This window comes from Pteronotus mesoamericanus, unplaced genomic scaffold, assembly GCF_021234165.1.
Source record: "Pteronotus mesoamericanus isolate MK-2021 breed Mesoamerican mustached bat unplaced genomic scaffold, CSHL_Meso_final scaffold_636, whole genome shotgun sequence".
In the NCBI taxonomy this organism is placed as follows: Eukaryota; Metazoa; Chordata; class Mammalia; order Chiroptera; family Mormoopidae; genus Pteronotus; species Pteronotus mesoamericanus.
Window position 1 is genome coordinate 4,355,376 of NW_026555324.1, and position 60,948 is coordinate 4,416,323.

General features: G+C 57.1%; 1 protein-coding gene across 2 annotated transcripts; it reads left to right on the top strand.

Moving 5' to 3' along the window:
- The first annotated feature begins 17,877 nt into the window (after positions 1–17,877).
- Positions 17,878–59,504, top strand: ADGRL1 (adhesion G protein-coupled receptor L1). 2 transcript variants are annotated; one of them, XM_054562191.1, is made up of 23 exons: positions 17,878–18,204; positions 32,281–32,445; positions 35,543–35,756; positions 39,327–39,436; positions 46,448–47,248; positions 48,344–48,658; positions 49,422–49,525; positions 49,825–50,010; positions 50,304–50,342; positions 50,500–50,683; positions 50,854–50,976; positions 51,494–51,708; positions 51,979–52,149; positions 52,598–52,807; positions 52,907–53,127; positions 53,275–53,341; positions 53,550–53,641; positions 54,675–54,843; positions 56,044–56,172; positions 56,344–56,440; positions 56,533–56,661; positions 56,834–56,851; positions 57,304–59,504. In XM_054562191.1, the coding sequence occupies exons 2-23, from the start codon at positions 32,376–32,378 to the stop codon at positions 58,044–58,046; spliced, it is 4,407 nt and encodes a 1,468-aa protein (XP_054418166.1). In that variant the 5' UTR covers positions 17,878–18,204; positions 32,281–32,375; the 3' UTR covers positions 58,047–59,504. The 2 variants fall into 2 exon arrangements, with proteins under 2 accessions (XP_054418166.1, XP_054418167.1); XM_054562192.1 differs by lacking the exons at positions 17,878–18,204; positions 32,281–32,445; positions 35,543–35,756; positions 39,327–39,436 and adding an exon at positions 45,251–45,312.
- Positions 59,505–60,948: the final 1,444 nt, after the last annotated feature.

The window sequence follows — 60,948 nt, forward strand, 5'->3', positions numbered from 1 at the left end:
CCAACGCCATTTATTGAAGAGACTTTGTCTTTTCTCCATTGAGTCTTCATGGCTCCCTTGTCAAATATTAGTTTACCAGATAACCACTGGTTTATTACTGGGCTCTTGATTCTGCTCCATTGATCTACGCATCTGTTTTTATACCAGTACCATACTGTTTTGGTTACTATAGCCTTATAATACAGTTTGAAATCAGGGCATGTGATGCCTCCTGCTTTGTTCTTTCTTAGGACTGCTCTGGCTCATTTCGCGGATTAAATGAGATAATGTCTGTCACGTACTCAGAAGTCAGGAGCATACAGTAATTGCTTAATGAGTGTTGGTTCCACACATGGGCGGGCAGCACTGGCTGAGTGTGGAAGAAGACACAAGGCCAGGGCGCTGCCTCCAGTGGCCCAGCCACCCTCCTCTTATATCATTCTGTTCCTTATGCAGGTGCTGGAAGGGAAAGGGGCTGACCTAAAGGTTATGAGACCCCATCTAGCCTGGCTTGACACCTGAATTCATTCTGTCATCATTGGGCTAGGATCTGTTTTATGATTTGAAAGCCCTCTCTGGCTATGGAGAGTCGTCTGCATGGAGGTTGGCAGGGAGGAGACACCCTTGCTTTACTGAACGTGAGAGACGAGGCTAGCTTAAGCCGCACTGAGGCAGTGCAGGTGCGGAAAGGCACACGGCTTCAGGATAGATCTGGAGTTGGAGCTGACGGTTTTACTGATGGACTCGATGTGAGGGGTGAGAGAAAGAGGGGAGTCTGGAGTGACTGAGTAGATAGTTTACCAATCACTGCGTGCCTCCCTGCTGTGACTTGTGGCACTTAGCATTTCCGGTTATTTATTGCCATGTAGCAAATTACCCCAAAACCCATTGGCTTAAAACAATACACATGTATTATTGCAGTTTGTGTGGGTCAGGAATCCAGGTGTGACCTTAGCTGGGTGCCTCCGGCTCAGAGACTCTCGCAGGCTGCAGCCAAAGTAGTGGCTGGGGCCCTGGTCATATGAAGGCTCAGCAAGGGAGAACCTGCCTTCAGATTCACCAGTCGGTGGCAGGATTCAGTCCCTCCCTGGCTGTTGGTCAGGGGCTTCCTTCACTCTTTGCCATGTGGGACTCTGCCTACGGCATCTCACAACATGGCAGCTGCCTTCCCTCAGAGTGAGCAAGAGGGCAATCGAAGATGGAAGCCAGTCTTTTGTAACTTAATCTTGGAAGTGACATCCCATCACCTTTGCCACATTCCGTTGGTTAGAAGAAAGTTGTGGAGTCCCACCCACAGACAAGGGAAAGGGATCACACAGGGTGGAGATCATTTAGGGCCGTTTAGAGGCTGCCACCTCGCTATGTGTGTCAATCCAATGGCTTCATACTGCCAGTACCTGCCACTCTTTGCCTGGTGGCTCTCTCTGGTTACAGAGGCAGCTCAGGCCTGTGTAGGAGCAGCCAAGTGTTCTGGAGAATCCATTCCCCCTGCTGGCAGACCTCACCCAGGGAAGGAAGGGAGGGGGTGGATAAGTACACCCCCTCTCCACCCCTCCCATGAGATGACTCTGAGGTTCATGTCCCAGAGGCCTCCATGGGATTAAACCCTAGATGTCCCACGATCACCTGCTCAAGACACACACGCTCTTTATGGGGTGGCCGCCCCTCCGTGTCTCACCTCCCCTCTCCCCTGCTGGTGCATCCTGTGATGGCTCCCAGGTAAACCATTTGTCCTCAAATTAGGATGTCTTCTGGAGAATCCAACTGCGTTATTTTCTTAGCGCTGCTGTAATAAATTAGCACAAACAGGATGGCTTAAAACAATGAGTGTACTGTCTCAGGCGGGAGGCTGACGTCCAAACTCAAGGTGTCAGCAGGGCTCTGCTCCCTCCGAAGGCTCTAGGGGAGGAGCCTTCCTTGGGGCGACCCCTGGCCTTCCTCGGCTTGTAGCTGCGTTGCTACAACTAGGGGAACAGCCCCTGTCCCCATATTTTTTGTGTGTCTTCCTCCTCTTAGAAGGACACATGTCATTGGATTTAGGGCCCACCCTAGATCCAGTATGTCAGCATCTCAAGATCCTTAGCTAATGACATCTACAAAGACCCTATTTCCTAATAAGGTCACGTGTGAGATCCCAGGCGAACATGAATTTGCAGGCAGGGGGAGCATTTCCCCACCCACTACACCAATGGACAACAGCAGGGGAGGTGCAGATGTGGGACGTGGGGCGGGGTCAAGAGTTGTTTCCGATGTGATACTTGGGTCATGGCCACCGGGTTTCCAAATGGAGACACCTGGAAGGCAGCTGGAGGTCAGCAGAGACACTTGAGCTGAAGAAGCCATGGGCAGGTAAAAGAGGCATTTAAATCCTCAAGGCTAGTTGAGGCCACCAGGGAGGGCAGTGTACACAAAGGAGAGAAGAGAGCAAGCTCCTAGCTCACTCTCCATCCTGAAGCTCGGGAGATGGGGAGGAATCAGCAGCAGAGACTGAGAAGGAGCAGCTGGGGAGGTGGAGGGGAAGTGTGGGAGCGCGGGGTCCCTGAGGCTGGGGAAGGACCTCCGGGTCTGGCAGCGTGGAGCCGCCCCCCCTCCCCCTGCCCCCCGGCTGGGCAGGGACAAGGGAGGGGTGACAGCTCAGGATGGTTTGCTGGGAAAGCGAGAGTATTTGCTTCCCGCTGCTGCTGTAACAGCACAAACTGCGTGGCTTAAAAAGAACAGAAAACAAAATCAGAGCAAAGCAAAACAAAGGTCACACAGAAATGCATTGTCTCACAGCTCCTGAAGCCAGAGGCCCAGAATCAGTGTCACTGGGATGGAATCGAAGTGGCTGCCTGGCCGCTGGGGAAGGGTCCTCGCTTCTTCCAGCTTCTGGTGGCTCTTGGCTTGTGACTACCTCACCCAGGTCTGTCTCCACGTGGCCTCTCCCCCCATCTCTTTGTGTCTGTCTCCCTTCTCTTCTAAGGACACATACCAATGGACTCAGAGCTCATTCTAATCCAAGGTGATCTTGTATCAAGATTTTCAATTTACTGACACCCACGATGACGCTTTTTTCAAATAAGATCACATTGAGAGGTTGTGGCGGTTAGGATGTGGACATCTCTTTTTTTTGAGGGGGGACCACCATTCAGCCCCTATAGGCTGGAAAGGAACAGGATGGGGTCTGGGGAGCAATGGGGGCCGTGACCTTCACAAGCCATGTGACCTCCCAGAGCTGCCGTTTCTGATTCAGGAAAACAAGGACGACTGCTGGCCTTGAGACTAAGGGGCTGAATATGCATGGGACAGTCATGGCCATGTCTCAATAGAGTAGGGGCACTTTCTGCCCAGAAACAGGGTGAAAGCTGCCCCCACCCGGTCTCTGGCCTCTGACTCAGGTGCAAGATGCACACCATTCCCTGTCACTCCATGTCTACACGTACACATGATTTTTCTTCCGCATTTGAGCCTGCGCCAAATTCTTTCAAGGCTCCACATGTTTGCCCAGGAAGTTCCCTCCTTCCAGATGGCCTTCCCTCCTGCAACTCTGTCCGTCTGTCATTTAAGTTTCAGCTTGAGGGTCTCTCCCGGGGGGGGTCTCAATTATGCCAAGATCCCTGTTATCTGTTCCTGTTGCTCCCCACACTCTCTTCTGAACAGTTGCCATGGTTGTAATCACATAGATGTGCACAATTATTTTGTAATGACATTCTCCCCCGCTTCTGAAGTGTGGGCCTGGGGAGGGCCAGGGCTTGGGAGGCCACTATGTCCCCTTGCACCTAGCTCAGGCATGTCACATAGTAGGTCCTCAATAAACGTGTCCAGGAAGTATCTGATGAAATCCATTGTCCAGATGACGAGGGTGCTCTGGGCCTCTGAACAGCATGACCCAACCGGACTGGTCACTTGGTGTCTCATGGATTTTCTGGAATCTTCTCTGAGGTGAAGGGGAACACCATGCACACACACACACAATCACATGCACAGAACAAGCCCCCTGTCCCCAATTTCTTGACAGAATATCCCTCCCACCCCAGGCAGAAAATGAACCATTATTAAAACAATATGGTGACCAGCCAGGAAAACCCATTTACAGCGATTTATATTGTGTCACCGTGAGGAAATGGGAGAGGAGCGTGGGGTTTAAGCACTTGGGGGAGAATGTCGAGGATCCATCAGAGGGAGAACAGATGGGTGATTTTTCTCCCCTCTCTTCCTTGTTCAGGCTCTGAGTCAGGAATCCATGTCAGCCGTGGGCTTGTTCTTGATGGTCTGATGGGGGTGAGTGTGGGGAGGAGGAGCCTGGGCCAGGATGCTGGGCGAGGGGCAGTCTGGGCCCCACCCAGGACCCCTGTCCCGCTGCCCACCTGCTCTGTCTCCAGGGCTGCCGGGCTGCCTGATTTGAGCCCCTTCCCCCATTCACCTTGTTTTAAGTTTCACATTTTTAAAAACCACCACCTGGACTTTCCTCTCTTTTTATTTTCTCCCTCATCCATTGTCTCCTTGAAGACAGGACCCTGCCCTGTCCCTGTATCCTCGGAGTGATACACGGCCGCTGCTCAAGTATCCACACACGTGGGCTGACACCACAGCCCTGCGCACCATGGCCTGACTTTGTTAAGCATCACCCTCCACTCCAGGCTGTGAGCACACCGAATGGCGCTGTTTCTGGTTTCACTCATTTATGGCCCTAACGGAAGCCTGATCCAGAGCCAGCTTTGAGGTAGGGGGAGAGACCAGCAGGACTGAGTCATCTGGCTGTTTCAAAGCCGTTCTTGGCTTCTCTCCTTCAAAGGGAAACCTGTCAGTGTGGGTTCCAATGGCCCTCCCCAATCTAGACTCAAAACACCTGCCCAGTGTCATCCCCGCAAGACCCTCGCCTTCCCTGGCCCCAGGCACCTCCTAGTCAGACCCACTGGCCCACTGGGGAGCAGCGCCCTTCTCACCCATGATGCTTTTCGCCGCTGCCTCTTGAAACATCCCTGCTCCGTCTGGCGCCTGGATGCCCTGCCCCCTCCATGTCCTCCTTCGGAGCCTGGGGACTTGACGCCCAGAGCCCAGTCTGGCCCATGGATGTGATGTGGTTGGCCCAGACAGGGTTTTTCTTAAATGAGTGCCCAGCTTTTAAGTATTAGACGATGGTTGCATGAAAATCTGGATTCTGGGCTTTCCATCAAAATAATGCAGCCTCTGCAAAGCTGAGGCCACCCTCCCAACAGGGCTGGTGATCAGCGAGGGCTGTCCCCCTTCCTCCCCGACCAGGAGAGGGCAGAGGTTTGCCAGTTCTCACATAGCAGGTGGTAAAGGGGACTCTGGGCCCAAACTGCCCAGGTTAGAATCACTCAATGTTCCTGTTCTAGAATCTTCTGTTTGACCAACTAAAACTTCTTCACCTATTCTGGTGTCCCGGGAAGCTGGGCTGTGTGTCACCCTTACCAACACAAATGAGCACCCTGTGGGAGGTGGGGGTGCAGGGGCAAGCACACGAACCCTCTGCATTTGCACGTTCCACACAGCCGCGAATTCAACCAATAGCTACACCTGTGTCTGTACTGAATGTATACAGACTTTCTTTCTTGCCATTATTCCCTAAACAATACAGTATAACAAATATTGACATAAAATTTACATTGTTTTGGGTATTATTAGCAATCTCAAGATGATTTAGTCCAGAGGAGGATGTGCACGGGTTATATGCAAATACTACACCATTTTACGTAAGTGACTTGAGCATCTGAGGATTTTAATATCCTCTAGGGCCCTGGAAACAATCCCCCATGGATATCGCGGGACGACTGTTATTTATTCCTCAGCTCAGCCTCTCACCCTGTGGCTCCTGTGGCCCATCCCCCACATCCCTGTCAGAGCTCACTGTCCTCTCCTTCCACATGGCCTGTATGTCTCCAGGTTCTGACAGCTGCTTCCTCCCCTTGCCTCTCAGACCTTGGGGTGCTAACGGCTCCACATTCCCTAGCCAAGGCCTGGCATTGTCCCTCACAGCTCCCTACATTTGTCTACACTTGTAAATGTGTCCTTTCACTGAACTGCTCAGATTACCCAGTATGGACATCCCATCTGTCTCCAGCCAGGGTCCTGACTTGACACAGCACCTACGCCTCCATGAACCCACCTGGAAAGGGGACAATGGTAGTACCTTCCTCTAGAGTTGACATGAGGATTCAACGAGTTAATACCATATAAGGAAAGGGCTTAGCAAATGCTGATAAATGTTAACAGTTATTATTACCCTTTGCCACAGCTCCCACCACTCCTTATTGTATCTCTGACACTGGAGCTGAAGGTCGCCTGCACCATTTCTGATGCAGCTGGTCTTTTTGACGTGGCTGTTTGCTGTGTTTGTATTACCTGCTGCCCTGCAGGCTGTGCTGTGCTCAGAGCCCATCTCTGGGCCATCCCCTCTGCTGCAGGGTTCGCAGGCAGCCCTCCACCCGCTGCGCAGCTCCAGTCCTCGAGCTCTTTTCCGTGAATGATGGCCCCAGCATATTGAAATGATCCGTACGTGTTTGTTCCCCAAACCCCTGCAGGGGCGCCATAAATGTGTGTGGAATAGAGTATCAGGGCCTGTAGTAGGCTCCTAGGATTGCTGGGGGGGGAAAGGACAACAGCCCAGGCTGCTTAATACAAGGAATCTACCCTCTCGCAGCCTGGAGGCCAGAGCTGGTATCATATCAAGGTGTGAGCAGGGCTGTGCTCCCTCCAAAGGATCCTTCCTGCCTCCCCGCGGCAGGGCTCTTGGTCCCCTGCAGCACTCCAATCTCTGCCTCTATCTCCACATGACCCTCCCCTCTCCGTCTCCCCTTCTTGCCTCTTCTACGGACACTCTTCATTGGATTTAGGGCCCACCCTAATCCAGGATGATCTCTTCACCAGATCCTTGCTTAATTACATCTGCCAAGACCCTTCTTCCAAATAAGGTCACGTTCATAGGTTCCAGGTGGACATGTCTTGTGGGTGTCCACCCTTCAGCCCACTGCAGGCCCCGCAGCTTTCTGGAGTCTTAGCTTGCTTGCCTTCTCTCTTCACTCAGTTTTTGGAGGCCAGCGGAGGCCAGACCCTGGACACCTAAGCCTGCCCCCGGCCCGCTCTGGGGGGGAGGTCTCCTCGCCAGGGGGGGAGGCGTGGGCCCAAATGCCACCTGATGGTCCTCTGTTTCTAATGCAGGCCAAGCCCTCAGGAAGCCTGGTCTTCTCCGGGGCTGCCAAGGAGCTGGGGTGAGCCCCCCAAGCTCTCAGAGAACACCCAAGCAAGCACCACTTTATCATCCCTCTGTGGCAGGCCAGGCTGAGCGGCTGTCATTTCTCTTCCACCCGTCAGAACTCGGCACTCCCTTCCACAGTTTGAAGGCTGGCCTCTGACCTGCCAGCCGATTTCTTTCCAGGGCTGACAGGTTGGGTTAAGAGGGAGCGCTCCCCTGAGCCCAGACATACTTTTTCTGTCTCCAAGTTGTTTTAGCCCTTTCTTCCCAGAGAATGCTCACAGCTCTTGCTTTCTCTGGAAAGTGATGCCTCACTTTCCCATCGTGCCCCCTCCATTGTAAAATGGTCCAGCCGGCCCAGGACATGTCTTGTTCAATCTGCGTAGGTTAACTCTTTAAAAAAAAAAAAAAGAAAGAAAGAAAATAATTTTTTTAGAGGTAAAATTCACCTAACTTAGGATTAACCATGTTAAAGTACACAATTTGGCGTGTTTTTGCATATTCAAGTGTTGTGAAACTAACACCAGTATCTAATTCCAGAACATTCTCTTCACCTCCGAGGAAACCCCGTCCCCATTAGCAGTCACTCTCCATTACCCTCTCCCTCCCTCCAGCCCCTGGCAACCACTGATCTGCTTTCTGTCTCTATGGAGTTGCCTGTTCTAGACATTTCATATAAATGGAGTCATACAATCTGTGGCCTTTTGTGTCTGGCTTCTTTCACTCAGCATAATGTTTTTGAGGGTCATCCATGTTGTAGGGTTAACTCTTTCATTGTGAAGCACAATGAAAATACCTCTTAGGAATACAGCTCTGTGAATTGAAAAAATATATTCCACCCTTTTCACCACCATCTAGCTCAAGATACAGAATATTCCGCTCCCTTAGAAGCTCCTAAGTCTCTTTTCCAGCGAGAGCCCTGCCCCCAAGTGTCACTTTTCCAGTGGTCCTCACCTGAAGGTGATTGTGCCTCCCCCTCTGACATAAGGGACATTTGTTACAGCTGTGGAGATGCTGCTGGCATCTAGTGAGGAGAGACCAGACATGCTGTTCAACATCCTCCAATGCATGGGACGTCCTCCTCCCACAACAAAGAAGCATCCAGCCCCAAAGGCAAAGGTGCCACCATTAGGAGACCTTGGGCTCTTCTGGCTCACTCCTTAGATTACTTCTGCCAGTCCTTGAATATCATAGAGACAGGGCATAGGACTCTGCTATGAGTGTTGTTCTGTGTCTTGCACTTTTCTCGCTCAACATTGTCTAGAGAGTCATCCGCATTGCATGCATTCATTGTTTGTTCCTTTTCATTGCTGCATTGTATTCCACCGTATGAATATACTCCAATTTGTTTTCCTTTTGCAAGTCTATGGCCACTGGGGTGGTGTCCTGTCTCTGGCGATGATGGACCAAACTGCTATGAACATCATGTATGTGTATTTTGGCGAACACAAGTGCTCATTCCCGTTGGAATGAACAGGAATGGAATTGCTAATGGGGAGCAATGGAACCTTAGTAGATCAATGTGGGATGGTTAAAGCTCAGGGAATTTTTCACAAAACTCCTGACTTCTGGCTTCTCTTGAAGAAACACTGGCAACTCTGAGCCCGACTTCCCACGTGGCAGCTCTTCGCTGGAGCTGAGTAGTGGCAAGTGGCTGCCAGCTTAAAAGGGGGTTGCATCTCCAGCTCCCCACAGCTGCCGCTCTCCCTTTTGACAGCCTCGCACCTGACTCATTTCTGCATTTTTGTCCCCAGGTTGCCATTTGGCTTTGACCTCCATGGGACGCTCATCTCCCATCTCAACTCCCTCCCCAGTTCTAGTCCATCATTAGACCTGGCAGGCATTTTCAGGTTGCCTCAGTCCCCGCCACTCCCTGTCGCTTTACTGTGTGGTCATTTTCATAGGCAACATCCTCAGAACTCCTCTCTGCTCAGACCGTTGGGGCTTTCTATCTTCAGCGGCGGGTTCCTGCTCTCTGCTTACAGGTCACTTCCTCAGGGCAGGCTTCTCTGAGCGCCCCCCCCCCCCCGCCCGGCCAGGGAGGGCCCCCCAGCTGTACTCTCCGCAGCCCCGATCTGTCGCCACACCTCACATTGTGTAGATGAGTCCTTGACGCATCGGTTTGCCCATCACCTAGTTCAGTGCACAGTGACTACTGGTTATGGGGCATGAAGGAGAGAGAGGGAGAGAGAGCCCTTGTGCCAGGTTGAATAAGCCCCGTACCTGGCCATACCTTCTGCAGAAGCCGCTGGGCTCCTGGGATGTGCCCGACAGGCACGCCGCCCTCTTCAGAAGCCGCACCCTTACTGCCAAAATCCGTACCGGCCAAGGCTGGCAAAGTGTAGGGCCCCTTTCTTAGGGTCCTTAGCATTCCACAGGCCAGGCCCATCCCGCAGCGATCGCAGCCGTCCCCACGCACCGTCCACCCTCCGAAGGCCTCCCAGTCAAGCCCCCTCTCCCTCTGGGACTCTCCCAGATTCCTCACCTGTCCACCTGTCTTACCTCCCCCAACTTTGCCCTGGGTGTCTTCCTCTGAACTCCTCTCTCTGCAAACCCCTCCTTCCTCCCTCCTCACCCTCCTCTCTCCCAATCACTCAGCGGGCTCCTTCTCGCCTCCTCAGACCTTTATGTCCAGGGCTTTTTTCTCCTGCCCCTCGGCAGCTCCCACTTGAGACACGCTCAGCTCTCTCCCTTCACCCCCACTTCGTCCTCTCGCCTCATAACTTCTCCCCCATCTCTGCGTCCTTCGTCCCCCACCCCTGGTGCCTCGGCCGCGACTTCCGCGCACCTGGGGGGTAGGGGCGGGGCCTCCTCACCTGGGGGCCGCAGAGCAGCGGGGCAGCGGCGCCTACCGGCCTGGGAAAGAAGCGCAGCCCAAGCGGGCTCCCCTCTCATCGCCTGAGAACTGACCACGCACCACCCGCGCCTGCTGGTCAGGCTGGACCCGGGACCCTCCCAGGACTCGCGCTTTCTTCCAGTCCCCTGCCTTTTCCTGAGCACCTGCAGTGTGCCACGAGCAGTTCTAGTGCTGAGCATAGAGTAGTGAACAAGAAACTAAAATCTTGGCCTGGGGGCCTTGATACTCTAGTGGGAGAGACAAATCAATAAAACAAAAACCAAAAATAGTAAGGTGGGAAAACCCTACAGGAGGGAATAAAGGGGAGAAGGGAAGCCCAGGAGTGAGGAGGGTGGGGTGTTTGCAGTCTTTAATACGGAAGTGGCGTCCAAGCAGTCCTGGTGGAGGGTGGGTTGCGAAGCTGAAGGGATCTTGTGGGCTCTACCTCCAGGGAATGTCTTAAATCTGGACACCTCTCCCCAGCATCCCGCTACCAGGCCTCCAGCGCCTCTCACCTGACCCGGCCGCGGTGGCCACCTCCCCAGCCTCCTGTATCCCTCTCAAATCCCTTATAATTTAGTTTCAATTGAGGTAAAAGTCACATAACATAAAAATAACTACTAACCGTTTTAAAGTGAACAATTCAGTGGCATTTAGTACATTCACAGTGTTGTGCAACCACCATCTCTATCTAGTTCCAAGACAGTTTCATCATCTCAAAAGGAAACTCCATACCCGGTGGCAGTCACTCCCCACCCCTCTCCTGGCAGCCACCAGTCTGCTTTCCTTCACTGTGGATTCATCTATTCCAGACGTTTCATGTAAGTGGAATCATACAACATCTAGCCTTTTGTGTCTGACTTCTTTCACTCAGCATAATGTTTTCAAGGTTTATCCGTGTTGTAGTATATATCAGAACTTCCTTCTCTTTTACGGCTGAATGATATTCTGTTGTACGGCTATACAACATTTTGTTTTATCTGTTTATCCATTGATGGGAGGACATTTGGGTTGTTTCCCTCGTCTAGTTTTTGTAAGTAATGCTGGTGTCAATTTTACTGTGTCCCTGTTTTCATTTCTTTTGGGCATATAACTAAGGGTGGAAATGCTAGGTCCTGTGTTGTGTTGTACTTATTGAGGAACCTCTCCTGTAATCTTTTAAACGTGCGAACAAGATCATGTGGCCTCCCACGGAAGCCCTCCCTCGGATCCCCGGTCACCGAGAATCTAATCCAGACCCTCCCCCACGACATCTGCGGCTGTGCCTAGGAGTCCCACCACACTGACTCTCGGACTTTTCAAAGACTCCTGCCTGTTCTGACCTCAGGGACTTTGCACTTGCTGTTCCTCCTTCTTGATGGTCTCCTCAGCTTTCATGTCTCAGCGCAAATGCCTCCTCCTCAGAGAGGCGCCCTCCACCCAGTCACCTCAGCCCAAATCATATTCATCCACATCCTGCCTCATGACTCTTCATAGTTTTTTTAAAGCCAACTTTAAAAAAAATGTATTAATTTTAGAGGGAGAGAGAAACATCGATTTGTGTTCCACATATTTATGCATTCACTGCTTGATTCTTACATGTGCCCTGACTAACGATCCAACCAGCACCCTTGGCTTAATGGGATGATGCTGTAACCAACTGGGCTATCCTGCCAGGGAATGGCTCTGCAGATTTTTTCCATCATAGTATCCATTGCATTCTGAAACATTCTTCTTGTTACTAGTAAATTATATGCTTCCCAAATAAAGTGTGAGCTCCAGGAAGACATTGACTTTGTGTCTCTTATTTACTGTCATACCCTTGGCTTCCAGAACATGGCCTGGAACCAGGGTCAGGATCAGAGTGAGCAAAAAACTAAGCCATTAAGATGTCATATTTTAAAGCATTTTTTTAAAAAAATCAAAATTTATGCAAAAAAAATCCACGATGAACAAAACATCAAAATCTTCCATAAAAAGACAATTCCAGTATTCCCTGCTTTCCCTTCCTAAAATGGTTCTGCACAGCACTCTTACTGATCTTGTGTTTATTTAAAAAGTTGATTATTTTGGTCATGGATTTTGGGCACAATTTTGTGTTTTTTTAGGATTGCGTTGCAATATTATTTCTCTTAATCACTGAGGGCTTTGGCCCCCCCTTAAATTTTGTAGCCCACGAAGTGCCTACTCCCCGCACTGTAACGCCAGCCCTGGCTAGTGCCTGGTGTTCACTCCTTCCATCCATAGGTGTTTGAGGATGAACCGATGAGTAGGAGGGAAGCTGGGAGCTGGGTAACCGCCAGCCCCATAGCCCCTCTCCTTGTCCCCTGAGCAGCCAGCCAGGCAGTGGTTCCAAGTAACCAACTCCCTGGGTCAGATGGGCTTGGCTCAGAACCTGAGTGTATTGTAACTACTTGGGTGAGCTTCTCCGTCCATAACCTGAGGAGAAAGTACTTACCATATGGAATGATCATAAAGAGTAAATGAGACCATCAGTTTTAACTCGGGCCATTTCTCAGCTACCTGGGCCTCTCCCCAGTCACCACTGGACACCCCCACTTGAACATCTATCAAACCAAATGTAGCTCCTGGATCAAACCTACAAAACCACACTCCCCCCTGCCCATGGTCTCCATCCTTCCTCAGGCCACAAGCTTCGACTTGCCTCTTTCCTTCACATCCCACTTCCAATCTATCTGCTCCACCTTCAAAATACACTCAGAGTCCACCCTCTGCTCACCTGGACTGTCCCTACTCCCTGCGTCAATCACCGGGATCAGTGCAGCCACCTTCCCCTTGGTCCCCCAGCTTCTGTACTTGACCTCCACACTCTGTTCCCCAACAGTGGTCAGATGGTGGTGTGAACACCTGAGTCAGGACATGTCACTCTTCTGCTCAAGAACCCTCCATAGCTCCCACCTCACTCAGAGCAAAAGCCCAAGTCCTCCCCAGAGCACACCAGGACAGCGCGCCTGCCCCATTGTCTCCCTGCTCTCACCTCCTCCTTCTTGCTCCCCCATTCACTCTCTCCAGCCCCACAGGCCCTCTCGTGGCACCTTGGCATACCCAGTGCGTTTCTGCCGCAGGATCTTTGCATGGGATGTCCCCTCTGCCTGGAATGCCCTCCCTGTAGGTCCCCCCTGACTCCCCCCTTGACCTCCCCTATCTAAAGTGCAGCCGTCACCATGCCCCCGTCTTCCTTAATTTTTTGCCATAGTATTTAACATCATCTGATATTCTGCATCTTTCATCTGTCTGATTTCCTGTCTGCCTTCCCCATTAGAATGTCAGCCCCGTGAACACAGACTCTTGTCTGCTTTGTCCTCCACAGTGTTCCCACACCCAGCACAGCGCCTAGTGCACAATAGGTTCTCAGTAAATGTTTGTTGACTGACTGAATGGTTCCCCCCCACCAAAGACAGCAGTTGGAATGAATCTTTGCTCCCTATCTTCCCAGCACAATGCTGAGAGCTCTTGCTCTTGCTTTTCATTGGGCTGAGGGTGTAGATCAGAGTGCGGCTTAGACATTGCCTATGGAAGGAGCACATGGAGCCTCCAAGAGAGCCAGGGACACACAGAGCCCTAATGACCCACCCCTCAAGATTCGATGGGTCTGGCACCCGATCCCTAGCACCTTGCTCACCTTCCAGAGCTAATTCCATCATGCCTTCTCTGTCTACCTCACCCACTAGAACGAGGGTGCTCTTGAGAGAGTTCCCACTCTTGTTGGTGGGGCCCTAGGTCATCCTCAATGCCCAGCACTGTGCCATACTAAGAGCATGTAAGGAGCACTATGTGAGGAAGAAATGAAAGGACTGAATGCATGAAATGGATGATGAAATGGCCCGAAGGGTGATGCATCGTGTGCGTATGTATATGTGGGTGCAGGCGCTGCCGTGAGGGCTCTGACAAAAAACCAGGCAGGGGAGAGTGGAGGCCTAGGCGTTGCACTGGTTCCCTAGTCCCAAGACTTGTTTCTCCTACGCCCCCTTCCCCACCCCGCTCTTGCAGGCCCTAAGGAGTCTGAGGTAGCACACTCAGAACCGGGGAGCTAGGTCTGAGGCAAAGGTCTCAGAGCCCTGGGGACAGGGGAGAGTGGAGGAGCGCAGCACCCCAGGATGGTCAGCATTGGGGCCGAGGCAGAGGGCGCACTTGGAGGGCACAGCGAGAGGGGAGAAGGCACAGGTCTGTGATCGGGGTGCCAGAGGTGCTGGGTGCACAGCATATAGGGTCCCCAGGAGGTGGGGGATCAGAACGTGAGGTGCCCTAGGCATGAAACATCCTGGTTGTGGGGATTTCCTGACATGGGGTGCACAGAAGGCGGAGTGTCCAGGCGTAGGGTGCACGGGACGTGGGGTGTCTGAGGCGCGGGGTGGGGGAATCCAGAGACTCAAGGTAGGATGCATGTGACCAGGAGCGCCCAGGAGTAGGAAGCAGAGCGTCCGGGGCTCGGGTATCAACCCCGGCGGTGAGGGGCAAGCAATGCCCCGACAAGACTGCGCACGCACTGACGCTCTGGTTCCCGGAGCCCAGCTGCCGGCGTGCCTTCACTGCGGCTGCGCAGCCGAGGGTCTAGGGGCGGGGGGTGTTGCAGCTTTTTCGCTCACTAGTCTCTCTCCATCCTTCGCCTCCTGCGCCCCTGGTCCACGAGGCCAGACCGGAATGGAATGGAGGCTGGCGAACCGATTCCAGCCGCGAGCATGGGCGCTGCGTTGACACTGGGAGAAAGTGGAGGAGGGGCTGGGAAGGGGTCGTGGCCAGGATTCTTCCAAACTGAGCATATCACTTCTTTTCCTCATAAAAACAACGGCCACCCCTTCTCGCAGTCTCTGGAGAAGGCAAGTTAGAACCACCTTCTAGGCAAGCTCAGAGATAGGTTCCTAGCATCTGCAGGGGGAGGTAGATGGGCTGAGCAGGGATGGAGGGTGGGGTGGTAGGAGGGTGCTTGGAGCCAGAGGTCTCTGGAGGTGCCCAGGTGGCCCCCTTCATCATGCTGGGTTTATGGAAAGCTGGTGGGCGGTACTGGTTGCCCCTGAAGCACTGTGCCCACTCCCCAGCATCGCCAAGACCTTCCGTGGGTCCTACTAGGGGCTGTTGATATATCTCAAAGTGGGAAATTGAGGTGCCCCCCACCCTACCCCCATAATGGATAGATTTGCTGCCAAATACAGGTGGATGGGGTCCTCAACCTCTGCTTCATTCACATTTGGTCCCTCAGATCCAGCTGTCTGGCCCGGCCACCCAGAGTCAAGGCTGGAGCCCTGGAGCTCTTAAGTCCTGCGCCTGAAGGGGAAACGAAGGTGGCCCACATGCACCCTCTACCCCAGAGTTTGGAGTACAGCTGTGACCCAGGTTCCTGGCTAAGAGAATCCCTGCCCAGTCCTGAAATGAAGGCTGTCCATAAAAGAGGGCAGAGGGTGGGGGTTTGCCACAGAGGTCACCCCTGGTCCCCCAACCAGCCTGCACATCTGGTGTCTCTCTGCCTTTCTCTAAGTCCAGCCACCAGGACATGTTTCTCAGAAGGGATTACAGGCCAGGTTAATACATTTAGGCTTTCCTAGATACTCACAGTTCCCATGCAGTTCTGCCCCAAGTTTTGTGTATTTGCTCCCCACCCCCTTCCACTGCCTTCCCACTCTTTCCCTGTTCCTCACCCATTCCTCGGAGCCAAGCTTGGCTGGCCATGCATTCTCTTCTCTGGAGACAGAGACTGGGTTTGAGCCCCTCCCCCCTCCTTAGTCCACTCCCTTCCTCTATCATTCAAACCCAGATTTGTCTGCCTGACTCCCCCTCACACCCCATTAATGCCCCGTCTTGTTCCACCAAGATTCAGCCCCTACTTTGGACTTTGCTTTACTATTTAGGCCTCACTTGGATGGACTTCCTTCTCCAAGGGTCAGAGCCAGGGATCTGCTCCTCCCAGTCCATCAGTCTTAACAGCTGCACCCATCTTTCTTAACATGGAGCCAGCAGCCAGGCTTCCAGGTCCTCACCGGATCTCACTGCTCGGGACTTCCCCCTGCTCCCCTCTCCAGGATTCTGCTCCCTTCCAATTGCCTCCCAGCCCCCATCCTGCACTGAGTTGTCTATTCTGCTGAAGTGCCTATTTTTGGCCTGGGGCCCGGTTTTCAGCCCCCACTCTCGGTCTCAGCAGTCCGAGCCACTGCTGTGGCTCGGGGGTGCCAAGCCAGGCCGGACTGGAAAGGGGGTGCGGGGCTCCCTCTGCAGCCCCAGCCTGAAACCTGTCCCTCGCCTCCGTCAGCCAGATGCCTAAAACCCCGCCGGCTCCCTGTCTTATTTCTTCAAATCCACCAGCAGCAGTGTAGTTGTTAGGCTGTGGAAATCCGTACCGGGTTTTTGCTCTTGCCAAGAACCTAAAATTCCCTTTTTTTCTTCTCTTCACCCGCCCCCCCCCCCCCCACCTCAAAGTGAGACTTTTGAGGCGTTTCTAGATACTAACCTCCCCCTCACACCCCCTTCGCCCTTACAGCTCGGTCAGTTCCAAGCCCTTGTCCAGTAGCCCGGGATCTTCTTCTGGGATTTTGTCCCGTCCGGCGGACTCCAGTCCTGGCTTTGCGGCCTTTTCTCGCTTTATATTGTAGGTCTAGTCTCCCAGGGTGGCGGCCTCCTCTTCGCTGGCCCAGCGCACAGCCTCTGGATCCTGAAACCGCTTTTACCTTCCCGCTCCGGTGCAGCCAGCGCTCCAGGTTCCCTCGTGCCTGAGTCCAGCCCTCCTCTTGCCGCCCCCCGCCCCCGCCCCTGCACGTCGCTGCCAGGAAAACGGGGGCAGCAGACGCCTCCTCAGCCTCCGAGCGGCCCCCTCCTGGAGCCCCCTGCAAGCTCAGGTCCGCGGATCCCAGACCGGCTCTTATTTGCTTCCACTGCATTAGGCATGACGCATTACTCCGTCTCCCGAGGAAGGATTCGGCCCGAAATTTGCGTGCCCCGCGTGCATTTGGCCGTGTCGCAGCTTCCCAACTCCCTGTTCCTCCCGTCTCTTCGTAATCCAACCCGGGTTTTGCATACCCTTTCCCGACCGCCCCATTTCTCCCCACTCCTGGCTCTTCGTTTCTCCTTTACTTCCCTGCTGGCATAATCCGCTCCGGGTCTTACATGCGCCTTTCTCCCCTCCCCCCTCCCCTCCCCTCTCCGTTCCAACGCTGGGATCCAGCACCTCGCCTTCCCTCTCACCAATTTCCCAGGGGAGTCGGAGGAGGCGAAGGGGAGAAAACTCCAGCCCGGGATTTTGGGCGGGCCCTCGGTGCTCCTGGAGAGGTTGCCGCGGCCGGTCCCGGGCGGTGGTTCCGGGCCGGGTTTTGCGTGCTCCCGCCGTCCCCCTCCCGGAGCTAGTGCGCCGGGGAGCGGGGCGAACAGGCGGCTTGTCATTGCTGGTGCCCGGCGCCGGCTCGGTCCGCGCGTCCTGCGGTGCCCACGGGCCCGGCCCGGCGCCCCACCTCCGGCCGCCCCGGGGGCGCGACGCCGCCGCGCTCGTTTCCAGCCGCGCCCCCGCCAGGCTCCGCGCCGCCTGCCCCCCACCCGAGCCCCCCGCGGCCACTGCGGGGAGCCCGAGCCGTCGGCGCGGGAGCTGTCGGCGCTGCGGCGCCCCCGCCCCGCCGTCTGCCGAGGAGGCCCCGGCGGATGGGGCCGCGCGGGTCCCGGAGCGGCGCCTCCGGGCGGCGGGGGGCTGCAGGGGCGCCCCTGCTGCCCCGTTAACCCCTCGGCCGCCGCTGCTGCCGTCCGAGGGGGCTGGGAAGTCTCCTGGGCGCACACGTGCCACCTCCGTCGGGGCCGCGGAGCTGCGGGGGATATGCAGGCCGCGGCCGGCGCCGCCTCGGGGGGCTCCGCCTCGCCCCAGCCCCCAGAGTTCTGACGCCGCCCCCGCCCCGCAGCCTTTGCCGCCTCCTTCCCCGGGAGGGGCGCGGACCCGCTCGCCCCCAGCCCAAAGCCGCCGCTGCCGCGAGGGGGCCGCCTTTGGAGCTGTGTGATCCGCTTTTTTTTTTCTTTTCTTTCTTTTTTTTTTTCTTTTTTTTTTTTTTGGTTGGTGGCGGCGGTGCTGGGCCAGGGGAAGGAGGGGACACAGAGGCCGCCCTCTCCCCGCCACCCCTCATCCGTTTCCCCCCCGTCCGGATTCCGGGAGATGTGCCGGGCGGGGGGCCCGGGTTCGCGGAGCCGCAGAAGAGACGCGCAGGGCCCGGCTCAGAGCAGCTCTGGACAGGTGAGTATCTGCGGGCCCAGGGCGAGGGACATGCCGCACCTGGGCCAGGTGTGCAAGCCGAGAGGGAGAGGATGGGAACCGGGGTCTTCCTGGGCCGCAAAGGGGGAGGGGATCCTGGACCCGCGGGTCCTCGCACCCGAGCCGGAGGGGAGTCAGGAGAGGCCGGCACCTCACCCCCACCGGCGATGGGGCCGGAGGAGCGGCGCCCACGGAGCGCCGGGGGCTCAGGGGTGCAGATGGACGTCCGCGGGGACCCGGCTGGGGGAGGGGACCGCGAGTGTGCCCGCGCGTGTCTGCGTGTGCCCGCGCGCGCACCAGCCTTTGTGGGGAAGCGGCGCGGCGGTGCCTGCGTGTCCCCGGTGCGTGTGCGCGCGGGTGCTTGGCGCCCTGTTTGTGTAGGTGTCTGGGTGTGAGCCGAGAGGGTGCGTGTGCGCGCCGCGCGCGGGCCGCGAGCTTCGGAGGCGCCTTGTTGGGGGCTGGCACCGCAGGATGCTGGGCTGGGGGTTGTTTTTCTCTGGGAAGCAGAGGAGGGGGGGTGGGGGGGATAGGGAGGGGTCGGTCTGTGCGCCTATGTCAGGAGGAATGGTGCAGCCCGGCAGCATCTTCTCTCCGTGGTACTCGGATAAGCATGAGAAGCTGTCAGAATTGATCCACCGGGATTTGGGCTTTGAGGACGAGCCTTCCCCCTACACCAGGTGTTGGGGGGTTTTATTGTCATCCTCCCATCTGAGGGTCCTGGGACAGGAGTCTGGGCCAGAAGAGGGTTATGTGTGCTCCAGCCATGGCCAGAAAATGCCTTCCAGTGCACCCATGACCCCCATCTAAAGACAGCACCCTGCCTGTACATGGCCTCCCTGCGCATCCCTGCCCCAACTCTTCCAGTCTAGGTCAGCACCCAGCTCCATCCTTGCCCAGCCCCTCACTGTACCCTACTGGCCCGCCCCCTTCCCCCCAGAGGTGGCAGCTGCGTGGGTGTCCTTCCATCCCAGTCTTGAGGTAGGGCCCCCTTTCTTCCTTGCTTCTGCAGGACCCTTAGCCTGGGTTTGTCTGCCCACATCCAAACATGTGGTGTGCCTAGGGGAGCAGGGGGAGGGGTTCAAAATGGCTGCCAAGATGGCTGGTCGCCTCTCTGCCTCTCTCTCTTTCTCTGTCTCTTCTTGCTCTGTTTCCCTAGCTGCCACAGGAGTCACCAACAAGAGGGGGTTGGACAATGGGTATAGGCAAGTGGGACGCCTGAGTGTGGATGTCTGCTCTGGGCCTCTTGGCCTAAAACGCTGCTTTTAGGGAGAGGCCTTTGGTCCCTTCTCATCTCCTCAGCACCCCAGGGGCTGGCAAGAGCTTGTAACCTGACCCCAGACTCAGCCCCTTCACCCAGGCTGACAACCTGGGGGTTGGCTCCCTGCCCATCACCAGGTTTCGTAGGCTTGGCACCCTGAATTGATCACTGAGGTGTCAGGCTGCCCCACAGAAGGTCCCCATCTGTCATCTTCTCTGCCTGCCCAGTGGCCAGGGGCTAAGGACTCCGGGTGGGCCTGAGTCAGGCCCCAGCTGTGGGGCCAGTTGACTTCTCCTTCCTCCCTACTCCTTTCCCACTAATGTTGAATTTATTACTTAAAAGTGGATGAAAAGGGGGAGAATAAGAGAAGGTATACAACCTTCATTATCATATCGAGAAAATTATCCATGATTTTCCTAACTAGCAATTTGCCTGCCATGCCGTTCAGAACTGACTTGCCCATTAATTACAGAGATGAAAAATCATCTGGAAAGAGGAAAAGGGAACTAATTCGATCCCTGGCTGGTGGTAATGGCACCCATGCACTGAGCCACGTACTTGCATGGGCACATGAGAGTGCCAGCCCTCTCGCTGGCATTGCCACCGTCCTCTTCCTCTACCTCAATGAGCTGCAGGGCATCAGCCCATGCCCTGCTAGGCCTTTCCTTCCTCCAGTGGGCGCTAATCACAACCCCCACTCATGGGGAGTTGGCGTAGGGCTTGATTACTGACTGGTGCATTGATGCCTGCCCTTGGGTGTAGGGATGGCGCCCAAGATGGGGGTAGGGCAGGGAGCTGGGGACCAGTGGACCAGCGCATCTGGGCTGTAGGCCCTGCAGGGGGAAGATGGAAGGAAGGAGACTGAAAACCCAGTTCTACTCCCTGCCTGCCCTGGGGAGCCCCTTCTGTTGGGGGTGGGGGGCCAAAGAGGACCCTATGGGTATGTGGAGGAGGAGCTGGCAGGCCCCTAGGCAGCTCCTAAGTCTGTTTGCCCTGGGTCTGGGCTCCGGGGCAGTAGACCTGCGTGCAGGGCTGCGTGTCATCTCCATCTCAAGTGTCTGTCCTCCTTGTGTGCCCCAGGCTGGAGGGAGATGGTAGAGCAGCTTCAGCCCCAGTATGGGCACCTGGGGTCCGGTTTCCCAGAAAGTTGCACTGCTATGCCCTGGAGGAGGTACCCCTAATGGGGAACAGGAGAGGAATCTCTGCCACAACTGTCTGCTGGCCACCCGGAGCCCCATCGTGTTCTCTGCCCCCTCCTACCTCTCCAGTCAGACGGGTGGCCAAGGACACAGAAGGCTCTGGTTTCTGTGTGGGCTCCTCCTGAGGATCCGATTTCCAGACGCCAGACACTTCCCCTCCTCCAGGCCCCTCCATGGGGAGGCGGGGGAGGGGTTCCCGAGGTGGGGGTTCCCTGGGTCTGGAACCTGACCGCAGTGACCCTGGAGGTGCAGGCTCCAGCCAGCGTCTCTTCTGGGCTGGGTCTTGGCTGCCCTAACAAAAGAAAAAAGTGAGGTCCAAGGGTGGGAGGGCGTCTCACTGCCCCTGGAATCCAGCCCTTTGCTCATCATCCTCTGTCTGTCTGCACCTGTGTGTACCTGTTCTGTGAGTGATTTGGATCGTGACCTGGCTGAGCCAACATGTAGCCACGTGCCATCAAGCTAGTCCTATGTTCATAGGGGTCTGCTATGTGCCAGTGTTGGTGAGTCGTTCAGAGGGGTCGGCCCTGTGTTTGTGTGTGCGTGGCTCCACGTGCAAGCAGCTCTGTGCATTCTGTGTGTGCCTGCAGGTATGTGCCCAGGTGTGTAGGGCTCCTTGGAATGAGGCTGGGTCACCTCTTTATGCAGTTTGTGACTATTTGCCAAGTGCCTTCTCCACCAGGTGCCATGCTAGGGACACCATGGGGCAGTGCCCTGGTCCTACCCTCATGGAGCTCACATTCTAGTGACACATGAGTGATTTCAGTCAAGGGCTCATATGATAGGAGTTGGGGAAAGGCTGTGTCTTCCCCGCTCAGTGTCAGCGGGGCGGGAGCAGCCCCAGACGTGGATGGCAGGAGCCCCTGCGTGGGGCATACAGCAGTCCCCGGCGTGGGGCATCCTGGGGCCCAGCCCTGCAGATCCTTCCCCATCGCCTCTCCCCCTTGGCCCCCTCTCTCCTTGCTGCTGCTTCAACATGCAAAGCATCAGCTGTCCTTCCATATAGGACCTCACCCAGACAATCTGCAAGGCTTTCGCTCCTAACCTGCTTCAATTGTCACCTCCTCAGTAAGTTTTACCCCACGCAGCCTCTTTAAAATCGCAGCCTTCCACTGGTGCCTCCTAACTTTCCATAGCACGGATGGCTTTTCGCACACTCTGGAATTTCCTGATTTATCCGCCTGTTTGTTTATTGTCTGTCTCCCTGACCAGGATGCACATGCTCAGGCAGTTTGTTAACGCAGTTTGCTTTTGGATCCCAGGTGCCCAGACTCACACCTGGCCCACAGTAGGTGTTCAGGAAATCTTACCTGAGTGAAAGGGAGGGGGCGTCATAATGGGTCAGAGACCTCGGGTGACTCCCATGGTTGAGCGTATCTAGGTTTCCCATTGCCTGGACCCCATGGGGAAGTTGAAGGCTTCCTGCCAGAGGCCAGGCTAGACCAGCTCTGCACCTGTCCTCTGGCACACCTGGGCAAGCGGCCTCCCTGTGGGATGGTCTGTGCTAGAGTTCAGAGCTCAGAGGGGGAATGTCGGGGCCCCCTGCCCTTGTTGGGTAGGAGCCCCAGCCGAAGCCTGAGCAGCTGCTCCTCCGTCTCCTCCGCAAGCACTGACTCAGCCTCTCTGTCTCATAAGGTGTGGGGCCCGTTATTCTGGTCTGCCCTGGCCCTCGGGAACTAGCCCAGTAGAAACCCGCTGCCACCGCCTCCACCTCCAAAATTTGGGGAAGGTAAAAATTTTAATAAGTAGATGCTGAGGCTAAAAATAGCCCTGCTCTGACCGGTGTGGCTCAGTTGGTTGGGTGCCATCCTGCAAAGGGAAATGTCACCAGTTTGATTCCTGGTCAGGGTATCTGTCTGGGGCACGGGTTCAGTCCCTGGTCCAGATGCAAATGAGAGGCAACCGATTCCTATTTCTTGCATCAATGTTTCTTTCCCTCTCTTCCCGTCTCTCTAAAATAAATAAGTAAATATTTACAAAAAGATAGCCCTGCCCCCTAAAGCTAAAAATAGCTAGGACCCCTTCCTGGGAGACTACAGTTACCCAAGAAGTCAGGTGGGGCTCCTGTCCGCTGATGCGGAGGTAGTACCGGCAGGTGAGGGGCCTGGGGCAAAGTCTTCCCGCCGTGGCAGCCCTGACGCAGCGTGGAGGGGGGTCATATCATTCTCTGTGGGGACTGTCCTGTCCAACATAGGACAGTATCCCTGGTCTTTGCCCACTTAATATACCAGTAGCACCCACACACAAACCCACACCCTAGTGGTGACACCTAGAAATGTCACCAGACATTGCCAAATGGCCGGGGTAGGGGGCAAAATTGGCCCCCCTTCCCCACACGTCCCTCTCCGCCACCCCGAGCTAAGAACCACTGCTCTATTGCAGACTTTCTCCATGAAGAGCCAGGTAGTATCAGAGACCTTTGTGGGCCATTTACCAGCTCTATTGCACATTCTCCCTCTGCCTCTTCTCAACCCTTTGAAAGTGGCAAAACCATTCTTAATTCATTGGTTGTACAATAGCAGATGGTGACTGGGCCATAGGTGGCCAACTTCTGCCATAGAGCACCCCCAAATAGCCCTTGGTAGTGGAGGTTGGGGCACCTTCCTCAGCCCCATTTGGGACGAGTCCAGCGCAGCCTGTTCCCGTCACCTCCCTGCCCTCACCTCCTCCTAGTCTTCTGCGCACACTCCACACTGGTCACACCGGCTTCCTCACTAGTCCTCAAACATGCACCATATGCCAGGATGCCGGCACCTTCTCCTCCCTTCATTCTCTAGGTCCCTTACCCTGCCCCTTCACCGCCAGCAGAGGGCCCAGAGCCCTCTTCCACGCCCTCCGCTTCTGGCCCTGGCTCCTATGACTTTTCAGCTCTGCGCTGCCGAGCCCGCAAGTGGGAAGCATAGGGCCGAGCAGTGAACACTGTGGTGGGGAAATGGACCACCGGGCACCCTGGTGCCGCTCTTCCTGGTGGGGAGCACAGAGGAGGTGCCTGGCCAGCCTGAGAGTCAGGGAGGTTTCCTGGAGAGGGGGCTTCGCAGCTATGGCCTGTAGGTGGAAGGAAGGATGAAGTGGAGGGAAAGGAGAGTGAGGAGGGGGCCACCCTGAGGTCAGAAAGGTGGTGGCTCAAGGGGAAAAGGAAAGATGTTTCACGGCTAGGCGTGCAGAGAGGAGGCTGGAGGCTGGTCTAGGAGGCCCGAGGACTGAGTTTGTGAGTTTGTGTTTCTGTTTGTCTGTTGGGACGAGAAGGCCCGTGGAGGGGTCAAGGCCCACAGGCCAGGGTCTGAATGTCTGGCATAAGCGCCCTCCCGAGCTCCCTCCGGCTGCCATGTGGGAGGGAACTGCAGAGGGCGGACCCGGAAGCCACTGCGGCTGTCAAGGTGAGGGCGCCAGTGGGGGCCATGAGACATGAGAGATGCGCTGGTGTGGGGTTTTCAAGTCTGAGTTGAATGATTTGGTGGGGGATTGGCTGGAGGTGGAGGAAAGGGGGGATGGGGGAAATTGCAGGTTTCTGGTTTTCACAGTGGATACACAGGGAGGAAAGAAGAGGATGAGGGTAGGGAGCACCCACCACTCTCAGTCCGCCCCCCCTACCCCCGCCGTCTCCACTGTCTGCACACGGTCCAGTCTCCCTTCACCACAAGGAGTCTGTGAGCACCTGAGTTAGGCCCCATCTCTCTCTGCTCAGAACCTCCATGGCTCCCACTTCACCTGGAAAAAAAGCCCAAGTCTTTCCCGAGGCCCACAGGGCCCAGCACCGTCTGCCCTGGAAACCCCACCCCCTTTCCTCCTTCTCACTCTCTCTGCCTCTCACCTTTCCCAAGCCACACTCCACATCCTGCCTCAGGGTCTTTGCACATGCTGTTCCTGCTGCTCAGGATCTTCTTTCTCCAGGTACTTAGGTGGCTCACCTCCCTGAGACCTCTCCCAAAATGTCAGCTCCTCAGGGAAGTTTTCCCTGTCCATACCCCCTCCCCCTAATCTCTCTCTTTTGGGCCTGTTCCCCCCCACCCACCCGAAGCACTTTGCCTCCGTAGGAACTGGGTAACTATCCACTGAATAGATGACCTGTTCTCTGGATTTACTTCGTCTTAGTTCATTAAACAAATTAACAAGTACGCACTCCTGGCCCAGGGCTGGGGATGCAACAGAGCGCCAAGCAACCATGATGGGACTTTTCCCTGTGGAGTCCCCAGTGGGTGGAAAAGACAGCTGATTAGCAGCAAAGTCCAAATCCGATTAGGGGAGCAGAAAGTGGAGGCCCAGTGTGCTGCTGATGTGGGTCCGAGTAGAGACCATTGCAGTCCTGTAGGCAGAGCCTTTCGGAGGAGGAGGGAGTGGGAGGCCCAGTGTGTGTGTGTGTAGTGGGGGCAGATAGAGAGAGGGAGAGAGTTAGGGGGCGCAGAGAACAGGCACCTTAGGAGGACGGAGTAGAGAAGGTGAGGACAAAGTGGCAGGAGACCAGGGCCTGAGATGCGGTGGCAGGGCACTGACGCAGTGGGGAGCCATGGATGATTGCAGGCAGGAGAGGACATGACTGGGTTGTGGTTTCGCAAAGATCACTCTGGCCACAGGATGGAGATTGGATGGAGACCAGGGAGGAGACCTCTGGGCAAGGGGTACTTTGAACAGCCCCCACTCCCTGGAGTCCAGTGCCACTGAGCAGCCAGAGGGCAAACCCCACCCTGTGGTGCCAACATCTAGTGGAAGAGTGATAATAAGTGAAATGTATGGCTGGTGTGCTAACAATGAGCGCAGTGGGATTTTTTTAAAAAGAAGCCAGAACGGGATGTAGGAGTGCTGTGGCCAGCAGGGCCTCCCTGAACAGGTCGTGTTTGAGTACAGGCCTGAAAGAGGCAAGAGAAGAGCTGTTGGGGTGGCTGGGGAAGAGTGGACAGTGGCTTGTGCAAAGGCCCTGAGGTGGGACTGTCCCTGATGTTTTTCACCAGGAGAATGGGAGTCGAGTGAGCCAGGTGGTGAGGGCAGGGAGGGGACAGGGCAGAGTGGACAGGACCTTGAGGGCCTTGCAGGCCACAGGACGATTTGGGCTTTTACTCTGAGTGAGGTGGGAACCCTGGAGGGTTCTGAGGGCTGCGGAGGGACAGCCTGTACTCGGGTGCTCCTGGGCGCCCTCCGGCTGCTGTGGGGGGACAGGCCGTGAGCAGTGAGAGCAGGAGCCGAGACCTGGGAGAAGGCCACGGGGCTGCTGCAGGCGGGGAATGAAGGGGCTAGACCGGGGAGGTGGCCAAGGGCCGGGGAGGAGTGGACAGACTCTGAAGGGGAGGGCCCAGGGGCTGCTGGGGTTGGATGTGGGGGGAAGAGGAGTGGGGTTCAGGATGACTGCGTAGTTCCTGAGCGCCTGTGAGGACCTGCTGCCTGCTGTCGAAATGTGGGAACATGGGCAGATGAGTGTTTAGCAGGGACCCTGCCCTCCCTGAGCCCACAGTTTCCTGCTTGAAGGAGGGCCATGTTCCGGACACTCCCTGGGCAGTTGTTTTATCTGTCTGAGGTAGATGTGTTAGTTTGGAGTAGGGATGGGGAGATGGTCTCAGAGAGGCCAAGCGCCCTGCCTAAGGCAGTACCGCACATTCCCACCCAGGGCCTGCCCCTTCCTCACTCTGTCATGCCTGAGGGCTTCCTGGAAGAGGTGGGCCTTTGGAGCTGCGCTTTCAGGCTGCTGGGTTGGGGAGGACTCAGTTTGCTGAGGAGGGAACTGGAAACAGGAGACACTGTGTGGAGGGGCGAGGAAGTGAAGGCCTCAGAGCCCCACCCCCTCAGACTCCCACCCACTCAAGCACAGAGGGTTGCCATAGCAACCTCACTTTAAGGCAAGCTGGAGGCGCCCCCTCTCCTCCAGCAGTCCCGTCCCGCCCCACCCCAGGGCACCTGAAGACAGAGCCTGGGCCGTAGCACCTGCCACCGGTTGCCGCTGGACCCCACTCTCCTTGACTGGAGACTGACATGGGGATCGGGCCTCAGGCACAAACACCGAGGCAGGTGTGAGGCAGATGGGCTGACCTCATAGTCAGACACGTCTGGGCCCCAGTCCCTCTCTCAGCCTGAGAGCGGAGGGCAGTGACCACTGTTTCCCTTGGGGTCATCTGAGGCTCAAGGTGGCGACATATGCAGCTACAGGCTCATGTGGCATTAATGGTGTGGAACCTCCAGGAGGGTCCACCTCTGAGGGCTGTCAATCACGTAAATGCCTCCAGGGCCTGGAGGAGGGGCTTCCCTAGCCCCCAGGGTCAGCTCAGTTCCCGGTGCCCAGCTGGGGACCCCGCCTGGGTTCAAAGCCCCCTTAACGAGTTGGGTACCTTGGGGACCTCACTCTTCTCATCTATGAAATGTGAGTTCCCCCCTTTACTAAGTTCTTATGAGGCTTAAAGGAGGTGTGTGTGCATGGTGCCCGGCTCGAAGCACGGTGCTTGCCACTGTGCCTGGCATCTGGGCTGGTTTGAGCACTGGGGTCAGGATTGGTTCTTCTGGGGGCTCTGAGACTAGAACCTGTCCCAGGCGCCTTCCCTGGCTCCGCTGGCTGCCAGCAGTGCCTGCTGCTCCTTTGCTTGTTGAACCATCACCCCAGTTCTGCCTCCATCTTCACATGGGGTTCTCCCTGCAGCTACAGGTGTCCAAATTTCCTGTTTTCATAAGGATACCAGTCCTACTAGTTAGGGCTGACCTTAATGACCCCACTGTAACTTGATTACTTTTTTATTGATTTTTTTTTCTCTTTTAGGGAGAGAGAAAGAGAGAAACATCAGTTTGTTGTTCCATTTATTTACGCACTCCTTGGTTGGTTCTTGTGTGTGCCCTCACCAAGGGGGATCGAACCCACAACCTTGATGTATCCAGATATTCTGACCAACTGGGCTACATGGCAGGGCCTTGACGACTTCTTTTAAATAAGGTTCCATTCTGAGGTCTTGAGGGATGGGACTCAAACATGCCTTTCTGGGGGAGGACAAAATCCAATCCATGATAACCCCCTCTGAAGGCCTCAGGGATGGCCGGGCCTGGGTCTCCCAGGTGGCTCCCACGCGCCCAGGCCTGGCCTCCCCACCTGGGTGGGCACCAGGCGACAAGTGAAACTCTCCAGTGGGGGTGGGTACACAGGGCAGGAGGGGAGGGAATGGGAGCTGCAGTGCCCAGTCCTGAGCTGGAGCCTGGGGCTTCTTGGGGGGCTGCTCCTGGGAGGGTCTCAGGGAGCAGCAGGCAGCCCTCAGGACACCCCTCCTGTGCCCCTGAGGCTCTGGTGCCTCGCCAGGCTTGGGCCCAGGCCTCAGGCGCCCCCTCTCCCGCTGCCCCCACCACCATCCTTAGTCACTCACCCTGGTTCATTCGATAAATGTTTGTTTGAGGACCTACTGCATGTCCAGGCTCCAGGAAATGGTCTCAGGAGCTTCCATTCTCCTGGGAGTACAAAAGACATTCATGAGTGGACAGGTAAAGTGACACGACGGGGACATGATCGGTAGTGACAGAGGCCGTGATGATGGCTGCAGGGGGCCTTTGACGCTCAGTGTGTGCCGGGCACAGCCTAGCTGGTTCATGTGTATGAATTCATCTTACCCTGCAGCTGTCCTGTGAGGCATCCCCATTTTACCGGGGGGGGCGTGGGAGGTTACAGGACGGCGGGGGCCGGACAGGCAGGTGCTGACTGCAGGGAGCTGTGACACGGTGTCGGAGGCCCGTGTGCGCCTCTGAAGGGTGCGCATCTGAGCTGAGATCTGAGGGATGCGAAGTTCGGGACACAGGCCAAGATCTCGTGGTGGTCACCTGGTGGCTGGATGGCGGGGGGGGGCAGGAGTCACAGCATGTGTGGCCTCATGCACCGTGTACTGGGGCTCCTTGCAGGTGTTTAGGCTGGGGAGTGATGTGTCCAGATTGTCTTTGAAAAGACCCTTCAGTAGAAGCAGCCTAGCATCCATCTTTGCACAAATAGATAAAATGTGGTTCATCCATACAGCGGAATGTTACTCAGTCATAAAGAGGAATGAAGCACTGACACATGCTGCAACTTGGATGAACCTCGAAAACATCACGCTGAGTGAAAGAAGCCAGATACAAAAGGCCACATGCCATATGTTCCCTGTATATGGAATGTCCAGAGCAGGCAACTCCGTAGAGACAGAAAGCAGATTAGTCGTTGCCAGGGGCTGCGGGGAGAGGGGAGGAGCAGTTTTTGTTCAACAGGCACAGAGTCTCAGTTTGGGGTGATGAAAAGTTTGGAAACAGCCCTGGTCAGTGTGGCACAGTTGGTTGGAGCATTGTCCCATAACCAAAAGGGGGCTGTTTTGATTCCTGGTCAGGGCACATGCCCAGGCTGCGGGCTCGGTCCCCCACTGGGCACGTGCAGGAGGCAGCTGACCGGCATTTCTCACATTGATGTTTTTCCCTTTCCCTCCCTTCCTCTCTCACTCTAATGAGGATAAAATAAACCTTAAAAAAATGTTTTTTAATTAAAAAAAATTTTTAGAAATAGAGTATGGTGGTGGCGGCACAGCATTAGAATATAATTACTGCCACTGACTTGTGTGGTTAAAATGACTAATTTTGTTATGTGTAAATATGACCATAATTTTTTTAAAGGGACCCTCTCGCGACTGGGGAGTAAGGGGCTGGAGTGCGGTCGGAAAGGGGTCAGGGCTCCCGGGGGTGGACGGTGGCTGCCAGGGATGGGTGGACACTGAAATGTTCTGGAGGCACAGACCCAGGACTTGCTCCTGAACTGGATGTGGGAGGTAAAGGACAGAGGAGCCAAGGGATTCTGACTCCTGAGGTTTGGGCCTGAGGACCCAGGAGGATGCTGGGACCGTGGACGGATACAGGGGCTTTGTTTTGGTCTGATCAGGCTGAAGGTACGTTGGAGACTCCAAAGGAGGTGTGGATGGTGCAGAGGGAGGCGGGGCTGGAGCTCGAATGTGGCAGTCGTCACGGTACAAACACGGCTAAGGCAGTGAGGCCGGTTGGGATCCCCGATAGGGGGTATGGGCAGGGAAGAGGCGTGGGGACTCCAGCAGGGGCCCCAGACCCTGGGGTGCAGCCTCGGAGGAGGGAGAGGATCCACCCCCCTCCGACGGGTGCTCCCTGTGCCCTGACTCACACCGTGCTGTGGACAGCACCCTCTGATGGGTCCCAGCTGGCCCACTGTGTGTGTAGGCTGTTGCCCTTAGAACCCTGCAGGTTCAGGCTACCGCGGGATCTGGGGTGGGGGACGGGAAAGGACCTGCTCAAGGTCACACAGCAAGTTCAGGATCCAGACCCACAGGGTTAGCTGCTCTCAGGGCCAGACACCCCAGCCTGCCCAGCATTAACCGGCTGCTAACCAGTTTAACTGACTGAGGGAGAGCCAGGGAGAGGAGTGTCCATCAGCCTGGGGTCAGTGCCTCTCCCGAGCCTGACCCCTGACCCTGGCTGGGAGATGGGGTGGGAGGAGGAAGGAGGTGGTGGGGAGTACCCTTCCCCCCTGTTAAATTGTAAAATGCTGTGAAAGGAACAGAAAGTTCCGCAGGCCGGGTCCGGTCAGGGTTGTGGGAAGAGTCACTGTTTTGGGCAGTAGAGGGACGATTGCCGCTGCGGGGCCGTGGGGCGGGGTGGGAAGGGGCAGAGAGCTGCTGCAGGGATAGGGCACTGGGGTGCGGGGCTGCCCTCTGAGTTACTGTCCCATGTCCCATGAGAGGAGACTGAGGCCTGATAACTGAAAAGCTGCAGCAAGTGCTCAGGACCCTGGGAGAGCAGCCCAGGCAGAGGGCAGGCCTCAGGAAAAGGCTGGGGTGGGGGCAGAAGGAGGCTGGCCCACTCCAGGAAGAGAAGGATGGGGGAGCCTGGCGGCCCCAGGTCGCCAGCAGCCCCTAGACCCTGGCGAGGAACAGAGGCCCAGTGGAGAGCAGAGGGGTCTGCGTCATTAATGGCTTCTCCCTGAGTGGAGGGCGGGTGTGGAGGCAGGGAGGCTGGGAAGCGGACGCCAGGGCAGTCCAGGTGCAGTGGGATGGTGGCTTGCTCCCGGGTGGGGGCACTGGGGACCAGAAATGGGCGGATAGGTGAGTTTCTTTGGAGGCAGAGCCCACAGGACTTGCTGACGGAGCTTATGAAGGGGAGGGAAGGGGCGAGGAATTGAGGCACACTCCTAGGTTGTGGGGTCTGAGACTCATTCAACAAATATTCACGGCTGTGTGCCAGGCCTCCCCTAGAAGCTGGGGATGGGGTCATGAGCGAAATAGCCCAATGATCCCCGACTGTGCACAGGCCTCTCTCCATACACGAGGTAGTTCCCCTGAACAAAGGCCTCAAGAAGGCGAGGGAGCATGGGGAGTGGCCTTGTGTGTAACTAACTGGTGGGCAAAGGATAGATGCAGAGGAAGTGAGGCCCTGGGTGGGGCTCGGTGTGGAGAGAAGGGGCGGGTAGGAGGCAGGAGTGGCCGCAGCAGAGAGGGGGTCAGGGAGCTAACTGGGCCAGTCAACAGGCTTTTAATTCAGGGGAACAATAGCTGGGGCTCTGTTTAGAGATTCCAGACTGGAAATAAGAGATTTGGAAAGTACTGAGCGGCTGATGGTGTTGAGACTGTGGACGAGGCACTGGGGTGACAGCAAGAGAGGACTTAGTGGGGATTCGTGCACTGGCGGGCTGGCCCTCCCCAGAGAATGTGTTTCTAGTGAGTTCCTGGCCAGGTTGGTGCTGCTGGGCCAGGGCCACACGTGGCATCCTGGGGGAAGATACAGCAAAGGGCTGAGAGTGGAGATCTGGGCATGCCCCCTGAGAGCATCCAAGGGAAACCGAGGCAGCAAGAAGTGGGAAGGAGTGACTGAGGGAGGAGATAAAGGGTCAGAACCTAGCCCTGTGCTGGAGAAGCCCGTGAGGGGGCGAGCAGGCAGGGGTGGGGGGGCTGCAGGGGAGGACACCCCATCCTGCGCCTTCCTCGCCCTCCCTGGCCCTCAAGGGGGCTGCATCCCCCTCTCCGCCTGCCTGTCTCCATCTTACCCCCCAGGGTCCCCTGGAAAGGAAAGAGGGGACTCGGTTGTCCCTGGTCCCCATCTGTGGCGCCAGCCAGCTGGATTCTAATTAGCTACCAGAGTTGGAGAGCCAGGAAGCTGAGGGCAGGGGACAGGGCCTGGGTCCCTGCCTGTGATTGGAGGGCGAGGCTGCACGCCTGGTCCCCCCCCCCGCCCCCGGACGCTCTGCCGGGTGACGAAGGCAGGCTGGGGGACCAGTGGACAGGTCAGGGTTTCAGGATGGGCAAGAGGCTTTTAGCAGGCCCCTTTTCCCAGGATGCAAGGTCTGAGGCCTACCTGGTGACATCGTGATGAGTTGCCCCCGTCACCAGAGGGGGTTGTCAAACCACAGGAGTTACTTCCAGGAGGTGCCTGGACAGGCGGGCCTGTCTGCTGGGGTGGGGGTGGGAGCGCAGTGTGAGCCGGAGGCCCTGCAGGGGGCTGGTCTCTGGCCAGAGGGCACGGCTTCCATCAGTGGAGGTGCTGGCCTTGGACTGGCCTCTCTTGGGCCTGCAGGACAGGTGTTCTTCGCCACTAGCAGAAGGGAGTAGCCCAAACGCCTCTTGTCCTGGGCCTGCTGAGGGGCGGCCCCCACCTCACTCTCCCTGTCCTCCCCAGGCTGGTGGGCCAGGCTGTGGTGCCCACCTGGTGATGCGGGGCAAGGACCCCTGCACAAGCCACTGAGAGCCTCAAAAACGCCCCCGGCCGTTGCCATGGCCCGCCTGGCCGCCGTGCTGTGGAGTCTCTGCATCACCGCCGTCCTGGTCACCTCGGCCACCCAAGGTAGGTGCGGCTGGGGCCATGCCTCCAGTCGGGAGGGTGGGTAAAACACGGATATACCTCTGGGCCGCTTGTTAAAGCCCCCGCCCCACCCCCACCTCAGAGGAACCTGGCCCAAGGAAGACATGGCGGTTACATACCCCCAGCAACACTGAAGAGTTCCCAGCCCCGCACCCCCCACCCCTGGGGTCTCAGAGCCTGGGGCGCAGGCTGTGGCACTCTGGGACCAGTGCAGGTCTTTCTGATGAGCTGAGGCATGCGTGTGTGTGTGTGTGTGTGTGTGTGTGTGTGTGTGTGTGTCTGTGATTACATCTCCCGGCTCTCACTGGGAAGAGGCTTAATTAAAGCATGCCCGTTGACATTTATTTAAAAACAACTAATTACCCGGCTCAGCCCTGTGCCGGCCCCGGGATCCTGTGCACGCCACAATTAGTGCCCTGAGCCTGCCTGCCCACCCTCACCAGTTACTCAGTTACGGTCCCCATAGCGGGCACAGGGAAGGCGAGGAGGGAGGCAGAGGGATGGAGCCTGCTGGCCTTGCCCCTCACTCGGGGGCGCGCCCACTGTCCACCCGTCACTGCTTCCTGCTGTCCCATCGTAGAGCCCACCTTGGGAAAGCCGCCAAAGGGGAGAGGACACTACTCAACTGTGCCCCTGGGCCTTGGCATTTCTCTGGCCAGCCGACACCCCCTGCTCCCCCTGCGCCCGGGTTCTCTGCCCCATAGTCCCAGCCGGGCCGGGAGGGGCTGCTTTCACTGCCCAGACCCGTCTGAGCCAGCCCGCCACCCCCGGCCTGCTCCCAGACCCAAGAAAGGCTAAAATTAGCTGTGGAAGCAGATGGTGCTGGAGGAACACATGTAAAACTTTCCCCCGAGTGGGACAACTCACCCCAGAAGACCCCAGGGGCCTAGCTGTCATCCTCCGTGGGTTCCCAGCCAACAGTAGAGGGACCATATCTCAGCAAAGGGGCCTGCGCAGCTCTGCAGCCGCCATGCAATTGTACCGTCTCTCCATCGACAAACCACAGGCGCCCCCATGTTAGAGCCTGTGAGCCGCTCTGTGCATCCCCACTCCCCTCTGGCACCCAGCAAGCCCTGGCTGGGACCAGTGTCTGGGAAGGTGGCTGCCTCCACAGGGTCCTGCCAAGCCCTCTCTGTCCTGCAGGGACTGGCTGCCCTAATCATTTTAATAACAACAGTAATTAGCACCCTGTTGTCTCGCTGTGTGCTGTTGCATCTCTCCGGCACCCTGGTTCTGTGAGATGAGAGCTGTCAGCTCCTTAGGGAAGGGAACAGGCACGGAGGTGCTCAGCGACTGGACAAAGCCACCAGCCAGGGAGTGACCAAGCTTGGATTTAAACCCATCAGTCCAAGCTCTCAGTCCCTACATGACATGGGATGGGGATTGGCATGTGGCAGTGCGACCCACCGAGAGCTGGCTCTGCCCAGGATGTGTTCTTTCATTTTCACAAAACCCGGGGAGGTTGCCCAGGTTTCCCAGGAGGAGGCCCCCCCCCCCCCCCCACCCGCCCCCAGTGACACCCTCACCCTTCACAGCACCACACTCAGCACTTCCTTCACAGACATTCCTAGCGCCTGAGTCCCAGCCTGTGGGTGCCCATTTTACAGACCAGGAAACCGAGGCCTGGGGAGGCTACAGGGCAGCTGTCTAAAGGAGTGTGCATCAGAATTACTGGTGGGTGCGTAGATCCAAAGGCTCCTGGCTTCACCCCAAGACCCTGATTCAGCAGGCCTCGGGGTAGGGTGGCTACAGTTTGCATCCTGAACCAGCTGCCATGCGATCCTGGTGCTGCTGATCCCTGGGCCACTGTGAGAAGCCCTGGGCCAAGGGACACGCCTGGCCTGTCAGCTGGAAAGTGGCAAAGTCAGGCTCTATGGTTTCTTCCAGAATATGAGTGCATCTCCCCCAGCCCCCATGCCACTCCTCCTGTGGGGTGGTGTGAGTTTAGGGAAGCACCCAGGATCACCCTCACTTCTGGCACTAATTGCATTTCAGGGGTCCATCAGACCACCCTCAGGTTTGATGATTTGCTAGAAGGGTTCACAGAATTCAGAAATACCAGTAAACTTACAGTTACAGTTTATTATGTGAACTGATGCAGAATAACGTCATCCAAGAGAAGAAGTAGGTGGGGCAGCACCCAGGCAAGTTTCACACATGGAGCTTGCAGTTGTCCCCTCTCAGTGGAGCCGCGGACAGCGTTAACTCCCGGCCGTGCTGGACAACAACACGCATGGTGTGCTGCCAGCCTGCGACGCTCACCTGAGCCTTGCTATCCACCACCTTTACTGGGGCTCAGTCAGGTAGACCACCCGCATGGCTGACCTTCATCTCCAGCCTCTCCAGAGGTCAACTGATACCTTGTGACCCAAAGCTCCTGCCCAAAACCACATTGTTAGTATACTAGCTTGCCAGCTGCTGTTCCCAAGTACCACAGACTGAGAGACTTAAACAACAGAAATCTACTGCCTCACAGTGCTAGAGGCTGAAGTCCAAGACTGAGGCATGGCCAGGGTTGATTCCTTCTAAGGGCCCCAAGGGAAGGATTTGTTCCGGGCTTCTCTCGGGCTTGTAGATGGCCATCTCCTCCCTGTCTCCACATGGCCTTCCCTCTGGTGTGTGTCTATCCAAATTTTCTCTTTTTATATTGGATTAGAGCCCATCTTAATGGACTCCTTTTAACTTGATTATCTCTGTGAAGACCCTGTCTCCAAATTCGGAGGTCCTAGTGGTTAGAACTTCTGCATAAGAACTTTGCTGGGGAGGCAGGATGGATACAGTTCAACCTATGACAGCATAGACTATCTGGCATCGCCCAAGGCCCCCAGACACTCTCGTCAGGCAGAACATTCCAAGGACTTGCAGGGCCCTCCCAGGTCCTGAGGCAAAAGCCAAACTCTCTTTGAGCAGGTTAACAACCTTACTATACATTGAGCACACTGAGAAGCCCATTTTACAGATGAATAAGCTGAGGTTCATGCAGCCTATGTCACAGCCAAGCTGGAGGCGGTGCCTCGTCTGCGGGGTCTTCACTTCCTTTCCAGTGCCCTGAGCGTGACACCTTCCCCTGTCCCCGCAGGCCTGAGCCGGGCTGGGCTCCCATTTGGGCTGATGCGCCGGGAGCTGGCATGCGAAGGCTACCCAATCGAGCTGCGGTGCCCGGGCAGCGACGTCATCATGGTGGAAAACGCCAACTACGGACGCACAGACGACAAGATCTGTGACGCGGACCCTTTCCAGATGGAGAATGTGCAGTGCTACCTGCCAGACGCCTTCAAGATTATGTCGCAGAGGTAAGGGGCCCCTCCGGGCTCTCAGAGGAGGGGTGGCAGCAGCTCCTGGGGTCCCTGAATAAAGTGCCTGTCCTCCATGCACCCTCTGGGCGGTGCAGCCTGTTCACCTTCCATCTTCCTTCTATGCATTCCACACGCATCTCCTGAGCACCTTCTTTGCTGTTAGCAGGTGTCCTGCAAACAGCCAAGAAGTCCCAGCCCGTCCTCCACTCAGCTTGTGTCCTCACCAGTCTGTACCCCAGACACACATGCACACATGAGCCTGATGCCTCCAGAAGCTCATGCCAAAATTATAGGGAGGCAGTGATGGCTTACAACGTAAAAGCAATGGCAGGACAGGTCAAAGGTGTCGTGGGAGCGGAGGGAGGGCCCAGAGTCTGGCCAGGCTTTCCTGAGGAGGTGACATCTGAATGCAGATGACAGAAGTGCATGTGAGTGTGCGTGAATGTGAGCGAGCGTGGGCATGTGCCAAGCAGAGGCACTACGTGTTCAAAGCTGCAGAAGCCCCTCTCACACCCACAGCAGCCCACTTAGACCTGGTCAGTGCTCCCTTCAAATTACACTGATTTGACCACTGTTTGCACCAAGTGCACGTCTGCCCCCCACCTGTACCTTCTGCCCCCTCCTGGCCCGCTCTTGCCAGCTACAGCCTGTTCCCTCCACAGCAGCCAGAGGGCGTCAGTGACCACTTGAATCTGGGCACATCCTTGCTCTCAGAATCCTCCCTGGCTCCCACCTCACTCAGAACAAAAGCCCAAGTCCTCCCTTGGCCTGCAGGGCCCTGCACACTCTGCCCTTTCCTCGCCCAGCCCTCACCTGCTCCACACTCCCCCGGGGTCCAGCCAGCCACCTGCGCTTACACATCTGCCCCCGGGGCTTCCTTTGGGCCTTTGCATTGGCTGTTCCCCCAGCCACGTGGCTCCTCCTGCCCCTCACTCAGGGGTTTCTCACCTCACTCTCCTCTCCTCCAGGCCTGCCTCTCTCTAAAGATCACAGCTCCCCGCTTCCTTACTCCTTCACTGCTTTGTTTCTCTCCTAGCCCTGACTTCCACTACAGTTCCATCAGATGTGTTGCCTCCTTCTGTTGTTTGTTTTGTCTTCCCTCACTGAACTGTCAGCCCCACGGGGACAGGAGCAGTGTCTGTCACTGCTGTGTCCGCAGCAGGCACTCACGGAATTTTTCCCAAATACTTGGGAGAATGTCAGATTCAGTCCAGGGCCCATCACAGAACTGGAAAAGGGAAGGAGGGCTTGAGCCAGCTCTGCAGCTCCATGACTGCCCGCAGAGCATTCTAGAATATGTCACTGGGTGGGGTCCCTGAGTGCCTCCAGAGAGTTTTGGGCCAGGGCAGGCATGGTAAGGTGTCTCCCGCCTGGTTGGCCAGGCAGGAGCCACCTCATCCCTCCCTCCCACATTTACTGTCTCCAGCATCCATCCCCCTCCAATAATCTTGCCCCTCTTCCCGTTCCAGCCTCCCCTGCATGCGTGGAGACAATCCAGCCTCCCAGCCTTTGCTTGGGCTGCGCCCCTTCTCCTTGGGAACCCCTTTCCTCCTCCTTCCCGCCTCTCCATGGTCTCCCTCAGAGTTCATCCGCTCTGGCTCTGGGGTCTGTGTTGTCTCCCCGGCTCCTAGCACAGCAGCTGCCCAGTTCTCACGTGCACGGGCTCTCGGTTCCAGACGGGCTAACGCTGAGCAGCGTGGCCACCGGGACTGAGGGAGTGATATGCGGCTGCTGCTCCGCTGTCTTTGAACCTGGACGTGCTTTGTGTCAGGGTACAGCTTACCGCTCTGACAGAGACACCCCAGAAAAAATACAGTGATCGGAGCTGAGAAGACCTTCAGCACCCACTTCCCTATCTTGGTGCCTCCCTGCACTCATCATAGGCACTGCCAGCTACAGAGGATCTGGGACATATGGTCTCTAGTTGGAAGGCCAAGGCTCTTTTTTCTCTTGATATTGAGGTGAAATTCACATAACAAAATTAACTTTTATTTTTAAAGATTTCATTCATTTCTAGAGAGAGGGGAAGGGAGGGAGAGAGGGAGAGAAATATCAATGTGTGGGTGCCTCTTGCATGCCCCCAGCTGGGGACCTGGCCCGCAACAGAGGCCTGTGCCCTGACTGGGAATCGAACCAGTGACCCTTCAGTTCACAGGCCGGTACTCAATCCACACACCAGCCACGGCCACAATTCACTGTTTTAAAGAGCACAATTTAGTGACATTTAGTATGTTTTACAGGTTGTGCAATCACTATCCCTACCTCGTTCCAGACCATTTTCATCGCCCCGAAAAGAAATCCTGTATCCATTAGCAGTCACTGTCCATTGCCGCCTCCTGGCAAACCACTAATCTCCTTCCTGTCTCTTTCTGGACATTTCATTTAAATAGAATCATGAAACGTGGCCTTTGTGTCTGGGTTTTCTCCCTCAGCATAATGTTTTGAAGTTCATCTACGTTGTAATGAGCTTCATTCCTTTTCATGGCTGAGGAGTATTCCCTTGTATGGATGGACCATATTGTGTTTATCCATTCACCAGTTGATGGACATTTGGGTTTTTCCCACCATTTGGCAATTGTGTGAATGATGCTGCTGTGAATGCTCATGGACAAGTAGTGGTTTAAGCACTTGCTTTCAGCTCTTTTGGGAATATAACAAGGGATGGAGGTTTTGGATCATAAGTAACACTCTGTTTAACCTTCTGAGGCCAAAGTTCTATTTTTGAAGAAGGGGTCTGAGGTGGGTGGATATGAGCAGATCCTCATTGGTTAAGGTCAGGATTGAAGAGAGAAGACATAGGAGCCCCGTCTGTGCCGTACCTGTCAGCAAGTCCCCCCGACACCGCCTGCTGCACGCCCACCATCGGGTCGCTGGCCTGCCGGCTGAAACCTGGGCTGCTCCAGGAAATGGAGACCCTGACTGTGGGGACAGACCACAGAGGAGAAACATCTTTTAGTTGTTGTTAAATGGGCCACACTCTACACATTAGCCATACCCTGAGAAGATAACAGGCACCCACCCACACCTCCCCGAAGGGAATCAGGCACAGCTTCACCGTGAGGGGAGGACTCTGCCCCTGTCCCGGCTACTCTGGCTGCAGATCCGTCCTCATGGCAGCACTGTCCTAAGAGGTGGACACAGATGGACACTGAGCATTTCATTAACAGCGTGTTTGCAAAGACACTACCTCCAGTGTGGCTTCGCACGTCTTACTGTTCATGAACAAAGGAAGGGCTTTACAGTCCATTTAGGAGAAAATGGCAAGGATGTGATGACACCAGTGACACACAGATAGGGTGGACATGAAGAAGGGTGGCTGGGGGAGCACTTCATGGGGTGATACCCCAGTCCCAGCCCTGGTCTCGATGCCATGCTGAGGCGGAGAGTAGAAGCCTGTCTAGCGGGAAAGAGACAGCCCCGAGGAAGCAGAAAACAATGCCCACAAAAGGCTCCTGGCCTGGGTCTCCATGGTTCCTTCCCAATTTGAGGGTATCCATTCCTCTCCTTCCCTGGAGACCCCCAAGTCCTAGACCTGTCTTATCCCAGCTCCCTGTCTTTCCTCCACAGATGTAACAACCGTACCCAGTGTGTGGTGGTTGCCGGCTCTGACGCCTTTCCTGACCCCTGTCCTGGGACCTACAAGTACCTGGAGGTGCAGTACGACTGTGTCCCCTACAGTGAGTCATCTTGTTCCTTATGCGGACATGGGCCCTTCCCCCACCCAGAGTGAGCGAGGAGGAGACACCTTGACCTGCCCCCCCCCCCACACACACACAGAGGACCAAGTCGGGGCCAGGTACATGGGGGACAACTAGGCCTGTTCCCTCTCTCGCACATTCTTTTCTCCTAGACACCTTTGTCCATACTCAGTACCTGCCCCCTCTCCTCCCTTGACTCCCCCAGCCACCACCAAAGACTCTGTCCCTTTGCACAGAGCATCTTGTCCAAATCTTGTTACCCTGGCCCACTTGCCCTGCTTCTTCACGGGCCTCTGGCTTGATTACACACTTCAAGGCCACACCCCTATACTCTGCTCAGCATGCTTACATCTCCCCTCAACCCTACCACCCTGTAATCCCCTTTTGCCCCCCATGCTTCTCGCATCCCTTCCCTTCCGGAACCCCACCCGTAGACACTTGTTCTCCCCTCTCACCACCCTTCCTCTCCGAACTCCCTCTCCTTTCTCACGTCCTCCTCACCCTTCACAAGCCCCTACTCCTGCCCCTTACCAGTCCTGGAAGCTGGACCCTATGCCCACGGAGAGGCAGACCACCACCGAGGCCTCATGGCAGATTCAGTGTGAAGGGCTGGAGGCATGTTCCACAGATTTCTCTCTCCTGGTTGGTTTGCCTATTACCATAAGAGCGCTTCCTGTTTGCAAAGGAAGTGCCGCCATATTGGACTGAAGGGGACCCCCAGGAAGCCTGAGGAAGGTTAACTGGGGAGCCAGAGGCCTGGCTTTCTTGCACCTGGCCGAGGAGAGCAGACAAAGACAGGGTCTCTCCTCCTCAGCACCCTGCCCTTAACATCATCCTTCTTTCCTGCCCTCAGACTTCCCTCTGCCTCCCCTCTCCTTCCCCCAGCCCCCCAGCTTCACATAGCCAACCTGGAGGTGGGGCCTCCGGGCAGAGGGGGAGGAGGCAGGGCCACCAGAGAGTGCGAGTGTGGGGGGTGGGGGCGGGGGAACAGGCGCCCCGTGACTCGCCCTCCTCTCCCCTCCCACTCCAGCCTTCTCCCCCGACCTTTGATTTCTCCTCACAGGTGATGATCTACACTGGGGAAAACAGGATCGCTTCTGTGCTCTCATAACTTTCTTCTTTCACTCCTCACCCTTTGCTTTCAGCAACCGAGGCCTCCAGCCACCACCTGAGGGGGACGCCCATCTGACCCTTGAAGCCTTCCCACAGCACTGGGGACATTGCCCACCCCCGGGGCTGGGGTAGCAGGGAAGGAGGGCAGGAGGTGGGGAGCTTAGTACAGCGGAGAAATCAGGCTGGGTCTGAAGCTCAGCCAGGCTCTCGAATTTTTCTGGCTCTGAAACTTGAGCAAATGACTTAATTTCACTGGGCCGCTGTAGGGGAGGCAAGAGTCAAGGAGATCGTGTGGGCAAAGCAGCTGGCCCAGAGCCAGCCTCAGAGTCTGCTCCCAGTGGCAGTGGCCGTATCCTCACCCCCCAGCGCTCAGAACCAAGCCTGGTTCAGGATGTGCTCAGTAATGGTCCGAGTGCCCTTTTAAGCCGAGTGCCCTTCTAAGCCAGCTGAATTTGGATGTCCACCTGTGGTGGGGCAGTGGGCCAAACACCTTCCCTGGAATGCTGCCAGGAATAGAGAGAAGACGGATAACGCTCCCCATGTGCCCTGAGCCATAGGTGTGAAGGAAGTGCTGTCCACCTTTGCCGGCTGTGTGGCCCCAGCCAGGCTACTTCAGTTCACCGAGGCTCAGTTTCCCCAGTTATAGACACAGTTCTCAAAAGACTGCCCAGGAAGTGCCTAGCATGGTCCCTGACACCATGGTCGCTGGGCATTGGTAGTCATGGTTTCTGCTGGAACTAACAATCATCATTATTGCTATTGGTAACCAAAAATAAAACTAACAACAGATGATGAACCCAGTTCCCCCTGAGGCAGATGGGATAAAGGGCAGGAAAAAAACCCCTTGGTCCAAGTGGAGTCCAAAGTGGATGCCACACAGGTAAAGAAGCAGGAAAAAAGTTTAGAGGGCCTGGGTAGGAAAGGGGTGGAGAGACCTGGAGCCGACCCCTGGGGTGTGCAGGAACGTGACCCACAGAGACCAGGGGGTAGGCAGGGCAGCCCAGAGGATGGGCAGCCCCCAGGCTGATGGGAGAGAGTGATCCCGAGCTCTGGGAGAGACAGGACACACACGTGCAAACACACACAGTGGTGGTGTCGGGGGCACAGTGGGGCCGTGTGTGTTCTGCACAGGCAGACCTGAGGGCTGAGCCAGGTTCTGGTCCCAGAGGACGGGGGCTAGGGTCACCAGGAGGATGGAAGCCAGGCTGCAGAACAGGGAGGCTGGGCACTCGCTTGTCCCCAAACGTTTGCTGAGCACCCCATGTTCCAGGCCCTGGATGAGATGCTGGGAAGGCAGCCACACTGCCCCTGTGGAACTCCCTGCTCCTACCTCCGGGGAGGTGGTAGAAGAGCCAGGCCCTGGTCCAAGGTTCTCGAGGGGCCAGGGGCGCAGAGCCTGGAGGCTTCAGAGGCTGGGGTGATCCCAGTGCTGGCGCAGGCCTGTCGGTGGGTGTAGGGGCTACCATGGGGCGGGGGCAGTGGTGTGTGGGACCCCCACACACACACCGGACAGGCCCGACTAACGCTGGATTTGCCTTGCAGCTGTGCACAATCTAACCGTGCCCCCTTCCTCCCCCAGGTACCGCCAGCCCACCAGGCAGCGGGTGGCGTGGAGCTCCTGGCTCCTGGGGCCCCCAGGGGGGTTGCTGGGCAGAGAAACTGAGTCTCGGGGGAGTGTGTCTGTGCCACCTGCTGTCCTGCCCTGTCTGTGACGTCTCCCCAACCCAGCCTCTTCCCTCTCTGCCTCTGTCTCCCCACCCCAGCTCTCTGAGGCCCGGGGGGGCTCACCTGTCTGCCTCTCAGTCATTCTGTGTCCACTCTGTCGCCCTTTCTCTGTGTTGGCTTTTTCTGGGTTGTGAGGGCTTGGGAGAACCCAGCTGGACTCGAGCAAGGCCAGCAGCACAGACTGGGAAGGAGTTCGGCCTGTTCTCTCCCCTCTCGGCACCCAGGTGCCAGAAGGCACTGAACTCCTTCCCCTGGGCTCCTGGTTCTGGCAGGAGGGCAGCAGGCAGGGCGGAAGGGGATCAGAGTGCCCCCCCCCCGCCACTCCGCCCCTGGCGCCCCCCTAACCATAGCCCGCCTCCCAGCTGGGACTCCCGCCCTCCCATGAGGGCGCCCACTCACATCTGAAGGCACGGCCCTCCTACCTGCCTGTAGCCCCCTCACCCTGTGTCTCTCTTGGTCTCTGTCTTCCTGCGTGTTTTCCCCTCCCTGTGACTGTCTCCCCCACGACCTCTTGCCCCAACCTTACCCCAGAGGAAGGGACTTGGGGGGTGGGGGCTGAGCTGATGCTACATTCGGGGTTGGGGAACAAGGAGTGAGGAAAGAAAGGAAAAGGGGGCATGTTGCCAAAAAAGAAACGAAAGCAATTTAATCTCTTTTTTTTCTCTTTTTTTTCTTGCACATTTTTTTTTTCAATTTGTTTTCTCTCTCTCTTCCGATGCTTAAAGTAGAAGTGGAGCAGAAAGGTAAACGCACTGTTACCAATGCTAACCCCTAACTCACACTTTGTTTTACCTGTACCATACTTATGTGACCCGCCCTCCCCTCTTGGCCCCTTCTTCTCCCACCTCCCCAACTGGGTCCAGTTGCTAGCCCCCACCCCAGGTGTCCTCCCGGTGGGGCCAGCCATGGGCAGCACCACCCTCCAGACACCCAAGGAAGCTCTTCTCTGAGTACACGGCCAGGACCTTCTCTCTCTCTCTTTCTCTGCCTCTCTGCCTCTCTTTCTGTCTCACCCTGTCCCTCCTTCCTAGTCCCTGGCCCTTGCTAAGGGGACCTGGCCTTCTCTCATACTTCTTTTGCCTCCTTCAGGAGAAGTTTGTAAGCATCCTGGGCGGGTGGGGACCCCCTTCCCTGGCTCCCGACTGGGGGCGGGGTGGGGGGGGGGCACCGGGTGAGCCGTCTCTCTCCTCTCTTCTTCCTGCCCCAACTTTGGTAACTTATGTCCAGTTGGGGGAGGCGGGATGGAGGGGACACCTTTGTTTTCCTTTTGGAGAGCAGATTCGTCCTATCTCTCGGGCTCCTGGTGGCTTAAGTTCCTTCTGGTTTGGCGTTTTCAAGGCCCAGAGCTGTTTTGGAGCACAGAGCACCAGTTTCCCCCACCCCCAACCCCCAGCCCCCAACCTCAACCCTGGGGAGGGGTATAAATTGTCCCCAGCCCTGGGAGGGTAGCCTGTCAAGTCGGGGGGCAAGGGGGTGGGGACGGGCCTCACGGTGGGGGGAGCGTGGGGTGGGGGAGCATTTTTCTCTGGTTCTGAAACACTTGCAAAGCTGCAGTCAGGGTTTCTTCTGGGCTGTTGTGGTTAGAGGACCAGGGAGGGGGGGGAGGGGACGGGATGGGTGCCAGGTACGGGGGACTTCCAGGAGCACCGTAATTTCTTGCCAGGTTTAATTAACCTTCAGCGGGGCAGCAGGAGAACTCCGTGGTGGGTAGGGCTGTCTGTCATGGAGGGAAGGGCAGGGGTTGCAGCTGAAGGGCTTGGAGGGTGGGGTGTTGGGGGTAGTTGCTTCTTCCCCTGAAAGTTTTGGGGAATGGACAGCTCTGAGGCTGGCAGCAGGGGAGGGGCTGGTGAGACATCCTTGCAGGTAGCTTTTGCCTTGAAATTACGGTGGTCTGTAGAGCATCCCCTCCGTGGGAGGTGGGGCGGGGTCCCTCCGAGCTGCTCCCCTGCCCGCTGTCTCCCTCCCCATCTCAGAGAGGCCTGGGCCGCCAGCCCGCGGCCTGCCCCAGCGCACCTTGCCACTCTCTCCCTCTCTCTTTCCTGGAGTCTCTCTCCCATCCAGCACCAGACACTCTTCTTGCAGGTCCGGTGGTGGTTTGGATACGCAGCCCTGGATCTTTTCTCTTCAAGAGGCGGGTGGGAGAAGGGAAAGGAGGTGTTGGGAGCTTGGTGCTGGGGAGGGGTCCTTGCTGGCAAAGGCCCCAGACAGACCCTTCCTCATCTTTTCCCCCTCCCCCAGGGTAACCTCTAACCACGTCTTCCTCCTCCACACCCTTCTGACCAGGTCAGGCTCTGAGACCTCTCACCACCCCCCTCAGATACACAGCTGGCAAGGGCCCCGCCCACCCTGGCTTGGGGAGAGGGGAGACCTGGGCACAGAGCAAACGGGTGGAGGCCAGGTGTGCTGGCACGAGGACACAGGCCAACACGTCAGGGCCCTGGGGACGGGGCCATGGTGGGGCCCCAGGGCCCAAGCCAGGACCCTTCTGGTCCTTGCCCACCTCTGCGCCCTCAGCTCCCCTTCCCCGCCTAAAACAGGGCATGCTCCCGGCTGCTTTGTGCCTGGGGACCCTTGAGCTGCCCCCCAAGCCAGCGCCAGGCCCCAGCCTTCCCTGTCCCTTTTGGGGCCAGCTGCTTTGGTGACAGGCCAAGCAGAAGCAGAGAATTCACTGCAAACCCTCACCCTAGCCTGCCCATGGGTTCTGCTAGCAGGGAGGTGAGAGGGAGGCCCCAGCCATCCTGGATGGCAGGGCCTCTGGCCGTCACCACTCTGGGAGGAGGAGGGGAGTCTGGCCTTACTGACCGTGAGAGTTCAGATCTCCACTGGGTCAGCAGGGGAGCCTAGGAGTAGGTGGCCCTGGGACGTGATGGGGCAGGGGTGGGCAGGCCAGCAGGGGCCAATGAGATGCAGTTGAGGTTTTCCTCCTTTTCAGGGATTGGGGGGGTGGGGCGGGGCCCCCCACCTTTCTGACATCAGCGCTGCCTTGGTCCCTCCTCCCGAGCCGGGGATGGTCGCAGGTAAATCGGGGTCCGGGGCAGGGGGGTTTGGGGGGCCTGGCTGGGGTGGGCTGGGTCTTTATCCTAGCACTTGGTTCCCTCCCTTGCCCACTCTGAGCTGGACCTGGGACTGCCCCCCTGAGGGACCCTCAGTCGGGCCTGGGCCTTGGAGTGAATTCTCTGCTCACCCCCTCTCTCCTCCACCAGCACTAACCCTTTCTTCCCAGGTGGTCTCCAGTGTGCCTCCCTTGGAGCCAGGACCTCTGCTGAGGCCCCCCACCTCGTCTCTCTTCCCTCCATGCAGCTTTCCTTCCCCCTCCCCAACTCTCCTGGGGAGCCCCCTCCCTCCCCATGCCCCACCCCATACCTGTGCACCAGTGTCAGTGTCTGCTGCTGAACAAAACCCATGAGACCCTGCCGGCTGGGGCAGGGCTGGGCACTGCAGGGGAGGGGCTGGACTTTTCCAAAAACCCTTCCTGATCGTGTGGGTACTAGGGGGGAGGGACTGGCTGCATCAGGAGGACCCTTGGGTGCTTCTCCCACCCTGGAATGGGGTGCACCCTTTACACCCACAGTGGGTACAGAAACATTACTGCCTTGCAATTTTTGCAGGAGGAAGAAAATGGAGTAAAAAAAAAAAATCTGTCTTTGTGTGGTTGGTGAAGGATGGGACCCTCGACTCTAGCTCTTCCATAGGGGGCGGAGACGAAGGCAAAAGGGCAGGGTGCTGAGTCCCTGGAACCTCAAAGCCACCAGGCAGTGGCTGCAGTGAGGAGGTCTTTCTGCCCCACTTAAGGCACACGAGAAAGTCTGGGAGGGTTTTTGCCAAACCCCTTATCCCCAGCCTGTGGGGTCTCTAGCAGCCAGGAAAGGAAAGAGGGGCACCACCTCCCCACCACTAACCCTGCTCTTAATGGCCTTCAGGGTTGACATCTCCTGGGAGAGGGGCAGCTGGGCGGGGCGGGGGTCCCAGCCCAGAAACCCCCTTCCCATCACCAGCCCTACCAAGCAACCGTGACTGCAGCAGCAGGAGGGGACAGCCTGGCTCCCTCCTGGGCCTTGTGACCAATTTGCCTCTCTCTCCCCTCTCTCTTTCTCCCTGCCCCCCCCCCACTCCTGCTCTCTCTGCCTCCTCCCCTCCCACCGCCCTGCCCAGTCTTCGTGTGCCCAGGGACCCTGCAGAAGGTGCTGGAGCCCACCTCCACCCATGAGTCGGAGCACCAGTCTGGCGCGTGGTGCAAGGACCCATTGCAGGCAGGCGACCGCATCTACGTCATGCCCTGGATCCCCTATCGCACAGACACGCTGACCGAGTATGCCTCGTGGGAGGACTACGTGGCGGCGCGCCACACCACCACATACCGCCTGCCCAACCGCGTGGATGGCACTGGCTTCGTGGTCTATGACGGCGCTGTCTTCTACAACAAGGAGCGCACACGCAATATCGTCAAGTACGACTTGCGCACACGCATCAAGAGCGGCGAGACAGTCATCAACACGGCCAACTACCATGACACGTCGCCCTACCGCTGGGGGGGCAAGACCGACATCGATCTGGCTGTGGACGAGAATGGGCTGTGGGTCATCTATGCCACTGAGGGTAACAATGGGCGTCTAGTGGTGAGCCAGCTCAACCCCTATACGCTGCGCTTCGAGGGCACGTGGGAAACGGGCTACGACAAGCGCTCCGCATCCAATGCCTTCATGGTGTGCGGCGTCCTCTACGTGCTGCGCTCAGTCTATGTGGACGACGACAGTGAAGCGGCTGGCAACCGTGTGGACTACGCCTTTAACACCAATGCTAACCGCGAGGAGCCGGTCAGCCTGGCCTTCCCCAATCCCTACCAGTTCGTCTCCTCCGTGGACTACAACCCACGCGACAACCAGCTCTACGTCTGGAACAACTACTTCGTGGTGCGCTATAGCCTGGAGTTTGGACCGCCAGACCCCAGTGCCGGTGAGGAGGGTGCCTGTTCACTGCCCCAGGCCCCACCCCCAGTCTCAAGGTGGGAGGCTTGCTCTGGGAGTTCTCAGAGACTTGAAGGTGGGCTGGGGAAGCCCTGGAAGTCGGAATCACATAGCACATGCTGTTCTAAGCACTTAGCAGCTGATAACTAATTTGTCATCCTTACAGTCACAGGGATTGTTACTGCCTCCAGTTTACAGATGAGGAAACTGAGGCACTGGGGGGTTGGGGGATTCGTTTATTTATTTTTTTTATTTTTAGAGAGAGGGGAAGGGAGGGAGAGAGGGAGAGAAACATCGATGTGCAAGAGATCATTCGGTTGCTTCTTACACACCCCCAACCGGGTACCTGGCCGACAACCCAGACATGTGCCCTGACCCGGAACCCAACTGGCCACCCTTCGGTTTGAAGGCTGGCGCTCAGTCAGCACCAGCCGGGACATACTAGTTTGTTTATTTGAGGATCTGGACTCAGAACTCTGGACACCTAACCGTTGAGCTGCACAGCCTCTCACAGGAGCCTGTGCACTTTCAGCCCTGCAACCTTTACCAGCCAGAATCTTGGGTGGAAGCACAGTATGGGGTGAAGCAGAACAAGGCCGAGCTGCTCATGTTGATGGGGCAAGAGCCTTACTGTGGTGCCATTTGCCCCTCAGCTTCCCTGAGCCAGCTCTGAGCAGCTCCTGGGCTCCCGGGAGCCTAATCTAATTCAGCTTTATTGGCATAATGGGGAACCGAGGACCCCCAGGAGGAAGGGACATGGCCGGGTTACAGAGACCAGAGAGAGAGAGTAACCGAGGATGGGAGGTGGCCGTTCACCTTCATGGCCTGTCCTCTCCTGTTGCTCTTCCAAACTTCAGGATGCACCCGAGTGAACGCCTACCACCTTTTGATGCTGTACGTGGTCCCACAGGTGTGAGGGAGCTCTGTGGGCAGGGAGAATGCGGGGGAGATCCACTTCCAGACGCAGTGGGAACCAGGCACATTTCTACTTCATTAGTGAGAAGGGTGCTGGGATGCCCGGGATCCCTGTGGCAGGGCCCTGAGCATGGCAGTGACTCTGTCTTGTGTCTCCTCTCCATTCCAGGCCCAGCCACTTCCCCTCCCCTCAGCACAACCACCACAGTCCAGCCCACACCCCTCACCAGCACAGCCTCACCCACAGCCACCACCCCACTCCGCCGGGCGCCCCTCACCACGCACCCAGTAGGTGCCATCAACCAGCTGGGACCTGATTTGCCTCCAGCCACTGCCCTGGCCCCCAGCACCCGGAGGCCCCCAGCCCCCAATCTGCACATGTCCCCAGAGCTCTTCTGTGAACCTCGAGAGGTGCGACGGGTCCAGTGGCCGGCCACCCAGCAGGGCATGCTGGTGGAGAGGCCCTGCCCCAAGGGCACTCGAGGTGAGTGCAGAGGCCTTGGTCACTTCCAGTGTGGCAGGCTTGGGGGGTGGCCACTGCTCGTCTGGGCAGGGGAGGGACAGGGGACATGCCCACCACTCAGTTTAGCATAGATACACTTACTGTTCGTCTCCCTTGCCAGAGTGTGGGCTTCATGTGGCAGGGGTCATACCTGACATCTGCAGCTGTGTCCCCAAGAGCCCAACAGAGCTCTCGGGGCCCAGTAGCAGCTCAGTTAGTACCCCCACCCCCCACCCCGCCCCATACCCTGTCCCCTCCTGCGGTACTAAATCCCTGCCACGTGAAGAGCACTAGGTAGATCCTGCAGGGCGCCCACGCAGGTGACATGGGTGTGTCCCAGCCTGAGGCTGATATGAACAAACAGCCCTGGGAGCAGCTGGTGGCAGGACAGACAGCAGTTAAAGTGCCAGAGGGGTGGAGCCAGGACCATGTGCTCCAGGGATCTGGGGGAAGGGTCAGAAGAGGCTTCATGGAGAGAGGTTTTCCAAGAGGGCTTTGCCAAAAAGTTCTAATTCTTGTAGGTAAAGATGGAAGGGGAGCCAAGAGGGAGAGCTTAGGAAGTCAGGGGTGACTTATGTCACCTCAGAGTGACACCTCTCTTGACTGTCTGGCCTGCTTCATGTCTGGTCTTCCGTGTTCCCCTCACCTACTTGCCCCCTCTGTCATTTCCTTTCCCCTGCTTTGGCCCGTCCTTCTCTCCTTCCTTGTGGCTCCCTTTTCTGTTCCTGTCTGTCTGTCCCTGCAGGAATTGCCTCCTTCCAGTGTCTACCAGCCCTGGGGCTCTGGAACCCCCGGGGCCCTGACCTCAGCAACTGCACCTCCCCCTGGGTCAACCAGGTGGCCCAGAAGGTACCAGCAGCAGCCGCTCCTCCCAGACAGGCACCCTGTGCTCACACACTGGGCTCTGGGTGGCTGGGTGCAGGGGGCAGTGGAGCAGCGGGAGAGAGGGAAACAAATGGGTGGCAGGTCTGGGAGGCAGGACTGTGGGGTTGCCTCCCTGGCCTAGAGTTGGGGAGAAGACAGACAGGGAGAAGGGGCCAGCAGAGAGCAATGAGAACGGCTGAGCAGGCCAGGCATGTGCAGAGGGACCATGGGGGAAGCCAGACAGTCCCTGACAGAGCCGGGTCCCCCACTTCTGCCTCATGCAGATCAAGAGCGGGGAGAATGCAGCCAACATTGCCAGTGAGCTGGCCCGCCACACCCGGGGCTCCATTTATGCAGGAGACGTGTCGTCCTCTGTGAAGCTGATGGAACAGCTGCTGGACATCCTGGACGCCCAGCTGCAGGCTCTGCGGCCTATCGAGCGCGAGTCGGCTGGCAAGAACTACAATAAGGTAGGGCCTGGCAGCGGGGCCAAGAGTGGGCACTGCCTGGGAGGCCCAGGAAGTTTCCAGCCTGGGACCTATGAGCTGGGCTGCCACCCACAGTGGTCAGGGGAAGGAGGGACAGAATCCAGGCCTGCTGGTCTTCCTGGACTGCCTTGGAGGGTCTTGGGGGTTGGGTGTCCCTTAAGAACACTCTTGCTCATGGCCCAGGGCCAGGTCAGTGTCAGACGCAGAAGAGTGAGTGTGTCAGGATGAGTAGAGCCAGAAGCTGGGCCTGACAGTGCCTCCATTTCTTTCCCTAGATGCACAAGCGGGAGAGAACCTGCAAGGACTACATCAAGGTGAGGGCTTCTGCTCACTGAGGGGTGTGGGACAGGTCCCAGGAGGCACTGAGGGGCTGGAGGTTGAGAGGAGGGGGCATAGCCTGAGGAACCAGAGGATATGGGAGGACTCACCGTGTCACGCCCAACCCGCCCCCCTGCCCCCCTGCCCATTTAGGCTGTGGTAGAAACAGTGGACAATCTGCTGCGGCCAGAGGCGCTTGAGTCCTGGAAGGACATGAATGCCACAGAGCAGGTGCATACGGCCACCATGCTCCTGGACGTCCTGGAGGAAGGTGCCTTCCTACTGGCCGACAACGTCAGGGAGCCGGCCCGCTTTTTGGCTGCCAAACAGAATGTGGGTGAGTGCTGTGGTCTCACTGGAGCAAGTTCAAGTACAAATCTTGAACTGCGGAGCCCACCTGTAACAGAGACCACAGGGGACGCCCTGGCAGGCTGACCTTTGACCTTGGGCTGCTGGACTCGGGACAGACTCCAACCCCATGTGCCCTGTCATCCTCTGTCCCCGCAGTCCTGGAGGTCACGGTTCTGAACACGGAGGGCCAAGTACAGGAGCTGGTGTTCCCCCAGGAGTACCCGAGTGAAAACTCCATCCAGCTGTCGGCCAACACCATCAAGCAGAACAGCCGCAACGGTCAGTGCCTGGCCCCCGAGCTGACAGCCCGCCCCACTTACGAAGAACAGCGGCTCTCAGCTTTTATGGGGTTGAAGAGTCCGAGAAAAGGTTGGGACCCATAACAACACAGAGAAGTCCTCCGCTCAAGCTGGTGGAACATTTCAGGGTACTCACGGGGTCTTCCCAAAGCCCAAGAGCCAGGACACTTTGCAGTCTGAAGGGTGCAGCTCTGTGCAGCAGCAGTTGATCTTCACAGCTCAGGGAGGATTGCCCCGTTTGAGACTAAAGCTCAGAGAGGTTAGGGATTCGCTTGCGGTCACTCCGCAAGTGAGAGGTGCCCGGGGACCCAGCCCCTGTGTGTCCTGGCCTGCTGCCCTGTTGTCTGGCACTGCCTACAACCAAGCAGTCATCCCGGGCAGGGTTCTTCACTGAGCCCCACTCGCCTGGGTTGCGGCCTGGTGAAGCCAGGTCCCAGTGGCTGGAGATGCACCAGCCAAGGGCTGATGGCACACCCCGCTGCACCTGTCCTCCCCAGGGGTGGTCAAAATTGTCTTCATCCTCTACAACAACCTGGGTCTCTTCCTGTCCACTGAGAATGCCACAGTGAAGCTGGCGGGTGACACGGGCGCAGGCAGCCCAGGGGGCACCTCCCTGGTGGTGAACTCACAGGTCATCGCAGCCTCCATCAATAAGGAGTCCAGCCGCGTCTTCCTCATGGACCCTGTCATCTTCACCGTGGCCCACCTGGAGGTGAGCTGAGGCATCGCCACCCTCCATGAGTGTATAGCATCCTGTGTTCCCAGGCTGCATACCCCCCCCACTGCCTGCTCATCCACCCAAGAACAACTTCCCGCTCCTCCCTGAGCTACCTCAGCTGCTTAAGTCATTTGTCCCCAGAGATGTCAGACTGCTGCCTGGAGCCCCAGGCACTTCTCCATGCTTGTTGCTATCCCTGTAGCTGGGTGTGAGGGCTGGAGGAGACTCCCCAGATCTGACTCCCCGGCCACCACCACACAACAGGCCAAGAACCACTTCAATGCTAACTGCTCCTTCTGGAACTACTCGGAGCGCTCCATGCTGGGCTACTGGTCGACCCAGGGCTGCCGCCTGGTGGAGTCCAACAAGACCCACACCACATGTGCCTGCAGCCACCTCACCAACTTTGCCGTACTCATGGCTCACCGCGAGATCGTAAGCTGGCTGGCGCTCTGCCACGCGCTCCAGGCGGGCCCACTCGCTGGCCCAGCTTTGCATGGCATCCTAGAGTGAAGCATGGGCAGTGCCAGGGAAGGCCAGCTTCGTGGGCATGGGGGGCCACCAGTCTAGCCCAGGGCATGAGGCACATGTTTGGTTCTCTCTGGTTATGGTCCCACCTTCTCCCAAGGCACTCTGGAGAAGCAAGTTGATGTCACCTTTTGTCATCTCTCTACACACCTTCCAGAGCATGAGGAACTGAGCGCGCCACCTGCAGAGGGGTGGGGGCCCACAAGGTGGCCCGGGGCAGAAGGCTAGAGGCGGGGAGGGCTGCACCAGCAGTGCCCGTGGCCTGCGGCCTTGCCCCCAGCTGGCACTTGGCTGAGCCCAGGGTGAGCCTGGCTGTGAGCCAAGGGTGCTGAGCATACCCTCTGCTGTCCCCCAGTACCAGGGCCGCATCAATGAGCTGTTGCTGTCAGTCATCACCTGGGTGGGCATCGTGATCTCCCTGGTCTGCCTGGCCATCTGCATCTCTACCTTCTGCTTCCTGCGGGGGCTGCAGACAGACCGCAACACCATCCACAAGAACCTGTGCATCAACCTCTTCCTGGCTGAGCTGCTCTTCCTGGTTGGCATAGACAAGACTCAGTATGAGGTGGGCCGGGTACAAGGTGGGAGCTGGGGGAGGGAGGAGAGGCCTCTTGGCAGGGCAGCCCCCTCATCTGTGGTATCCTCGCCCCCCCCCCCCCCGCAGATTGCCTGCCCCATCTTTGCCGGCCTGCTGCACTACTTCTTCCTGGCTGCCTTCTCCTGGCTGTGCCTGGAGGGTGTGCACCTCTATCTGCTGCTGGTGGAGGTGTTTGAGAGCGAGTACTCCCGCACCAAGTACTACTACCTGGGTGGCTACTGCTTCCCAGCCCTGGTGGTAGGCATAGCAGCTGCCATCGACTACCGCAGCTACGGCACCGAGAAGGCGTGAGTGCCACCTGCCCACCCCACTCTCTGTCTCTCCTCCTGCCTGGTTGCCTGCTCAACAACAGGACCCTTGGGGCACTGGGCTCCTGGGGTTGGAGGGAGGGGCCCTCTTCTGCCTCTCTCTACCCGGCCCTGCTTCCTTTATAGTTGCTGGCTCCGAGTGGATAATTATTTCATCTGGAGCTTCATTGGGCCCGTCTCCTTTGTTATTGTGGTAAGCTGGAAGGCGGTACCCTTTAGCCAGCCTAGCTTTGTTCCCGAGCACCCCCAATCTCCCCAAGCTGTTCACAGCCCCCTAGAAGCCTTGTCTGTGAGCACCTGCGGTCCCTGGAAAAGGGGGTCCACGCTGAGACTTGGCCTGGGAGCTCACACCAGCAGGCAGAGCAACCCCAGCACGGCCCCTCCCCTTGTCATGCCCCCAGGTGAACCTGGTGTTCCTCATGGTGACCCTGCACAAGATGATCCGAAGCTCGTCTGTGCTCAAGCCCGACTCTAGTCGCCTCGACAACATTAAGTAAGCACCCCATCCTCGTATCTCTGTCCCCTAAAACTCGCGCTGGCCCAGCCTAAAATGTGATGTCACCTCTGTCACACAATGTGATTTTTTTTTAATGTATTACCCATATGACTTGTCAGTATATCACTTTAAAAAATTTTTGTAATTGATTTTAGAGAGAGGAAGGGAGTGAGCGAGGAAAGGAAGAGAGAGAAACATCTATTTGTTGTCCCACTTATTTATGCATTCATTGGTTATTTCTTGTACGTGCCCTGACTGGGGATCGAGCTTCAACCTTGCTGTGTCAGACAATGCTCTAACCAACTCAACTACCTGGCCAGGGCCCACAGTCTGATTTAAGGGAAAAGATGTTTTATCATGCTTGTTATACATCCACTTAATGAGTATGTAAAAACCTGGCATTAGCACATTCAACCTGTGGTTTGGGGGACAAAACTGCATAGGGCAAAGCTGAATTCAAAAAGTGAGTCTATCCCTGGCTGGTGTGGCTCAGTGGATTGAGCACTGGCCTGTGAACTGAAAGGCTGCTGGTTCTAGTCCCTGTCAGGGCATATGCCTGAGTCGCGCACCAGGTCCCCAGCTGGGGGCGCGCGAGAGGCAGCCGATCAGTGTTTCTCTCATACATCAATGTTTCCCTCCCTCTCTTTCTCCCTCTTTTCCCCTCTTTTGAAAAGTAAATAAAATATATTTTTTTAAAAAGTATATTTCAAGGCAACTTAAAGATAAATAAGCAGCAAAAGATAGTTTAAGGGGCTGGAAATATGGCCAAAAGGATGAAGTACACAGGGAAATGAGTGACTGTTGACAAACCTCCACCCTTGACCCGCGACCTCTGCCTGCCTCATCAGGCAGGCCCGGGCTGGGTGCAAGCGGGCTGGGTGCAAGCGTCAGTGGGCAGACCACTCCCCTGAGGTCTACTTACCCACATGGGTCTTTGCAGACAGTGCCCAGGTTCAAAGAGCCCAGTAGGGGAGGCATTTCCACTGGCGGGGACGTTGATGTCCCTGTCCCCTCTCCCTACCCACCCCAGATCCTGGGCCCTGGGGGCCATCGCACTGCTCTTCCTGCTGGGCCTCACCTGGGCTTTTGGCCTCCTCTTCATTAACAAAGAGTCAGTCGTCATGGCTTATCTCTTCACCACCTTCAACGCCTTCCAGGGGGTCTTCATCTTCGTCTTTCACTGCGCCTTACAGAAGAAGGTGAGGTCAGGAAGGAGGCCCAGGTGCCTGCCTTTTGTGATGGCCTGTTTCTGCTTCAAAGGGAGCATGGGCTCAGGGGCAGGGAGGATTTAGCCAGGGGTGAAGAAGGCTCTGGAAAAGAACAGGACAGAGGACTGGAAGATCAAGAAAGCAGGGCACGTGGTAACGGGCTGTCCCAGGGTGTGGGGCATGAAGCAGGCGTGTGAAATGGAGATGACTGGGCACCATCCAGACAGCTGTCTCCTACTTTAATAGTTACGGGATGAACTGTGTGTTTGGTGGTGATAGAAAGTTCCCTTCTTAAATAAAACATGTGGAAATCTAAATTTTAAGAAAGTAAATGAAGGCAATAACAGAAGCAGAGGAAAGTGAAGAAGGCATACAGGGTGCACAAGACTCAAGTCATGGACACTTAGCCAAGGCATTTGTATGCTTGGCCCTGAAGGCAGTGGGACCCCTGTCAGACTGCCGTTAGTCTGAGGGGACAGTAAGGCAGGCAAGGCTAAGACGCTAAGACGGGGGATGGAGGAGGCAGTGATCAGAGAGTCCCGCAAAGTTGTCTCTATCCCTTCTCTCAAAACTGGTGACCCCCATGGGACACACAGGGACAGTGACATCCTTACAGGAGCCCCCAGGCCCACGTGGCCCTACAAGGGCCTCCCTTTCAGGCATGCCCTGCTGCTCTCTCAGACACCCAGACGTGGACCCTCCTCAGGGCTTGTCCCCTGCTCCTCCCCAGATCGCCACAGGGCCTGCTGCCCTATTTTTTTCAAGTCTTTGCCAAAATGTCTGCTTCTCAGATCAGTGAGGCCCTCCTGATCTATTTGAAATCTGCTCACCACCCCCACCCCCGCCAGCACTCCCTTCCTAGCATCTGAGAACTGCTAGGAAGTTCTGAGAACCCTAGCATCTGTTTACTAAAGTAGTAGCTCTGATAGGCGGGGCTTTGTGTCTGATTTGTTCGGACTGTCCCGGGCCCTAATCCACTCCTGACACTTAAAGGAGGCTCATCAAAGAGCTGCTGAGTCAGTGGGTGAGAAACTATGGTGGAGGTGGCAGAAGGAAGATAGGCCTGAGTGAGGAGAGTCTGTCTAGCTGCTAGGGGCCAGGACAGGTTTTTGATGCCTGCCCATAGCTTGGTTTCTGGGCTCCTGAGGTGGGGACACCTGTTGCCAGCTGCCTGTCCTCTTTGCGCGCCAGGTGCACAAGGAGTACAGCAAGTGCCTGCGACACTCCTACTGCTGCATCCGCTCCCCGCCCGGGGGCGCTCACGGCTCACTCAAGACCTCAGCCATGCGGAGTAACACCCGCTACTACACAGGGACCCAGGTATCTGAGGCGGGGCAGGGCTCCCCGGGGCTGAGTGTTGGACCCAAAGCCCCAAAGGTGGAGCAGTGCTTGGGCCATGTCCCTGGTGGTGCTCATCAAGCAAGTAGTCTCGGGAAGATTCTGGAGGGCGGACGGCTTGAGGGCCCCCTCATGTCTGGGCTGTGTCCCCAGAGCCGAATCCGGAGGATGTGGAATGATACCGTGAGGAAACAGACAGAATCCTCCTTCATGGCTGGCGACATCAACAGCACCCCCACACTAAACCGAGGTGAGACGGCATCCCTTGCCCCTGGCTTCAGTCCCTTGAGATTCTCGGTCGATGGCTCTAGGCTGCCTTTTGACCTCTGACCTCCTGGGCAGGTACCATGGGAAACCACCTGCTGACCAACCCTGTGCTGCAGCCCCGTGGGGGAACCAGCCCCTACAACACCCTCATCGCTGAGTCAGTGGGCTTCAATCCCTCCTCACCCCCCGTCTTCAACTCCCCAGGTGAGAATACCCTGGTGCTGGGAGAGGGTGACAGCCCAGGTCAGGGACCTTGGGGTCTGCGTCCCGAGGGGTCTTCACTTGGGGTGTCCTCCTGCCTCTTGAACTGGAGCCTAGACTCATCATTCCAAGCCCACTCACCTTCTTTCTTTTCCCTCCTGGCTGGCACCTGCAGGGAGCTACCGGGAACCCAGTAAGTGTGACTTTCCTGGTACCGTTGCCATGGCTGGGAGGGGAATGAGACAGTGGCTTCCTCAGATGGCTTCACTCACTTAGGGAGGAGAACTCAGGGTGCTTCCTGTGCTCCCAACACACGCGCACACATGCAGTCTCTGGCTGGGTGGCCGGTATTGCATTTGGGCCTCAGGTGGGGAAAAAAAGTGATGAGGGTCTGCACAGGCAAGGGACCCAGTCACCCAGGTCTCCTCACACTGCTAAGACACTGAGCCCCCAGCTAGAAGGGAACCCTGGGGAAACTGGTCTCCTCTCCCCCCTCCACCAACCTGCATGGTGGGTGTCCACCGCCAGTGCGGAAGAGAGAGAATGGAAGACCCCAGGCCCCAGGGTCAGGGGTAAACCCCCAGTCCACATGGCCTGCATCCTCGCTGCCTGGCCCTCCTCTTGAGCAGCCTCCTTCTGCCGCAGAGCACCCCTTGGGAGGCCGGGAAGCCTGCGGCATGGACACACTGCCCCTCAATGGCAACTTCAACAACAGTTACTCCTTGCGAAGCGGGGATTTCCCTCCAGGAGACGGGGCACCTGAGCCACCTCGAGGCCGGAACCTGGCCGATGCTGCCGCCTTTGAGAAGATGATCATCTCGGAGCTGGTGCACAACAACCTGCGTGGCGGCGGCAGTGGAGCCAAGGGCCCTCCACCACCTGAGCCTCCTGTGCCTCCTGTGCCAGGGGGTGGCAGTGAGGAAGAGGCAGGTGGGCCCGGGGGAGCTGACCGGGCGGAGATTGAACTTCTCTACAAGGCCCTGGAGGAGCCTCTGCTGCTGCCCCGGGCCCAGTCGGTGCTGTACCAGAGTGACCTGGACGAGTCGGAGAGCTGCACGGCGGAGGATGGGGCCACCAGCCGGCCCCTCTCCTCCCCTCCAGGCCGGGACTCCCTCTATGCCAGTGGGGCCAACCTGCGGGACTCACCCTCCTACCCGGACAGCAGCCCCGAGGGGCCCAGTGAGGCCCTGCCCCCACCCCCGCCCGCACCCCCAGTGCCCCCTGAAATCTACTACACCTCACGCCCACCGGCCCTTGTGGCTCGAAATCCCCTGCAGGGCTACTACCAGGTGCGGCGGCCCAGCCACGAAGGCTATTTGGCAGCCCCAGGCCTCGAGGGGCCAGGGCCCGATGGGGATGGGCAGATGCAGCTGGTCACCAGCCTCTGAGGGACCTCATGGACCAGGGGCTGGTGGCCCAGGCCAGGGAGGGAACCCTGGGAAGGGCTCTGGTGGGAGAGGGAGACTGAAGGAGGCAGTGGCTGGTGGGCCACCCTCCAGGCGTCCCTTGTCCGAGGTCCCTCTAGGCCCCATGGGGGCTCTGCTGTGGGGACCTGAGGTGCAGGGTTCACAGACAGGGTTTCCCACCAGCCACACGCACCAGCTCGATTTGGGGGAAGTGCCATGAGGAGGAGCCAGGAGGTCCCCAGGGGAGTAAGGAAGGAGAAATTGGAAGGATGCAGCCCACTCTTGACTTCCCCCTCCCCCTACTCTTCCTACTTGCTGGAGGGAAATGAGGGATTGGTGTCCCTAGGCCAAAGGCTCTGCTGGATGGAACCCGTCAGTTGCTCCTCTTTCTGCAGCCAGGAATGCTGGACTGCACCGGGAGGGTGCAGCGGGGGCAGAAGGACAGATGGACAGGTTCCTCCTGCACTACAGTTCCCTGTTCTCTGGAGACTGGGGCCTCTGGCTGAGGAGATAAGCCCCAGAGCCAATGGAATGGGCATTTGTGGCTGGTGGTTTAAAGGTTGAATTTTTCTGAAGCTCCTTCCCTATGCTCTTAGTCCTTGCCTACCCAGCAAGCCTGCCCCCCTCAGCCCCCCTTAAGTGCACCCAATGACCCCCTCCCTTGGGGTGACTCCTGATGAAGCACAACTCCCCAAAGGGCCCCCAGCCCACAGGGGTGGCCATATTTGGGCAGTTCCAGTCCTGTGGGCTCGGCTATCTGGGGAGCAGATTTTGGGTCTGGATCTCCCTGGGGAGTGGGTCCTGGGCTTGGATCTTTCCCTAGGGGGCCCTTGTTCCTCTCTTCTCCCTTATTGCTGTAAATATTTCAACGAAATGGAAAAGACAAAAAAAAAGAAAGAAAAAATCTCATCACTTGAAGCCACCGGGAGCCTGCGGCCCAGCCGGCCCGGGCTTTGTCCGGAGCATTGTGCCGCCACTGGGCCCTGGCAGCCAGGACTTCTCTGTGTGCGTGAATATCCCCAGCCGGGTGGGCGGGCCGCCAGAGCAGCTTTTTACAATCCAGAGACAAAAAAATCTAGAAGCAACAGCGAAACAAAGAACCCGTTTCCTTCCTGGCACCCGTTTCTGTCGCCTCTTTCCCTGCTCCGCCTGCCCCTGGCATCAGTCAGCCTTCCTGGGGTGTGTACCTCACTGCCTGCCCCAGGACTGGGGACCAGTCTCCCCCTTCCCTCCCCACTGGCCCGGGGGAGGCACCCCTCACACCCAAAGATGCTTTTGCCAAGATGGCTGCGCTGTCCTTTTGAGTTCCTGCCTCTTGTCTTTTGCTTCTGGAATTCGGCTGGGGATGAGGAGCTGATTTCCTTCCTAGAGAGGTTGATGGGGGAAGGAAAACGAGAGCAGCAGGGTTTGAGGTGACTAAGGAGGGAGGGCTGGGAATGATGAGATGGTCGTCTTTGGGGGGTGGGAGGTGGTGTGGGGCACAAAGGTGAAAGATCACCTTCCCTACCCTACACCCTCCCACAGGGGAGGCACAGCCAGGCACCGGGGCCTGGAGTCAGACACCATGTTCCAAGGGCCCAAGCCCAAACCTGTGGACCCTAAAAGTGTCAGGCTTGGGATGTCTCCTGAGTACCTCTTCTATTCCCATCCTCTCTAGCCAGTCTCCCAGGCCCCACCCTCCCCTCTGGGGGTAACATAGTCCCATTTCCATACTAACCCAGCTCCATAATTGCCATTTCCCCAGAGGTGGCCCTCACCTCTGCTCTGGCCCCTCCTTGTCTCTTTTGTCCCTTCCTCTTTTCTCACAAGTGCCATGAGTTTTCAGACATCTTTGGGTCTCAGCCTCCTGCTGCCATGAACTTCTTTGGGTTAAGGGGGAGGGGTTCTAGGGAGGAACTAGGGAAAAGGGACAGGTAGGTGGCTGGAGGGGCCCTTTTTGCTGCTAGAAAGCCCCTCCCTTCTGGGGAGCTGGGGCTGGCTTGTCCCCATCAGGGGAGAAGGGGTCAGACCAAAGATGGTGGTTTGTCCTGTGCAGGGGGACAGGTGTGGGGAGAAGGCAGTGTTGGGTTCCATCTCTGGCTTTTTCTGGTAGGGAGGTTTTAACCCCTTTCACCAGAAGAGCATGGGTGAGTCTGGACCCAGAGGAGAAGGGTGGGGACTGTCTTACTCTGATGGTTCTGTGAGGAGGCTGGGAGCCAGCTCTGCGGCCTGCCTTGGCTTCAGGCGGCTAGGAGTTTGCTCCACTGTGGGAGGGGCAGCTGGAGGTCTGTGAAATGCTGGTGAGAAACAAGGATAGGTGGAGCTGGCCTGACCCAGACATCAGCCCAGCTAGAGCCGGAGGCTGCCTCTGACACCAGCAGGGGGGCTGGGAGAGTTGGCAGGGTGGGAGAGTTTCCAGAGGGACTGGAGGCATGCAAGGAGTCCTTCATCCTCTCCCCTGCCTAGCCCTCTTTTATCTCCAGACACTGACAATCAAAGGGAGAGAGAGGGTGCAGTGGGTCCCTTGGTTCCCATTTCAGCCAGAATCACCAAGGTGAATTCCTAGGCCTCAAAGCTATGTGGCAGGGCCCCCTGGTGGGGCTAAACACCAGTGCAAAGCCACCACCGAGAGCCAGGTGTTCGTCCCCCCACCCCAACCAGACCTGGTGCCTTGACGCCCCCCACCCCAGCTGGGACGGTATAGAGAAGGAAGGGTCTTGGTTTCCTCTCCTGTTCCCTTCCTTGGGCTCCTGAATTTATTTGCTTCTAAATCTTGTTATTTTTTACCTGGTTTTTTCCTCCCTTCTGGTTTCCCTTGACTTCCTTTCTCTGTGTCTCCACCTCTTTCCTTGTTTTTTCCTCACTGTCTCTGTGTTCCTCTTCTCTCACCCTCAATTTCTGTCCA

Bases quoted from the DNA above. Each gene is read 5' to 3' on its own strand.
- ADGRL1 (XM_054562191.1), top strand. From the start codon at position 32,376: ATGGCCCGCCTGGCCGCCGTGCTGTGGAGTCTCTGCATCACCGCCGTC. The intron at 50,684-50,853 runs GTGAGTGCTGTG...CTGTCCCCGCAG, and splicing joins GGCTGCCAAACAGAATGTGG to TCCTGGAGGTCACGGTTCTG. The intron at 53,128-53,274 runs GTGAGTGCCACC...CTTCCTTTATAG, and splicing joins AGCTACGGCACCGAGAAGGC to TTGCTGGCTCCGAGTGGATA.